Source organism: Diadema setosum, chromosome 5 (genome assembly GCF_964275005.1).
Source record: "Diadema setosum chromosome 5, eeDiaSeto1, whole genome shotgun sequence".
Classification (NCBI taxonomy): Eukaryota; Metazoa; Echinodermata; class Echinoidea; order Diadematoida; family Diadematidae; genus Diadema; species Diadema setosum.
This window is the reverse complement of record NC_092689.1, coordinates 14442797-14506128: the sequence shown is the minus strand read 5'-3', so window position 1 is coordinate 14506128 and position 63332 is coordinate 14442797. Positions and strand designations below refer to the sequence as shown.

Sequence of the window (63332 nt, the reverse complement as noted above, 5' to 3'; positions counted from 1 at the left end):
TTTCTTTCTTTCTGCAACTTTCTTTGCAATAACTCAAGAAAAACGGCCTCTATCACTTCCATATTTTGCACATGTTTAGTTCATGTGACGTGAATTATTTCATAAAATAACAACTACTTGATCGGACACCATCTTGGGTATGTAAATTAGGGTCAAAGGTCATAAGTGTTTCACCCTGTATCTTAGTGAATACATGTCCTATCTTTCCCATATTTTGCACACGCAAAGACCATGTTACAAGGATCATTTCACAAAATAACTACTTTTTACTCAGATGCCATCTTGTCTGTACAAATTGAGGTCAAAGGTCATATGTACTTCTTTTTGTATCTTCGTTATGACGTGTTATCTCTATGGGAGGGATTTTTTTTTAATGTGAAAATTGACATGATTGTCTTTATCGAGCACTAGCTCACTTACCCTTCCGTGAATTTCTCCCAGATTTTAATATGTTGTTGCTGAGACTTTGCGCTATCGTTTTGTTTACTTCGTCTTTTCATACGATGTCGGGATTACGATAAAAACTTGGTTGAAATTAAAGCTTATCTTCTATGTATTGAGATATTTCTTTCTTTCTGCAACTTTCTTTGCAATAACTCAAGAAAAACACGCCCTATCACCCCCATATTTTGCACATGTTTAGTTCATGTCTCGTACATTATTTCATAAAATAACAACTACTAGATCGGACAACATCTTGGGTATGTAAATTAGGGTCAAAGGTCATAAATGTTTCATCGTGTATCTTAGTGAATACCTGTCCTACCTTTCCCATATTTTTCACACGTATAGACGATGTCGCGAGAATCATTTCACAAAATAACCACTATTTCATCAGATGCAATCTTGGGAGTGCAAAGGTGGGTCAAAGGTCATATGTACTTGTTGCTGTTTCTTCGTTATAGTGTATACAGAATTTGGTACCTAACATGGCAGATATGACTCCCTTTGCTAAATGAGAATGCAAACATCACACGGCCAATGTCTCTAAACACAGATGAAACTTGTATGGTCATGCCTATTGCGATCAGGACTCGAATCATTGATAAAAAAAAAATCGGATCACCTTAATTTGTCAGTGATGACAAATTACAATCTCTAGTTGGTTCTTCTTCTTCTTCTTCTTCTTCTTCTTTATTTCTGGACAAAATTTGTGTAGAGGTTAGCTCAGAAAGTCCTCTTCCTATCAATTTCAAAATTATACCATATATGTATCATGTCCCAAAGACGACAGATCTAATGTATAATAGTGATCAGTCGACCGTGACGTCACTGTGACGTCATTATATGAAAACACATTCTCAATCATATCTCACTAATGGAATAGAGTTTTTCAATGAAATTTACGTCACATATATTTCAAGTTATGCGCATTCTACTCATATTCTCAAAATTCATATTTTCTCTTAAAACGTGCGCGTACGCGCGCGTTGAAATATTTGTATGCTCAAATCGAGCTCAAATTTTTTTTGCACACGTTTCAGACCATTTGCAGCATTTTTTGAAAAATTGAAAAAATTGGACGGACGCGTACGCGCGCGCACATATACGCACGTACAGCTCATATGCAACAGAAATTTCCCGATTTTTTACATTTATCGGATGTCTGAAAAGTCAAGGAACATGTCTAGCAAGTTTCAAGTCAATCCGACTCAATATGACGTCATACGGGACTGTCAAAGTTGAAATTCCGCGCGCGCGTCAATGGCGATATACAGTCTAACAATGCCCAAAAACCGCCAATTTTAAATCCGATTTTACTCGTCAGGATGGACGGTGACCCCCCATTTTCTTTACATATTCTGAAAGCTGATGAGTTGTACATGTCAGTTTATGGGTTGGCGATACTGAAAAAGTGATTAAAAGATATCAAATTTCTTAATAAAGTAAAAAAAGTAAATTTTCAAAATGACGTCATCAATTTTCAAGTTTACTTGGACGTATCTCACTTATCCTCTGCCAATTTTCACTCAGATTTCAGTATGTTGTAGCTTATTAAATGTTCTTTCATTAATGTAATAACAACATTTTGATTGGATGGCAGCATCACCTCGTAAAAATGGATTAAAAGTAATCTTGTCAAATTTGACCAGTTTACGTGTTATCTCTATGGGAGAGCAGTTTTTCTGGCAGTGAAAATTGACATGACTATCTTTTTCGAGCATTAGCTCACTTATGCTTCGGTGAATTTTTCCCAGATTTTAGTATGTTGTAGCTGAGACTTTGGGCTATCGTAAGTGTGCCCTCCATTTTTTCATACGAGGCCGGCATCACGTCGAAAAACTTGGTTGAAAATGGCACGTGGCTTCGATGCAGCGTCATTTTGCTTAATACACAGGGCCTATGGAGCATGAAATAGGTCATTGCATAGCGCATCCGACTCGTAATCCTAAGGTCCCTGGTTCGAGCCTCACCCTTGCCAATATTTTTTTATTTTTTTTTCCAAACTCTTTTTTCTTCTTTTTCTTTATTTAGTCTTAATCTCCCTTCCTAACTTTATCTTTTTCTGATTTTTTAATGCTTCTCCTTCAAATTTCTATAAAATAACATAATTTTTTCTTTATTTTTCTTTCTTTCTACTACATTCTGTGCAATAGATGAAGAACAACACTGGTTATCAATCCCATATTTTGCACATGTTTAGTTCATGTCACGTACATTATTTCATAAAATAACAACTTCTTGATCGGACACCATCTTGGGTATGTAAATTAGGGTCAAAGGTCATAAATGTTTCATCCTGTATCTTGGTGAATACATGTCCTATCTTTACCATATTTTGCACACGTAAAGACCATGTTACAAGGATCATTTCACAAAATAACCACTTTTTGCTCAGATGCCATCTTGGCTGTGCAAAGTGGGGTCAAAGGTCATATGTACTTCTTCCTGTATCTTCGTTATGACGTGTTATCTGTATGGGAGGGAATTTTTCTAGATGTGAAAATTGACATGATTGTCTTTATCGACGACTAGCTCACTTACCCTTCGGTGAATTTCTTCCAGATTTTAGTATGTTGTAGCCAATTTAATACTCTTTAAGTTTTGTTCATCAAAATTTTAATCGGATGATGTCTTCACCTCGTGAAAATGGATATAATGTAACCTTGTCAAATTTAACCAGTTTACGTGTTATCTCTATGGGAGGGAATTTTTCTGGAAATGAAAATTGACATGACGGTCTTTATCGAGCACTAGCTCACTTACTCCTCGGTGAATTTCTCCCAGATTTTAATATGTTGTAGCTGAGACTTTGGGCTATCGTCCGTATTCGCTCCATCTTTTCATACGACGCCGAGATCACGTCAAAAAACTTGGTTGAAATCAAACTTATCTTCGATGTATTGAGATATTTCTTTCTTTCTGCAACTTTCTTTGCAATAACTCTAGAAAAACAGCCCCTATCACCCCCATATTTTGCACATGTTTAGTTTATGTCACGTACATTATTTCATAAAATAACAACTACTTGATCAGACACCATCTTGGGTATGTAAATTAGGGTCAAAGGTCATAAATGTTTCAACCTGTATCTTGGTGAATACATGTCCTATCTTTCCAATATTTTGCACACGCAAAGACCATGTTACAAGAATCATTTCACAAAATAACCACTTTTTGCTCAGATGCCATCTTGGCTGTGCAAAGTTGGGTCAATGGTCAAATGTACTTCATTCTGTATCTTCGTTATAGTTTATACCAGGGAGGTACCTCCCTGGTTTATACCGAATTTGGTACCAAAGATGGTAGACCTGACTCTCTTTTGTAAATGAGAATCCAAATATCACACGGCCAATGTCTCTAAACACAGATGAAACCTATATGGTCATGCCTATTGCGATCAGGACTCGAATCATTGATTAAAAAAAAAAAATCGGATCACCTAATTTGTCAGTCTTGACAAATTCCGAGTCTAGTTATTATTATTATTATTATTGTTATTATTATTATTATTATTATTATTATTATTATCACCCAAAATAAAACTGTAATACACATTCGATGGAGCGTAAAGTGCATGGGTAAGACTATTAGAGAAATACTAAATTCGTTCTCATTTTATATAGTTGCCCCTGTCCCACACCTTCCCCGGCCAGAAAAGTGAATAAAATGCTATCACCCCATCCCGTACCCAAAATATTGCTTTTTTCGAAAAATATACATTCGAAGAGTACAAGAAAAAAAGTTCAGCACCAAGAGTCAACCGATGGCATGAGTATACATGGTATATGGGTGCCACTTAAAATGACGAGTATGTGGGAGAAATTTCATAATTTGACCATGCAGTTCTGCCTCTCCACCGCTCCGACTGTGTTGTAGTATTCTTTCAGGTAAAGGCGCTGCAGCTTGGCAACAGGAGTAGTGTGCCTTCCCACGAGTCTCTGTGTTCCCATGCGAGTGGAAAACGGAAAACGTCGAAGGACGTAATTGTCCGCAACATCCGTAGCTGTCCGTAAATATCCGTAAGCGGAGGAAACTGTTGTGATACGTTAACTTGCGGTTAATTTCGGATACTTACGGTGGACGTAAGCGAACGCAAACGGGCGGAAGGTAAATTTTTTTGCGGATGGTCTGCGTCCAAGCCACGGGTAGTTACGTTCAGTTACGGATAGTTACGTGTGGTTACGATTATTTGCGTAAGTTTGCGTCCGTGGCGTCCCTCTGCGAAATTTTGAACATTTCAAAATTTCGCAGGTTCGGCGACGTCATTTTGCGTTTCTTTACGGATGAGTTACGGACAGTTACGTCTACATACGTCCTTGCGGATGCCTGCGTCCGCGCTGCGTCCCCCTGCGTCCACTCATTCGTATCTATCCGCGGCGGACGTAATCCATCGTAAAGCACTGTGTGACTGGGGCATAACGGCGGGAGCAACATCGCGGCACCGCGTCCAAACCTTGCTGTTGCTATGGCTACAGAGCTCATTCATGTTCAAGGACGACGACAAGTGTTTGCGATGGAGCAGGCTGTCTGGCATAGATGAGACATGTGGTAGTGCGTGCTGAGGTGTGGAGAGCTTGAAAGCAGGTAAGTTCTGTCATCACTACTGCTTTTAAAGTTGGAATCGCATGAGTTTTAAACTAAAAGAGAACTCGTATGATCGATCATGTCTTCGCATTTAAAACATATTGTTGGCTGATTTTCTACTCGAATCTTGATTCACGTCATGATCACCTTCAGATTTTTCTTCATCCAACAGCGACTTCATTGTAACATGAATGTGTTTGTCACCGCGGTGTAAGTACACGTGTACAAGGTCGAAGCGCATCGATTACAAGAACCTGAACAATACATGAATAAATCAAACCTAGTCTGCGGGACAATAGCATTTATTGATGACTTCTTTCTCTGTTTTCTCTTCTATTCTCTCTCTGTCTTTTTCTATTTTACCTGCATGCCTTCCTTGGTTTGAAGCGATTATACTGCAAAACCATTTATGCTTGTGTCATTCATTGTCCAATGAAAATAAAGTCTCCTTAAACACTGTTAGAAGAAGAATAAACAGGGGGAAACATTGATTTTTTTTTTTTCATTTCAAAACATTGGTTCTAGTTAATTCAAACATGGCGTTGTATAGGCCCTACGCTGGAGCAGGGTGTTGTATTTTCTTCCTATTATCGCAGTAAACTTATTTGTGTCAATTCCATTTCCAACGTTTAGCAAAAAATAACAATTATCATTGTAGTGATTACGCTATTTGTGAAATTTTTATTTGATCAACGTTTCTGTCATTACAATCGTTATTAGTAGGCCTAATGAAACTATAATCAATGTAATATATTGTTATTATTATCACCTTTATTGTAATCATCATCTACATCATTGCTTTTATTATCTTTGAGATCAATCACCAGTGTTGCTAACCTTATCATCTTTGTCATCTTTATCACCAAGAATGGAATCTTTGTTACTGATCGAGCATCAGTTGTCTATTTTTGGTCAGATATTATTATATACGAACAAAAAAAAAAGTATGCTAGGAAACAAGTTGACATGCACATCCATCTAGACACAAGACTTGGTACTTCAATATCAACGACAGAATGAAAGTTGGTTGTGAAGCGTTGTGTCAACGACATCAAAAAAAGCAAATTCATTTTAACTTCACCAAGTTATATATTGCGCCCTAGACGCAGAAGTAATAGTAGGTTGGGACGCCATATCCTTTTGTAACTTTTGTTGTGCTATAGTCCCATACGACAATTTAACGCATTTGACAATCGGATGCATTTGTTGAAATTTGGCGACGCCGTCTCAGCATCGGCTTTACACTGTTGCCGAGAAATTATCTAGCCACTGACATGTTGTGTCATTAAAAAGCACGTAAAGATAACAGCGCTGTGTGCTTATGCGGAGAAACAACTATTGCATTTGTAAGCGTACCTCATAGGTTATGGATGCTTTTGTGGAATGATTAATGTAGACAGGATTTCTATCCGTGACCACATAGATAACGAAGTGTCTGATGACTTATGAATGCATAGCAACAGAAGAGCTTTGACAGAAGTAGAAGAAGAAGAGGAGAAAAAATTATTAGTAGTAATACTGTAGAAGGAGAAGGAGAAACTCAGGAAGGACAAAAGGGTATAAGGTAAACGCCGACTGCAGTCATTGTATGGTTTCTGTTGTTGTGCAATACATTGACAGCAGTCATTATTATGAAAGGTATCCTTCAGACAAAATGATTTACAATTACTTCTCCCACAAACTGGCTATAAGTCCGCTTTAGCAGTATGTTTGTAAATCATGTGGCACTCATGTTAATATATAGTTTATAGTTTAACTATTCATTACTAGTTATCTATGTAGATATATATTTTTTTTTCTTTGTGTGGGGGGAGCTAAGGGGGCATTAGTCTTGACTTGCATGGAAGAATCAAATTCTTTGTCTTGAAAATTTTGTAAACTTGAAGCTTACTAGAAAAATTTAATTTTTACGAAAAAAAAAAAACCTGCTGGCGGAGTCAAATAGATTCAGCAAACAATACAATGTCTACTTGACTGTAAGTCTGGATAAAGTAATTCTTCGCAATCAAATCCACATCGTTTAACACTAATTGCTTTGGTGGGTAAGGAGATATGGGCTCCTATTTTGTAGGCGATTGATGCATTACATGTAACTTGTTATTGATTTTTCCCATGTCTGTAACCTTCGATGCATTCACTCTATTTGTAAACAGAATACTTATGCGTGTTAAACTATTATTTGATAAAGATATCATGATTCACTGCGTGTTAGTTTTTTTTTTGTCCTGTCATGATTATTTCTTACGTAACAACTGCAGTTATCATCAGTATATCAATATGATTGTTTTGACACAATGACCAGTATCATCACTGATCAGAGCAATGAAATGATTGTCAGAACGTCCATACTGGGATGACCATTAGTGTTTTTTTTTTAAATATGTATATAATATTATGTACCTTGATATTTTAGCTTTCATATAGTTTCGTCATTATTACTTTGTGTCCTATCTCCATTGATTACATAGCAAATTTACACTGGTATTTTTCCTAGAACCTGCGTTTACAAGCTTTGCTTTTGCGGTTCCATCATATTTCACAAGTTATAGAAAATTGTCTTATATGTACATTATGTATGCTGACATACTTTCTGTTCATGACCCGATTTATATCATATTTTGTATCTTACTTGGTTTGAATTCTTTTTTTGATGTATCTCGATTTCAAGTGAAATATGAAAATAAACGTGCTTGAACTGTTCACTGAGTCTCGAGTAAGACCAGTGCAGTTTCAGTAATTCAATTCAAATCAATATATTTTGATGCAACATAAATTTTTCATTCACTTTTGCTGACGTCAGATTTCAGAGATTGGTTAACAAACGCTCGGTCCTGTGAATATGACGCCTCATTGAAACATACAGTTAATATCGTTTTGGCGGATTAATATAAATACCCAACCATAAAATAAATTATGTGTGTGCATTGCATTGAGAAGTTGGGTTTAAAAGACCCTTTCCTCTTCCTATTATACATGAAAAAGGCGAATCTTTCTTGATGTGGTAATCTTAAGCCCTCTTTTCAGTGTGCGCAATCTGGAACATTCTAACGAATGGGAAATTAATTTGTACTTTGTTCATCATTGACTAACTTTTTTTTTTCATTGGATAACGGCGAATAATTCTAATTTAGTCCAATCAACTGTGTCTCAAATCAATACAGATTTAACGGAGCTGCACTTGGGTGACATAGTCATGCATGACGACCCGGAGGAAAACCAGCCCCGAGATGTCCCCCTCTCCCGGTGAGCAGTCTCCGTTTCGAAAAGTAACCGACCATGGACAACACACAACCTCTAAACTGCCTGAGATACCCTGCTCCAAGTACATCGTTATCGGGAATCCAAAGATGAGGGTGAAACGGACAAGCGCTCAGCGATCAGTGTGGAGAGTCCCCCAGATCAAACCCTCGTCTGTCGCGACGAGAAATCACAATGAAAGTCGATTCCGCGAAGGAGCCACTGTAGGACGCGAGAAGCCAGGGGATACAGTTCGCAGAAGTGAGCGCATCAAGCGTCGCCAGCCGCTAAATTTCTTCGATCAAAAGAGCCTGTACTCTGTCGAGGAGGAGAGCAGCTTCAGGAGTATTCAAGAGAAAATACCGACCAAAATCTTTGCTGCCGCCGACGACCTTTTGCAGAGGGAAAGGCACTTTATCGATAACTTTTATCGTCAACGCAGTAGCGCCCTCCTGAGTCCGATTCCTCGACGTCCGACTAAGACGCTCTCCGTTTCCCTGCCAACAATTCCACAGGAGGGCACAGGAGATCAATTTGGACAGATCGAACCGAAAAAGGCTCAAGCGCGCTGGACGCAGCAATCTTGGACCCGAGTGGAGAGGTTCCATTCAAAGGCATGTCTATACTGCGATGTGGTCGGTCAGAAATACTGCAGCAACTGTAGGAGAAAGCATAAGCAAGCCAAAGCTTACGAATCCATCCTAGCCAACGTCGACCGACATGACCATGGCGGAATGTCCGAGATCTCTTCAGGGGCAGCTGCGGACCCTCAAGCTCGGGAGGATGCCGAAAGAACAAGACAGAAGGGGAAGGGTGTAATGTCTGCTGAAATGCTCAAAGACCAAAAGACAGAGTCATTCTCCTCTCCATCATCCTCATTGAAGAGAGCCCGAAAGAAACGATTAGAACCAACCCGTATTTATCTAGCCTGATTAATCAGACTAGACAGGTGTATATCTGTGCATGTGAGTGTGTGTGTGTGTGTATGTGTGCGCGTGTGTGTGTTTCAGCTTGTATGCTCTTTGGGTAGCCAGGTAATTTTAAATCGGTGGTACTGACTTTCAACAGAGTTATCTTCTGTTATTGCCTTTTGAATGGCCAACAGAGTTATTTGGTTACGTCCGCTTCTTTGCCATTTCTATACCTTATGTGTACAAAGAGTCTTGAGCATCAGCATGACAAAATGTGGATTTGGCCCTTGTTCGCTCCTGTATATATGATGATGTCAGGTGCATTATGGGTGAGGCTTTATAGGGAGTATTTAGTGAAGTGTGTGTTTTTTGGCGTCGGTGAGTGTGCCTGGGTGTGTGGGCGTGGGTGTTATGGGGGATTGGGGAACTGATAGCTGCATGGTTTCCTTTTTTTCTTGGTAAATCCCGAATGAGGTTTGTTTCATGTTTTCATCTATTGTTATTAGATATCTTTACTCTTTGTGTTATGAATTGATATTGCAGAAAATGCAATTATAATGATAGACGTTTTGACTGATTTCTTGAATCAGTAAATTGTATGAAATACAATAAAGATTTCGGAAAACCAGAATGAAAATAACATACTATGAAGAAATGGATTGTCGTAATGCACTCGTCATAAAGTATTGGGAGAACTTACAAAAATGACATGTTTGAAGACTTTATGGTATTACATCTCCTAACTTATGTAAGATTTTTTTTTTTGCATGTTAATTTAAAAGATAAGACTTGTACTCATCACAATCTGTGATATAAGTTCCAATGCCTTAAGGTCAACTTAATCTTCTTGTAGGTGACCTGTACATACGTTATCTACACACCTCAAATTTATGCTCTGTCATTAGATTACACTGCTATACTGTACACTGATGTATGTGAATCTTCTTGCCATATATAAGTCAAAATATCACGGGCAAAATAAACAATTATTACTTTAACTTACTGTCATATCGCAAGCGGCTACTAAACAAAATTCTCGTCTTCAATACAGATTCATGTAGATCCGACATGGCGATTACATAACTTTTACGTGTCTACACATTTTGGTGCTTCTTCCCAATACTTTGACGTGTGCCTTCTGAGTAGCAGGTGCGTCACAGCGCATGAACAATATACTGCAGACTACAAAATGTTGCTTATGAGTGTGAATAAAGTTTATTTATTTCAAATCAGAGAAAGCAGACATGGTTATTTACAATGAACACTTCACTGAATAGGGCACGAAAGTTGGCACGGACGCAATATACAATCATGTTGTGTACTTTTCTGACAGACCAAGGTATTAAAACAGGAAAACTGTATATACTCTACGTTTTTGTGCTACAATGTAAAAGCAACACGCATTGCAAAACAATGATTACTAACACGCAGCACTAACAAAATCCGCTCTGGACGTACCAGCTGTATTATACAGAAGTGCCACTTTGAGCTACAACGTACAAGAAACATTTGGCAATATACCCTTAACCGGTGAAATCATTCATTTCCTTATGAAAGAAGGTTAATTGTAATGATTCGTCGATCGTTATTCTACCGGAAAGCAAACAAAAATTGTTCGTCTGACGCAGACATCAACACGTGAGGACATATTAGTTACGTATATTATCTCACGAGTACTCACAAGATTCATGTGAATGTAACAGAAACATGGTTGTGCTGTTTTGTTTTGTTTTGTTTTTTTTTCCAAACGTTCTTCAGTTCCCCCATATTTAAACTCCAGTTTGACATCAAGTTTGCTTTTAAAGGACTGCAATCAAATGAAACATCATTCCTATTTCATCTGTGATATACATTTCAGTGCGATTCGTATTATTCGAATAACGAGTCTAAGATAATGCAAGTTCAAATTCGAGTGTTTTGATTGAGGCCGAACAGAATCAAAATTTGTTAACGTAGTATGACTTATGCGTGATGTCAGCATAATAACACGTCATACTGCCTCTCCGAACTGTTCCTTTTCCTATGCAAACTAAGCACTCATTTAGCGATGTAGTTCCAGTCTTCACGACAAGAGTTGTCTGCCTGTTCAAAGCATAATTGTCTGTTTTAGGGTTGTTGTTGGGTTTTTTTTTCGGACACCCTTTGTGACGTCATGATCAAACGAAGCACGTGCATTCATCACGCCAATAAATATACAAATTGTCATATAAAAAAAGTCTTGTCAATATTCAAAAGCAGTTTTGTTTTGTTATTGCAGCGGTTTTTTATATACCTATAGACATTCATGTCTATCCCTTTCAAGCAAATAACATAATGTATAAATAAACGAGACAGTTAGAAATTGCGTGATAATTGCTAACAAGGTTTCACAACATCAATTTTAACAGTTTAACACATATCAATCATTTGAAATATCATCGGCACACTTAATATTGCTAGACAAAAATATAATTGTGATAGCATTCATGAATATGATTGTGTATATCGCTATACTCGGCAAATATTGTTGTCGGTTGTTGTTGGGTTTTTTTCACCAACGCAATAAAAAAAAATAAAAATAGGTGAGAAACGCCAACGGGTCTGATATTTTGTTTCTGTCAATTATGTCATCGTTTCCAAACCAGAAATGATGTAATCATGGTAATAAAATACTATCTACAATATAATTTGCATCATAATTGGTGAACAATCAGCAAATGCAGAGGATAGAATAATCAGATATCTGCTGTATAAGATGGAACGAAGTAATAGCAAGATACATGAGCCCTTCTCTTACAACTCTCCAGTGATAAGAACGTCAAAGATATATAATATCCAATATTGTTAATCCTTCATCGTAGTTATCATACATCCGGGTGTTAAAGGGGGAGGGGGCAATATGACCAAATTAATGTATCTCACTTTTTACACTTTTTTTTTCACACCAAAATTCCTAAGATTCTTTCTCTCATAACTCTTTCTGTGTTTATATCACTCTCTATACACATCATTTTGTTACAGTAAATACGATGCAAATTTGCAGTTATGCAAATTTTCAGTTTTAGTAAATTTCATTTTCAATCTGAATTAATTTCTCTTCCAACCACATCCTCTTATATATTGTTTGTATTTGTATACCGTCAATATCAGCTGAAAACACACGGCCGGCAACTAGCTTCACAGATTATCGGTGAGAAAAAGAAGACGTGAATACTGAAACCAAATTCCATGTATCTAGGGACTCAACATTGCAAATACCTGTACAATATGCATAATAATGTGTGGACAATTCAACGAACACACCAACACAAGCAGTCGAAGTCATGTGCTTATTTCTTTATAATGTGGAAAAAACCCACATATCAATGAAGAAAGTCAGAAACGCTATGTTGGCAAGCAATTTTAACGTCGACAAAAGGGAAGTAATTAGAACACATTAAGTAGAATCATAAATGACGGAGTATATCGAGACAATAGAGACAATTTGTGTTTCAGTTTTTTTTTTTTATTTGTTATGTTTTGTATTGTTTGTTTTTTAATATTTATTTGAAAAAAATGAAGTCAATAGCGATTGGGAATGTTTCTGACTTTCACCACCTTAGAGTAACTTGGTATTTACACTGCGTTGGTTTACCAATGCCAAGTCTCGCTCTATCGAGTAAAATATAGATTGAACAGATTTCCTAAAATCTTCCATGAAATTTCCCTTCAAATCCCATTTAGGGAGTACTGATGTGTATTGAAAGTACGAATCCGAGCTGATGCTGCATTTGCTTCTAAATCAAAACATGTCATCGTCAACCTCGGTTAAAGTCAACCTTGCACAATTCGAAAAATCGGCAAACTCAGATGGATATGAACATTGTGTTAACTCTATCGTGTAAGTCGAAATCCACGCAAGACGAAGGATTTGTCGGTACCTTTGGTTAGACTCTTAAAGATGAAGTCGACTGTATATGCAACAAGTAATTTTCTGTTCTATCTGATGATATCAAAAGACATTGATAATACATATTTGTATGAGTTTTTTCTTTTGTTTTATCCAACTGTCAAAACAAAATGGACTCCGTTTGAATATTCAGGAATCCATCAGTGTTGACTATAACTTGGCAAATTTTTCCACCGGGATGGAACAGTTGTCAGGAGAGCGGCCGTTGTTTGGCGGGTTTGCGGCTGACAATTTGTTGGTATCGCCATTCTGTTGTCTCTTCCTCGAGTCGTCGCTTTGGAAGGTGCGGAGATTGAATGTGATTCGGCGGGAAAAGGACAGCGAGTACAGCCATTTCTCCTTCTTCTTGAGGAAGGCGTGTTGGACCTGAAGTGGAGGGGATCAAAAGTTATTTCAACACTCAGAGCCATCGTCTATAATAAAATGACAAAATTAACTTTCTTCCTCGAAAAGAAAACACAGTCTTTTAAGACCATCAGATTCTGGTGTAATCTACTTCCCGTTTTGGACCGTTTTGAGTTTTATTTTCACGCCCCTCCCGCAAATAGATCCCTATTATCCTCTTTTGTCAATGATTATTATTATGATTATTATTATTATTTTGCAAAACACTGAAAGACTCATTCCTGGGTTGAAATGGTAGTAGATTTATCTCATGAAAAACTGCCAAAATATTTACATCAAAGTACAGAAATGTTATCCGCTTAGGATGTAGTGTATTGTTATGTTTTGTAACGCCCCCAACAGCGATATTTCCAGAGATTAGGGTTAGAGGGTGAGAAATGCGAGAAATTCGTGAGTTTCACGCGTAATGCTTGAGAGTTGGCAGCCCTGAAAGACTATATACTTATCCTGATAATCTTTGTATCTTTATATCACATTGTGATGCTCTAATAACTTACTAATTGTATTTGACGAATCCATAGAATATTCTCATTGTTATCGTAACGTTTTAAAGGACAAGTTCACCTTCATTAACATAAGGATTGAGAGAATGTATCAATATTAGTAGAACACATCATTGAAAGTTTGAGGAAAATCGGACAATCCGTTCAAAAGTTATGAATTTTTGAAGTTTTTGTGCAGTCACCGTTGGATGAGAAGACTACTGCAGTGTATGATGTCACATGCGTACAACAATATAAGGAAAACATAAAGAGAATTTCACAAAATTTCATCTTTTGAAAAAAGTACACATTCCCTTGACTCGTTACTGACACATGTTATGGGTAATGTTATTCCCATTGCCTTTAGAAAGAGGCAAGTCAAGTGTTCTTTTATTATGCGAAAAAAGTGAAAATATGTTAAATTTTCTTTACATTTTCCTTATACTGTTGTACTCATATGACATCACGAGCCTTAGAAGTCTCCTCATCCAGCGGTTCCAACACAAAAGTTTTAAAATTCATAACTTTTGCATCGATTGTCCAATTTTCCTCAAACCTTCAATGAGGTGTTCTACTAATATTGCTGCATTCTCTCAATCCTTATGTTAATGAAGGTGAACTTGTCCTTTAATGATTTTCAAAGTAACGCTGCCATGCTGAAAGTTCTCACTAACGAACCTCGGAATTCAAGAGACAATGAAAGATAAAGATGAAAACGCCTTGGAGCGAGTTGAAAACAGTGAAGAGGTACATGAAAATCACTGTGCCTCCGTTCATCCAGAGCACTCCAAACAGCCAGGTGAGGCCCATTACCGGCAGGAGGATGACGCAGGCTTTGACGCCGTGTCTGATGGAAGAATCAAACAAGGTGAATATTCAATCATCTTGTGCAAGGACCATTGTGTGATGATGAAAAAAATCTCAAATCTCGACTTGTCATGTTTGTGATCCTCTCGTTGTCCAATTGCTCAGCAAGTTGGCGTGTGATTGATAAAATGTAGCTATGAGAAGTCGTTGTGGCTCAGTGGATAAAGTCATTGACTGTCAATCGTGATGAGGTTCCAGGTTCATTCTAAAAACGCAAATGTTGAATCAACATTTAAAAGGGCCGAGGAGTGACAGCATTTTTGAAGTGTTGCATCCAACTTTTGAGATAGCATTTTAAATGTTGAATCTAGCAGGAAAACCAACACTTTGAAAATGCTGTCACTCCTCGGCCCTTTTAAATGCTAATTCAACATTTGTGTTTTTAGAGTGTTCAATTCCCTTGGCAGCAGCTTTTGTGCTCCTAGACAAAAGCATATCGCACCCCCCCCCCCAAAAAAAAAAAAAAAAAAACTCCGATGACTGGAGAAGTATATTTACCTTACTTGGAGAGACTTCACTGAAATTAAGCTGAAACGAACTCGTTTGAATTGTTAGATCTACTTACTCCCAATTATTTGGTAGTTTGAGTGATCTCGTTCCGTCGTTCATTCAATAAAATAGTAATGGTGATTATAATCAGTTTCACTGCATTTTGATACAACGAACTCCAATTAGTAATCCCCAACCAGAGTTCTCTGACAAGCGAACTCCAGCATTTTGACACGATGTGAGTAAATGGGGTTAAAAATGTTTCGATTTAATTACACACACACACACACACACACACACACACACACACAAAATATGGGTATGACTTACTTCGCTCGCGTAATGCGATTGTTGATGACGTGAGGGCCTCCAGCGAGTTTGACGATTTCCCACACGACCCTGGCAACGAGGAAGAGGTTGAGCATGATGATGCTGAGAACGGGGACGATGAAGAACCAAATGGAGTGGTCGACGGGTCGGAGGAAGCATCTGGAAATTACATTTTGGGAAAACAGCAGAAAGGAACTTCAGACATACGAAGTAACTACTCTCCAATGTACTTGTAATTATAGGAAACTACGTTTGTCTTGTGTGATGCTGGCGAAAGCGTCAGATGCATTTCAAGTTTCTTATGTGTATTCTACCGTATTCATGTATATGTATGTAAATATACATTATATATATATATATATGTGTGTGTGTGTGTGTGTGTGTGTGTGACGGAAGAAAATATATATATATATATACACACATACTTACAAAGGGTCGGATTTTTGTGTGACGTCATCCCCAAGCTGACCACGGTAGTATCCGAGAATGACCACAAGAGGAATAAGTGGACATCCTAAATGATGCACAAAAAAAGAAATAAAACAGACGAAAGAACGTATTACACAGGGGACAAAGTATGCTTGTAATACTTTGATCAAATTGACAAAGCAAGTTTAGTTTTTATTAAACACATATACAATACTGTTCAATTGTAACTACTTTAAAACTTCCATTTTCTGTTATAAATCATTTTGTTTATCTTCGTTCCCTGCTTCCTATGCTATTTGTAGAGTTAAAAGGACCAAAACCGACTTTTGGTAGCACTTGATAGTAGAATGGCAGTGCCCATAATATTCAACAATAATAATGATAGTGGCAGTCCTTCTTCTGCATAATTTCTTAGATAATTGTGTGCAAATCGGGTAATACAATATATTTTGGTAATGGAATCAATTTTCCTCTGAATTATGCAAGAGGTAATTTACATATTGATGTTTTCTAAGACATTACGAAAGAATTCTGATTCATGTATGAATCATGTTGAAGAAAATATAAATCAAATCAAATCAAATCAACTTGAACTTATGGATTTAAAATCAAGCAAAGAATTATAAGAATTATGTTCCTTGGAAACAGTCATGAACATGAAATAGCAACGTTTTTTCAATGCTTAACATCTGTTAATAGAACAGTAATGTTAGTCACAACTAACTCTGGGTCTGAGAAATACATTGTGCCTTTGGGTACATAATCTTGAACTTCAGTCATTTCCCTCTCTGTGTAATTGCTACTAATATGTTACAAATATTATACATGTATAATATACTGTATATATCTACATGATGTATTCATACATGATATATATATGTTTCATATTATGTATGTATATGTATACATAATCATAAGCATAGTATAAACTACTATATATGTATATATATATATATATATATACTGTATATGTGTGTGTGTGTGTACGAGTACTATGTATGTATATAAGAGAGGGAGAGAGAGAGGGAGAGAGAGAGAGCAACATCTACAGAGATGAAGAGGACACGGGTATGTTTGTTAATAGCGTCTGTTAGTTTGAATTTTGTGTTTCACTTTGTGAAGTATATAAGACACTATAGAATAGAATACAAATACATCTGTAAATTTGACAGGGCTGTTTAAAGGAGCTTGTATTTATCAACAACAACCACGACGACGACGACGACAACAACAACAACAACAACAAGACAAGACAAAGTGCCGTGAAGTCTTTGGTTCTGTGTTTAACAATCAATAACAAACAGTTGTAAACAACTCACCCCATCCAATGGTCAGGTAAATTCGCATTTTGCTCCCCGGCTTGCTGAAGACAATCACGGCCTTCAAATACAAATTGACGCCCTCTATCAGCATCCAGCAGAAAGCTGCCATGTAGAAGTAGTACAGGAGAGTGGCCACGACCGTGCACGCAACCTTGCAATTTTTCAACCAGACAGAAATGAGAGTGGCGAGCGGTTAATTCACGAGGTCACGCTACGCGCAAACGAGAACGTCAAATTTCAATGACATGAAACAAACGCACGGAGAATAGACCATTGTGCAGTGATGGTTGGAAGGGAAAAATAAATCGATCTTGGCAACCACGGCTGATTTGAAAACGTAAACAAACATGGTTGCCAAGTCAAAAGAATATAAGCCAAGATATATTGTTAATCCCTTTAAATTCACTCAAAAATTTGATTGGTATTTGTGACTGGAGAAAGATCACAAACAAAAGTCATGCTGCGAATTACTGATCATGGTTGACACTCTTTTATAAATGCATAAAGAAATATCAGTGACGTCATACATCGCTCCAAAGGAGCATGTTACCTTTTCAGTAGTGATTAATCAAAATAAATATCTCATTAATGGAGAAAATAATTATAGAATGACTGAAGGGCAGGATGGAGTTATGTAATTCACACCGAGTCGTTCAACTTTTCTCACCTGTGACTTGAAGGATGCGTCAAGACAGAGAAAGACAACTTGCGCTGCTCCCACCGCCACACACAAATTCGTGTGTATCAAGACTCGATCGGATTTGAGCCTACAAGAGGAATGTCCAGAAGAGTGAACATTTTAACGTTCATGGCATAAACGCACGTTACGGTCACAGGTTCACAATTCTGCTTTTTCACCTTTCTTTTAGGAAAGTATATGCCAAGAGTGACTATTTTTACATAAGGACTGATAATATTTAAAATCTTTGAATATCTGGGAGCATGGAAACTACACGGATCTCGTGTGAAGATATGATTTCATTGATATATATTATATATCACTGTATATTGTATTACATATTACAACAATGTTCGTTAGATTAATTATTCATACATACGGAACAAAATATACAATCGTACCTGAGGAAGAGATAAATGCAGATCGTGAGAAGAGCGCCCGCTATCGAAAGTCCACAGCCAGTGGTTGAAATGACATCGGAGATGGCATCATGTTTAGCCGAAAGCTGCGGATTTATGACATCGAAGCGATATACACGTACATGGATTACATGATATATGTCAACAGTAATTTTCCCCAACACAGCCAACAACGAATTACATGCAGTAACTTGAAACTTAAACTTAAGAGACGATTTTTATCTTGTATATGGATTGAGACCATTATCTATGATACTCTCATTGTACCCGATCCAATTACCCCCATTGTAGACCCTGGAGCCTTCGAGCAAGCCAGAAAGGTTCGTTTGAAACGTCGGTATTAATAGTTTAAGGGCAACAGCAAGGTGTGTAGTGAACGTAGTTTTGTTTATTCCACCCAAAGGTCTGACTGTGAAACGAATGTTAGGAGTATTTAAAAGATGAAGCTTGCCCAGCAAACTAATCATTTTCTACTCATTTTCATTTGTAACAGCTAGGATGGGCAATGGGGACAAAGAGTAATGCTATTTATCAGAGTGGTAGATTGACATTTTCTCTTCATTATACTACAATGCGGTATATAGTACTCCAAACACTAAACATGCTATCTTATATGTTGTGAACAAAATTCAAAAAAAAGAAAGGCAGGCATCAATAAGCAAATGCTTTGTCGCATGTGTTCATGTCTGCGCGACATTGCGAAGTTGTTGAAAACAAGTTACTTCAAGTCACAAAATTGAGGAAATACAGTATGTAGTGTAAGGAGGCCAGATGTGGCGTATCTCAGGAAGACGGCGTCGTGGGTGTATACTTGTGCCTTTCTTGTGGTAAGGAGCTTATATTTTCTCCTTTTTTATATTTGAAAGAGAATATACAGCCTGTGTTTCCGGAGGGTATTCTCAAAATGTTTGTCCATCCTAAATTTCTCTCGCTGTCCAAACTTTCTGTCTTCCCGTCTCTAATTCTCCTTCTTTTGTTAAATGCGTTTCTAAATAATTCCCCTCTTGCACTTTTCTCCTCTTTCTATTTAAAGTGATTACCAAGTATTAAAGGTCCGACATGTTCTAAGTGTTTTGATCTGTTTTCCCCCGAGAGGGGACTGCAAAATGAGACGTGACCGTTGCTGTAGTGCAACCGGAGAAGACGGAGCGCAATTTTCGTCTGTTATTCTGGGATTGTCGCAACAAATAATGGATGAAAAAGAATTAAAGAAAGTAGCGGGGCATTGTTCAACCCAAAAATATACATTGATACAATTCGTAGCTGCTCTATAGGGACTCTGAGGAGAATACCACAGAGGTTATTTGACACGAACTGACCTCAATGTTGGCAACTTGCATCAGAACGGCGAAATTTGTCAAATGGCGGCAGGAACACTGAACGTGTGTGTCGTTAGAAAAGTCAACTTCACAGCCCTCTTGGGACCATGCACTGTGAGATTTCAAAAAAAAAAAAGAACGATGGAAATATATTAAACAAAAGACAGATGAACAAAATTCTAATGCCTAAATGCTGCGATGGCACGAGTTGGTACGCTCATTCAGTACAGCTTCCTTTCAAATTGTTCAAATGATGCATTCTTTTTATCACCGAGTTTACATCAACGTTGTCACTATGCTTGTACATATAGTTTTCAATAGAGCCAACCAATATTTAATGGTTCATATATTTAAACAACCGTCTTCTGTAAATGGGGGGGGGGGGGATGGGGTGGATGTATGTCCCATCTCTTTCTACAATAGCTATGTTAAATGCCCAACTAAAATCAAGTCATTTTAAATGTTCAAGACAATCAGACGAGTTACTGTATATAAAGGTGTATAAGCATTTACAGGTAATTCGGGTTTTGTTTTGTTTTATTATTTACTCTTTTTTTTTTTTGCTCTATGTGTAAGGTTGAGTTTAAGAATTAGGTTTCACACAAGGCTTACATGTTAATACAACTGCGGCAGCTCCAAACATTAGTTTCGGTATACATGCATGGTGATCTAATTTAAACGTCATAACAATAAATCACTTAGTGATATGAGCGATAATTAGAATGTGACACAAATTTGTAACTTCGTTGATGGTCCGACAACGAGAAGAGATTTACTTTTCTAGGAGACCGAACTAGATAACCATTTATTGTATGTTAGTCAAATTTAGTGCAAAGTATGTATTCTATATTCAAGTACGAAAATATTTCTGAGAACTTATAATAATTGTGAATAAAAATGTCATGAACAACACTTTCCGGACATAACCCCACAGTCCCGTGAAACAGTCCCGAAATGTTATGTCACATTAAATTGTTGAAACTTTCATCGTAAACATAACTTGATGCAGGATACATAAATCTCGTCCTTCTCGCTGCTTTTTTTTTTCGAGTTTCTTTCAATGTTGGTATTTAATTGGACATATTTATGTCAAATTATCTTTCACGTGGGAACAGTTACTGAAACAGAAAATCCATGAAATTGAGAGGAGGGGAGCACTTTTTGGCTCATAAAGTGATAGATACAACATGAAAGTCGAGAACCGGTCGGGTGTTCGTCGCAAACATATTTCATGAAATTGGAAATACGACGCGTTCAAAGGTTATCAGTTTGATGCCGCCAGGACACGGTATGGAAGGGAACGTGGCGACAAAAGCACTGGCAGGTTTGATCTTAACACTCAACCCGAGGTCTTCCAAACTAAAATCAGAAGTAACGCTACAATTTACCCCGCTGCAGGACGCCAGGTACCAGTCATAATTTGCGAGGTACGAGGTTATAACTCCATGTCAGACTGTTGTCTTCTTGTACAGAGACTTTTATGATAAAAAAAAAGTTGTCAGTCATGAGGACAATTTCTTCTAGAATGTTCTTGCTCCCATCTTTCGGTGCTCCAGAAAAAAACTAAAAGTTAAGAAAGAATTCAGGTATTGCGCACTGTAACTCAGTAGTCGGGTATTTATTTCTCTTTCTGTGCAAGGTATATTAAACACTACTCCAACAGATTAACCATTTCTCCGCAGTTATGATTGCACCCCAAACTGATACCACAGTATTTCTCATTTTCATGGTTCAAATAATCGCTGTGATATGAAATACATTACCCTATGTCATAGTTCCAAAACGAACACAGAGCGTCCCTGTTGAGTCCATAAATCTGTCAAAATTAGAATCAGCATAGAAAATTATCACAATGTATCTACCAGCATTCCATCCCCTTGCATTGTTTCACAAGCCAAAATAAGTCAAATTGTATTCATCTTTCTGTAGGAATATGGCGTCTCGATGTGACCAGGGAGGTGAGACGTCTCACCTCCCTGATGTGACTTTGAAAATATACGTGCACACAAGCAATAATTCTCAACTTACAGTCTGTTTTCAAGGAAGAAAAATGATTACATGGGGTTATGAAGTATTTGGAGTATTTCTTGAATGTTTAAGGACTTGTGTCGGATATTCCAGTAACAACGTGATAAATATGACAAACTTAATGCGGGATACCAAGGGGTGTGTCCCCATAATGCAAATTGCCCAGTTAATAAGTCGGAACAGGGAGGTACCTCCCTGGTCGGAATAAGGCTATATGAGAGAAATTATCAACTCGCCTCATGTAAGCTTATAGTTTCTTCTTTCATGTCTTTTTACAAGTTCTATTGGGTACAATCAATGTTTTTAAACAAATATATACAAAAGTTTGATGAGGTGGGTATGCTCTGCAGTCTCCTTCTTTCCTTCCTTTAGTTATCCTGTCAGTAAAAGAAGTTAGACCAAAGAAGAAATTGTGTTCCTTGACCTTTATCCTCCTGTGTGTGAGGGCAAAACAAGAGAATTGTTGTCGCTGTTTGCTGGGGCTTAGTTAACAAGAGATTGTATTATGCCTCGATGTACTTCATTTGTTTCGATCACATTCATGGCCAGAGTTTCACAACATCATCATAATCTAAGCCCTTAGCTCCCTTTCAAAGCAGTGACATGTCAAAGTCTATTTTCTTTCGCACTCTTCTTTTTTTTTTCTTCATGCCAGGATCAAGCTACCAGAAGACCAATAACATTCCATCTATAATTTGGTCTTGACAAAAAATGTTGTCGCACTTTCGCTACGTGCGAGTCTGCCTGACTTTAAACATTGTCCGCAAATATTGAAGTACCAAATTGAATTTAGGATAGTAAGATAAAGAGAAAAAACATGACTGTATACTCATACAAGCTTGACTTCGCGTCGCGTTCCTCGCTTGCGGCTTTTTCCATTAAAAAGCGACCAAGTGAGACCAATGTACCCCATCACTGAAACATGGTATCGCTTGCAAGAAACTGTCACAATTCATTAACTTGGCAAACTTGCAAACCTGGTCGTCATCACTGCAATACGACGTGTACGCGTACAAGTCTATATCGACAAAACATCATCATTACCATTATATCAATGCGCGTAATAGATATTGCATTTTTATTTGAGTATGAATTCAACAATATATCTGAATCTACGACGACTTGCGCTAGCGTGAAGAAATGTTTTTGCAATATGTGTTGTTTTGATCATTATCAAGACTATCATAAAAATAATAATAATAATGATAATAATAGTAATAAAACGCTTATGATTTTTCAGTCTTGTCAGAAAAATACCCACTTATGGTGTTAAAGGTACGTTGCTGGTATTAAGATGTCTTCATTAAGATATCAATAATGGTAAAGACAGAAAATATATATGTTTCCATCAGACCAGCTATAGTCTATTCCTTTGTCCAGACGAGTTGCACATGAACAAATAAGAGAATAGGCTACACACCAATAACCATTCAAAGCGTATAAGGTCTTCTATAACGAAGAAGAAGAAGAAGCAACTTTTCTGTCTATGATGTCATCTTGTATAAGTATGCGATATTTCTCTTGGGAGCAGGACTGGTGTTTAAAACTATAGGTTGATGATTCGATCTCACCTCCATTCGGTGAAGCGGAAAATCCATTTGAACAGGTTCATTGAAGGTGATGTTAGTGGAGATTGGAGGGTAGAGATTCAGGCTGAGAACCTCGCTTCCTACTACACCGTTGGACGTGGAGTTTCCGGAGGAGCTGTTAAAAAGTAGAGTTAAACAAGGAAATATTTTATTCTTCCCCACAATCTCTTTGAAATGCTGTCATTGAAGATGCTCTAAGCAATCATCAGAAGATGTTAGAGAAGATGTGGCCTGTAGTAAAGATCTCTATGATATCAAGCGTTATTTATTTTATAGTGAGTTGTGACTCATCTAATGAGAATGAACTTAAAGCTCCAAATTTACATATTAGTATTTACAATAGATGTGTGTGTATATATATATGGAAACATATATATTTTGTAGGCTGCAGATATCATCGCTTATTTTTTGTTGCATACATGACGCCCGTTTTGGATCCTTTCACACCATTGGTTGTGAACTTACGCAAAGTACAGTGTACTTTCTTCTCAGTACGTATAGCAGGAGAGGACTGAAACCATCGCTTTCGTGCCTCCATGCATGTAATTTGCATGTCAGTCAGATTCAAACCTAATCCACTATTAGCCATAAACCACTCTCATTTTCTTTCATATGCCATCATAAAGTGTAACTATGTCGCATATCGCATCAAATTACTGCGCAGTTGCATTTACTAGTGATTTGTCTCGGCAGCGTTTAAAGGAGGAGATAAAATTCCTATATCGTTAAAATGATCACTCTTTGATTCATGGAATGTGCTTACCTTTCCACATCTGCTGCCACGGTACACATATCGATCATGCCGCCGAGTGATCGGAACAAGATCGATACCAAAGCCTTGCTTTTCATCTCTCTGATGACAGACAATGGAAAGGAGGCGCGAGTTTCAACAACGGAAGAATCCGGGTCATCAGACGTGGAAACGTGTGTTGCTGTATCGCTTGCTGTTAGTGTCAGGGCTTTGATTTTGATCACTTTGTAGCAGAACAGAGACAGACAGACAGACAGAAAATTACCGGCACGCCCAACTCTGGATAATGTTCCTTTTAAATACACATGCTTACCCAGTATAATGTTCCTTTTAAGTACACATGCTTACCCAGTATAATGTTCCTTTTAAATACACATGCTTACGAAACTTCACTGCCTAGAACTTAGCTTGTGATCTTGCCTAGTTTTAGGCGTTTTTTAAAGGTGTTCGCACGAGCCAAGCTGAGTGTGACGTCACACTGTACCGAAATCGACACAAGATGACCAAACGTAAAGGGAAGTTTCAATTTTACACGCAGTTTGGAAGCAAATGCGATGCCTACAGAAGGTCATACGATGACTCCCGAACCACACTCGAAGTCACACGAAGATGTGAATCTTTATTATGAAATGAACCTTCGCCAGATCTTCGGGCTATTTGGGGTTTGCCAAAGATTTCGCCGCCGGTCACAAAGTCGCCACCGGAGCCTGAAAAACTCCATCGGCATTCATACGATGGCTTAGGATGCCCTCACAAATGACAGGAAGTTTAAACGACGAGAGTCGAATTAAAAATGTTCTTCATCATATAATATATGTCCGTCTTTGCTCAAGATCGGGGCAGTGTGTCACCTAAAGCCAAGCGCGTTGCCGCGAGGGCCTTTTGAGATCTACTAATAGGCGTTTTCACATTAGCTCGATGTTTCGAAATAGCGCGCTATTTTCTGACTTGGGAAATTTTCCCGATAGCGAAATAGCGCGCTATTTGATAAGGTGAACACAAATTAGCGCGCTAATTGTATCGCTCTGATCGAGAAAATTTCTCGACTCCAACTCGGGAAATTTCTGAAATAGCGGGATAGTAGCGCGCTATTTGATAATGTGAAAACGACTCGAGAACTTAGCGCGATGAATCCCATCATGCCTACCGTGTGTGACCCGATCGATCGAGGCAAGCTGCACACAAATCATGAGGAATTTTTGAGAGGGCACACACATTACTGATGCTGTTTGCACATACTCAGCTGTCGAATTAGCTATTTCAAAATGTTTAACTATTCGGGCTACCCCCTCTTCGGGCTGATGTGAATAAGAAATGACATAGCGCTCTAATTCGCAATCGCGGAAAATATTTCGAGCTTGGATTTTTATCGGGCTGATGTGAAAACGCCTAGTCATGAGCCGGGAGACAACCGACCCGTTCACAGTTCCTGCTGAACAATTCCAGTCTCTGAATAATTTAAATTATTACTGTTGTCACTATTGTACTATGTTACTATTGTCACTTCAGCCCACTGATTGGCTAGATTCAGTCATCGGCCACTGGGGTGAAGTGTCTATATTAGCATAATTATATGCTTCGTTCAACAGAGCTGGCAGCTAAACTCAGCAAATCAAAGATTAATTGATGTGTCCCTGTAGGTTTCACTCTATCTAACCTGACGACCCTTATCCGCTGCTAATATTAAAAGCGTCTTCTAAACAAAGGCTATCTTAATTATTGCGCGGCAAACTTTTTAACCGTCATTATTCTCGTGAAATCTGAACAGATTTCACACATTGATGCAGTGTGATGTGTAAATTGCCATTTTAGGCATTCATTAAGCTTTTACGTAATCAAATCAAAGACTGACTGAATTCACGAGCTGAGCACCCTGGGTCTCTTACACTTCAAAGGCCAGCTTCATGAACAGTGTCCTCTATATACTCTTCTACATATTGAACCTGTGTAATATTCCATGCTCCATTGTGCCTTTTGTCAATATTGGAGAAGAAATAAATAGTTAATAAAATGAATATTATATAAATTATGATAAATAGATTTGAATAAATTGATAATGAACACATAGCTTTAGTGGTAGAGATAAATGTGTAATAATGATATAATAATGACCATAATGAAATCAACAGAAATGGTGGTGGTGTGTTTTCAGTCTTTAGAAGAAAAAAAAAATCACACTTGCGAAGGGCAAATCGCTGTTTTTGTTGTTGTTGTTGTTGTTGGTGGTGGTGGTGTTGTTGGTGTTGTTGATGATGATGATGATGTTTTTAATTGTTGCTCATACCTGCGACCCCGAAGTCTCGGACCAGCGAAGATTCATTGCGGTTGATCATATCTCGGGCAAGATCGAGGGCCAGATTTTCCAACGCCAGGGCAGCGTCCGCGGCAAAGTTAGAAGTGATGTACTAGAATTCAACGAAGCAAGAAGAAAAGGTTATTTGCACGTTACTTTCAAATTTATAAATTTCACTTGTATCTTAGAAATGAAGCACAAATTCTCTCTCTCAGATTGCTCCGCACTTCTCTCCCTTAGTCCCATGTCACCTACTGCGCGTGTGGTCTTTCGAGAAAAAGATACGACATCCGAAACCGCCTCCTGCCATGTTTATGCCCATGACTTTTAATAATTTCAATACACTTGCATGGGTTAACCAGGGAGTGAGAGAGAGAGAGAGAGAGGGGGGAGGGGGGAGGGAAAACAAGAGATGCCGTACTACAAAGCGGGGGGTAAATTATTACGTTTGTTCTACGAAGGTATGTCAGACTAAATCACCGACATTTTGGCACTGTTCTGATGATGATTAATCACGTTATTGCCGAAAAGTGATCGCATGACAAATGATCATTGCACTTTCAGGACTACCCGAAGACCGAAATATATTAAAAAAAAAAAAAAAAAACCCGCTCTACGAGAGATGCAAACAAAACTGTGATAGAAGGTTAAATGACTGGATACTCCAGGAGTTTAAACTTGACACTGATGTGCCAGGGTACAGGATGATAAATGACGACCATAACATCATGATTGAGGGAGAGAGAAGGAAAGACAAAGAGAGAGAGAGAGAGACGAAGAGTGAATGAGAAAAATAGATAGACAGATAGAGGGAGGGAAAAATAGATAGATAAAGTAACGGTAACGTGAATTTGTTACATTAGTTTGGCAACTGACACAGATTAATATTTTGGAGATCGAAGGACGGTATAATGACACTACACCGTCATGATTGTACGTGTATAAGCAAACTTCTGGCAAACCAAGAAGTTACCATTACACTCCTCGTTCAAACCTCAAAATTTGTTCCTACCGGGGGCTCACCAAATCTAGCATCTATTGATTCAGTTTTATTCAAAAAATGAACAGGTATAGTCACATTCAGGCCTCAGCTGCCTGCTTTTCACGCGAGCCCTGTTACAAATATACTGCATACACGAATAGAACGGAAAGTCTAAAGATTTACAGAAATTTTGAGAAAGTTATTACTTTGAAGTATCTTTGGAATGTTTTCTACACTTGATGATAAGAACCATGAGAACTATGACCAAGGCCTCTCTATTCTACGCAATAGAATGTTAATTAAAATACTGCTCACACAAACAATTCTTATTTGTAGCAGGTGGCGTCTCAATGGTTAGGCACCAGGATGCATGCTTGCCCCCAAGTACAAAATCCCTTTATTGTTCTCATCTTTTAAAATCAAGGTCTTTTTTTAAAGAATTGTAACATTACGGTGAATTTCTTGCATTGATAACTCGCTTATTACCGTCAAATTCTTGCATAGTTTCCCTGATTCTTTAACAGCTTGAATTGCGTTCCACAACTCCAAAGCCTGGAAGGGAGGCCGTATTCGAGTTTGAGAAAGCAAAAGAAAAATAGAACAAAAATTAGCAGTGCAAGAGTTTCTTCTGATGTCTGCATCACCTTCTTAATTTGCTAGTATTTGCTGTGAGCGCTGCGTTCCTTACAGGACAGAAAACATGATCAAAATTAAACAAAACAAAAGAAAAGAAAAGAAAACATACAAGAAATAACTCTGCATATTCATCTCACGTACAAGTTCCGTTTTGTAAAAAATTGATAGGGACAACATGAATTTACGCTATATACGCTGGAAGTAGAAAATAAAATACAGCTACAGCGTCCATGATTCTTTGTATATTTCATTTATTTTTATTTCGTTTATTTTTTTCAATCTCTAACAGAACTTGTAAATACATTTTTCCTTCCACATAAAATATAAAAACATATATCTGTGAATATTACAAAATATGACAAGTGGAATTTATAGATATACAAATGACAAGGTGAAAAAGAAAAAAGCACCAAAAAAAAAAATCTGAAATCACGAAAATGCAGGAGATGGGGAGGAATGCTGAAGAAGCAAAGCTTGTAGGGTGCATTCCCCCAAACATATAGTAACATCTTATATCATTAATCTTCTACTTAACACATGAGACTAAATTAACAACAAGAATTACACAAACTACAGATAAAAACCTAACTACCCCTAGACAAACACCCAGAGAAATCCACTAAGTCGCTGTCATGCAGAAACGCAGAAACTAGAACAGGAAAAGTAAGACAGAAAGATGAAGAAGAACTGATAACATGGTGGAAAATAGGAAGAAAAAACAATGTCGAATGAGAAGACGAAAAGTGATGAGTGAACGGAGCCGCTATGTCATACGCATAAAGTGAAAGTCAATATATTTTTAATGATGACATTCGAATGAATTCTTATAATTGTCTAAAAATTGTCCAATTGTCTATATTGTTACACATACATATTTCCGTTGGTTTATTATTATCTACCACTCCATAAACATTGAAGTAATAATGTATACAGTTTAAAACAACAATAACAAAAAGAATAAATTTGTGATATCCTTTTACGAACAAGTTCAATTTTCAAAATACAGATACATTAATTTAGGTTATACATGTTGGTGGTTGGTCAAAATTACAGTTACCGGCGTCCATGATTCTTTGGATATCATTTCCCTGGGATTTATTTGTATCTATCATATTTACACGCTTCTTCAATGAAGAAAAAAATGCTCCTACGAATCTTTTGAATAGATGTTTTTTCTTTACCGTCACGTTTTTGCTGATTTCGTCCGAATTCCCGCTCCCTCCTAGAGCAGTCTTCAATTCATCGACCCCCTGAGAGAAACGAAACCACGATAGTGTTTCATATCCAAGGTCAAGAGTCATGTTCAGCGAATGAAGAGATGAGGGTTGTTTGGATGTGCGTTCACAACCTCCATTTGAGCATGCGCAGAAGACACGTCATTTGAAGGGGGAACGACATGAGATTCAGTTCGCATGCTGGACAGCACTCTTAAATTTATTAATGCAACGCGTGAACACGCAGACAAACACACACACGTACACATGCACACATACACACACGCACGCACACACACATGATAATAAATATGTAATGGAATACAGAGGTTGAATATAAATTATCAGCGTACACAACGTGGGGGACTATGATGACTATTTCTTGAGAAACATTGCTGTTCCTATCAAGTGTGACAGATACTAGACTCCTGATAAAATACACACTAATGCGGTCAAAAGGTTACCACTAATAAGGTTGTCATTTTGAAAAAAGAGAGCTTTCTTAAAGGTAATGGATCATGGTTTCGCAAGGTCACATTCATAAATATCGTTTCACGATGTAAACATTGTTTCGCCTACAAGATACATAAAAAACAAAATGTTCAATCTTAAAAAAATGATGTAACTTTATGAGCAATAGTATAAAGCAAAAACATGGAAAGATATCAAATGAAGATATTATGCAGTCAAAATTGGGGAGTCTTTGGTTTGTCTATTTTTTATTAATTTATTCAGTTTTTTTAATAGCAGGGTAGCCCTTTCAGCTCACTCGGAACTGCTCTGCCAAGGGGCCCTGCATCACGTACAAAATACAGTTTGAGTAAAAATAAAAAACAACAACACAAGTTACAAACACGGTAACAAAGAGGAAACATAAAAAACATAAGATTGTATAAGTCCATATAGAGAAAAGGGGAGAAAAGGGTTATACAATATACAACCCTTTATTTAATGTCGATATTGCTGTTAAAAACAAGAAAAGGATGATGAGTTATTTCTGAACAATTAGTTTCATTTGAAAGGTTTGATTGATACCGAGTGATAAGGATGATGACAAAAAGTGAATCTGCCTTATCGAAGAGTTAGTGATCTAAATGATCACGAACTTACACGAAAGTCATACTAATATAATGTGTCATTAAAACTTTATTTATTACATGTGTATTGAAACTATCAACGATATGACGTGCGATTCGAAGTCATCTTAATACCGTAATATCAGAAAGAGTGTAACGAAATCGGTAACTATCCGGGTAGTGTATTTTGTAAGCTGTGTATGAGAAATATGATATTCAAACGCTTGGTATGTCACGTGACCAAGTGAACCGCAAAGGATTCGTATATACGATATACTATTATTTATGAATATACCAGCAAATCTAGGTCCAGCAGGGAGCAAAAAAAAAAAAAAAAATGGTCCAGGTGAGCCTTGATAGCCCAGTTTCCAGACATTTTGCGATCTGTTTGCACATTGTTTGTGTGTTCGTTTCTCTGTTTGTGTGTTCTATATTCCTTTGCTCGTCAACGTCACTTCGCTGATTTCACTTTGCGCTGGTACTACCCCGAAGAGAAAAACATAATTATATATATCAATATATCAACAAACTAATACATAAATAAATAAATAAATAAATACGATAAAAATAAATACGTATTTCGCTCTACACTGTGCGATATATATATATATATTATATATATCATATACTAGGTGTTTCAAAAAAATCTTTTGATCATTAATAGTTCAAAAACTATTCATCCGATAAAATTATCATTGATATGAGTAATAGCTGAATAGTGTCCAATTTTGTTGGAGGTGATTTGAATGTGAAAGCATAAATCAGTTTCATTAAATCTAAGATTGATTTGAAGTAAGGTTTCAGATCTTGGTAAAATTTTAACCCTCTGTACAAAAATTGAACTTTGCACAGGAACCAATGATGTGTATGGAGTGTGTGCTGACAATGGCCCTGAACAATGGACATGCCTGAACCACCTGTTGACTAGGCGTCAGTCTCGCGCTCCCAGGCACATGAATGTTTAATCAACAAGGAAAAGTAGAAATTACGCGGTGCGTAATATATGTCCCCGCCGGAAGTAGCATTTTGTAGCAAAATGTACAATACAGGACAAAAATCAAGGTCAAAGGTCAAAGAAGTCAAAGGTCAAAATTCTGTGTACAAGTTTTGAAGCCCTCACCTAGTGCCATCACATAAAGCAAACAGAATCGAAGTCGGGTTAGAAATGGCGAAGGAGTAGCATTTTGTAGCTAATGTACAATATAGGTCAAAAATCAAGGTCAAAGGTCAAAGAAGTCAACGGTCAAAATTTTGTGTAGAAGTTTTGAAGCCCTCACCTAGTGTCATCACATAAAGCAAACGGAATCGAAATCAGGTTAGAAATGGCGAAGGAGTAGCATTTTGTAGCAAAATGTACAATACAGGTCAAAAAATCAAGGTCAAAGGTCAAAGAAGTCAAAGGTCAAAATTCTGTGTAGAAGTTTTGAAGCCCTCCACTAGTGCCATCACATAAAGCAAACGGAATCGAAATCGGGTTAGAAATGGCGAAGGAGTAGCATTTTGTAGCAAAATGTACAATATAGGTCAAAGGTCAAGGTCAAAGGTCACAACTGAAATTCTGTGTAGAAGTTTGAAAGCTCCCATGTAGTGCTCTCATATAAAGCAAACAGAATCAAAATCGGCTCATAAATGACAGAGAAGCAGCAAATTGAACATTTTTATCACACACGGACGCACACACGGACACACGGACGGACGCACGGACACACGGACACACACATGGACACACACACGTACGGAGCCCGTTTCATAGTCCCCTGCTCGAACTCGTTCGGCGGGGACAATAATTCATGTGGATTGCCCTGGGCACTGTTCGTCTGAACTCATGCACGGTAAAGGATAAAATGCATGTACATGGAAAAAGTAAGCACATGTTTCCATGTGCTTGCAAACACCACATTTCATTCCAGGTGACAATCATTTTCAAATTTTGCTTCACATATCACTAAATTTGGGATATAGATAAACATATGATCTGAAGTTCTTCATTTCAATACAACTGTCTACTAATAGTCTGACAAATTTGTCGCTTTTTCGATAAAAAGAGATAATTTTTGGTAAAGAGTTCAGCAGCATTTTTCATTGGGGCGATTTGTTTCACAGTATAGATTTATTTAAGGCTCCATATACACAAGTGTATACTCTAATTGATTTTCTTTGCTTCCTGTCACCATGTTTACGACAGAACAGAAGGTATTCATTGTAATTTCGTTTTTCAGAAGTAGGGAGAGCACTGTCGTGACTCAACGACAGTATATGTAGGCGTTTGACTTTACACAGATACTGCCAGAGGCTGAATAAAGACTAGTTGTGATAGTGGAATTTCTCATGAATAAATAATGAAGCATTCAAACCCTGGCCATTGTTCAGGACCATTGTCAGGGTGTTAACCACACACTCCCATACACACCCATTGACCCCTGTGCAAAGTGAAAGTTTTGTACAGAGGGTTGAAAATAGAGCAAAATATGGAACCTAAATGTGAAATTAATCATGGATTTCATGAAACTGATTTATGCTTTCATATTTAAACCACCTTCAACAAAATTGCACACTATTCAGCTATCACTCATGCCAATGACAGTGTTATCTGATATATAGGTTTTGAATTATTAAGAATCAAAAGTGGGACACTTTGTACATATCCCTACTATGTCAATATGTTCAACTCACATCACTAGAAACGTTGCGTAGCAGGATTGTAGAGCTTTGTGTGTCGCCTTCTGTCGGTTCAGGGTTGATCATCATATCTATTAGAAGCATTGGTCAGAAAAAAAGTTCATTCAAATAATTTACGTAGGCATACGTACACCAAGGAAAGAGACAAAAAGAACGCGAGAAAATCAACATTTTGTTCTTGGTGTTCATGAAAGTGATTTTTTTTTTCCACCGACTAAAAACCAATGACCACTTCACTGCGCCTTCCATAACAAACACTGTTTCTTTCAAACTGCATAAATGCTCATCACATAATGAACAATGTCATGAATACCTAACCTATACAACTAATACCCTGGTATTTTCCAGGAAGTCTTAGAGTGCGGTTGCATATCTTGAATATAATTCTCATTAAAGGGTTCCTGCAATCTAAATGGAGGTTGACTTCTTTTGATGCTTTTTTGGTCTGTACATATAGTCTAATCACTAAAACACTTCATGAAAATATGCATCATATATCTTTGCACATATTTTAAAGACCTTTTCTGGACCCTCTTAAGCCCCACCTCCAGAAAAATCATCAGGATCGTCTTTATTCGTATTCTATCTGTGACATCATTCTCCTGTAACACTTGGGCTGAACAATAGACACAGTAACGCCATACCATTCACTGCTATCACTAACTTTTACTAGCAACAGCAACACAACGTTCTTTTCATGCAAATGTGTCTTCACTTTCCGTGTTTTTGCACCAGCCATGTCTATGGCTGTGGGTTACTTATTATGGGAACTATAGACAACATTGTAGGTTGATGTCCTCCCACACATTTCATAATATCCATTTATCTCTTTCCTGCTATTTTTAGAACCAGAAAGCTCATAATTAATGGCGTAGTTAGATGAGAGGGAAGAACATATCAATGTACTGAACGTACAAACATGTGCATCCTTATCCTGTGTATAAGCATGGACCTAGTAGGTCCATGGTATAAGTGCGTTCAAGAACAAACACGGATCTTTTGACCCATGCGCTGTCCGTCATGCTATGGAGTTCAGCACCTGGGCAATTGTAGGAGCAGTTCCTCTATAACTATCAGCTAGTAAACATCGCGACCCTATTTTCCCCTTTCAACTGAAGTATTCTCATGCTCTCAAATAGATTTGATTGTATCAGAAGGCTACACAAAAGGTTAGGCTCATCGGTCAAAGGGTTGGTACTGCCTGGCAAGGAATTCGTTCTTGCTATTATGACAGATACTGCATGCACCATGTCGCAACTCCAGAGGGTGCATGCTATATAGCTCGTCTATACCTACTGCTTAGTGCTACAGCCTATCTTTCAACATATTTCGACTTTCTTTACCATGATAGAACTTATACTTGAAGACATCTCATCAACAATAACCAAAACAACAAAAGCAATTGCATATTGGGCCACAACAGGGCTCTAAAATCGATAAGAGTAATTGTGATTTCGCAGATTTTCTGCCACAACCAATAGATTCATCCTTATTCCTAAACCCAACTGATTTTATTGAAATATTAAGAATCGTTCGCGCTTTTAAAAATAGTTATTCTGTCAGTCATGATGAAATCAGCACTAATTTACTTAAGCAGATTATAGGTAGTATTTTGTCTCCCTTAGTCCATATTTTTAATCTATCTCTTCCTTCTGGAATTTTTCCAAGTTCCTTCAAAATTGCTAAAGTAATACTGATTTATAAAAAAGATGATCCCACGTGTGTAACTAATTACCGTCCCATTTCCATTCTCTCTAGTTTCTCCAAAATACTCGAGAGAATTGTATATAATAGGTTGTATGGATTTTTGTGTCAGAATGATTTCTTCAATCCTGATCAATTCGGTTTCCGAACCAATCATTCTACTGATCACGTGCTAATGCAGTTATTTGATAGAGTATCCAGTGCCTTGGCAGATCGCATACATGTAATTGGTATATTTATGGATCTGAGCAAGGCATTCGATACTCTTGACCACAAAATATTATTATATAAGCTACGACATTACGGGGTTCGGGGTATTGCACTTACATGGTTTGAAAACTATTTGTCATGTAGAAAACAATTTGTTTCCTTTGATTCAGTATCCTCCAATACATTACCTGTAACATGTGGAGTTCCCCAGGGTTCAATCTTAGGGCCGTTATTGTTTTTAATCTACATTAATGATATTTCAAACGCATCATCTATATTGCAGTATATATTATTTGCTGATGATACAAATGTGTTTTACTCACATACTGACCTAAACCAGGTAGTTGCTACTTTGAACAATGAATTACCGAAATTATCTACATGGTTTAAAAGTAATATACTGGCACTTAATTTAAGCAAAACTAATTTCATTCATTTTAAATGTAATAAAGCTGATCTCCCAGAATATGAATTGTTTATTGATGGTATATCTCTTGAAAGGAAAATATCTAATAAATTTCTCGGTGTGTATATAAATGAAAACCTAAAATGGGATGATCATGTAAAACACATCATTTTGCCTATATCCTGAAACGTTGGCCTGCTAACTAAGCTTCAGTATTTTTTATCAACTCGTATATTGTTTACCCTGTATAATGCCTTAATCTTACCATATATATCGTATTGCAACATTATCTGGGCAACCCACAAATGTAACACAGACCGTATACTTCTACAGAAAAAAAGCAATTCGAGTGTGCAGTCGATCACGCTCTCGAGATCACACCGACCCATTGTTTTCCCAGCTTAAATCCCTTAAGATAAATGACATAAATTTTCTCCAAAAAGCTGTATTTATGTTTTGTCTCAAGTCAAACCTCTTGCCTCCAATATTCAACAGAACATTTCGGTCAAATTCAGAGATTCACTCTTATCCAACTAGACAATCCACAAATTTACATTTATTTAACCCCAAAACCGCACTCGCGCGTCATTCTATCAGACACTCCGGCCCTGACACTTGGAATTCCCTTCCCATCGAAATTAAAAACATGACCACTATGTATTCATTTAAGAAGGCTGTAAAACTTCACCTCCTTAGCAGTATTCCCCAGGATAACATTCTGATTCCTTTATTGTATGTACGTGGTACATGATGCATGTATGTGTGCATACATATATCGATGTATTTATCTATCCATATTATGAATATGAATATATATGTATGTATAGGATAGGTACATCATGTATATTATATGAGCTTGTGTATGTATGTGTACGAGGTGCCTTACCATTACTGCGTACATAAAATAAGCACGATATATTTCATTCCATATCAGATAACAATATGTATAGGATACTTTGTATTCACACATTATTATTTTCATAGTGCATATTCGGTCATTACTCCGGCAAAGGCAACTGAACGTGTAAACTTTAATATCATTATCATATTGTATTTATCGTCATTACTATTATTGTGAAGTAGTTGGAGTGGTACACATACACTCTATAACTTTCCCTCTTCCCCCTACCCTTCCCTATTTCTCTCTTTCTCTATTCCCTATTCTATCCAGAGTAGGTAAGCATATAGTCTCCATACCGTCAAGCCTCGGCTTATTTTGGAGACCGTTCTGTTTAAGTTCCATAAGCTGTTTGTATTTGTCTTGTATAAATGTACTAAAAAACTATGTGTCGACATACTGTTTGTCATAAATGACATGTACATAATCATACCTGATGTAACGGAATTAAGCAGAAATAAATCAAATCAAAATCAAGCTTCACCTGCTAGAAATACAGAAAGAAAGAAAAATACAAGATACATTTCTACACGCAAACTGCGCTGTGGACGGGTACGGCAGGGTACAGACATGAAGCAAGGTCCTTTTTTAAGTTCATACGTTGCATCACAATATAATGATAAGGATATAGTCTTCTCTATTTAGGGTATTCTTATGATTGTTGGGTGTTGTCACTTCTTTACCAGAGGGTCCCGCCATTATAATCACGCCTGGTGCCTATTTATACACCTTCGTCGAGAGGGACAAGATGGTCAAAACAGAAAATCATGTCTAAGGACATAAGCACTTGATGGGATTCGAACTCGGGACATCCGACTGAACGACAAGAGTCTTATCCACTTTGCAAAGTTCCTCCTTTGTATCTAAAAAAAAAATAAAACAAAGTTTAAGTTGACGGCTGTCTTTTTTCAACAGTTAAAGCTATTTAAAGTTCCTTCAGGTTGACTAATCACAGAGGCAGCAGATTACAGGTAAATGTGCAGTATCACATGGTACGGCCACCATCTTAGCATGAATATGACGGAATAAAAGCGGCAAGAATGGACTCTGGATGCAAATGATAAAATGAATGAGATTAAATCGAGAGAGATGACAATGGACGAAGGGATCTATCTAGAACAAAAAAAAAATGTTAAGAATGAATACCTTGTTCGGGTATACAGGTTGGGTAATCCACAGGAACTCCGAGACCAGCGTACAAGGTATACGAGTTCTGTCCATTCCTAATCTTCCAAGAGTAGAGCACTGCGTGAAAATCAGCGCCCCCATGTGAAAAGCAGTGTATTCCTGAGTCCACTTGGACGGCCAGCCCACAATAGCGTGTACCATTAAATCTCGCGATCACGTTACTATCCAGGATGTGGCGGCCATCAACCAGCAAACCGTCCGTCTCGTTGCACTCGACGATGATGTTGACAACGTTCTCATTCAGGGAGGACTCGAAGACCTCGACCAATACGTGCTGCTGATTGTGCTTCAGTGGCGGGACCAGGAACATGCTCGGGTCACTCCTGTCATCATTCGCCTGGCCTGTCATGTATTGCATCACCAGTATGGACCGATTGGAAGAAATTTCGATGACCTCACTGAAATTCCGAACGTGATCAATCCCTTCCAGAAGGATGGACCTTGTCCAGTTTGCTCCTTGCATGGTCACCTCGGCAACGCTACCCTGTGGCACCAACAGTCGCAGCTCGTAGCTGGAGCGAGCCAGCTTCGCGAAAGGTGCTACTGCAAAGTTATTTCCCCATGACGTCACAGGTGGCATCTGTTCGATGATGTACCCTTTGTGTCCACCTTCTGAAAGGCGAACCCTATTGCTACCAGCTACCACCGATACGGGATAGGTGGAGCGTATTGTGGTCCCCGTGAAATCGGCCTTAACACCCTCACAGAATATTGTTTTATGTTTGTTCAACAAGACGACCATGTTTGTCCTCGATTCCGCCGGCCTTCTACAGTGAAATACATCTTTCAACGAGTCAATGGTTATGTTGTTCGCATCTGCGTGTGACGTGATTGTAAATTGGGACGACTTTCTTGTTATAGACCTCTGGCTCATAATAACGTAATGAGTCCCACACTGGCTTTCCGGGATGACTTGGAAAGCGGCTGAGGGTCGTAACAGCATCACTAGGGCGGCGACTCCCACCGGTGAGGAGGAATTCACAACAATCGTTGCATCTTTGTTCCCGAAAAGATCGGAGGTGTTCAGGTTCAAGTTCAACCTCTTCGAATCTCCCGGCTGCAAGGTGAAAATTGTCTTGTAACTGATGGCGGCAACACCAACTTCGACGGTTGTGTTCTCCGTCACAGCCGGCACGATCTCGATCACGGGCATGGCTTGCGTCCCTATGCTTTCATGTGCCAGAAAGCTGAAGGCAAAGCTTGTTCCACTGTAGTTGAAAGACGTCTGTATCGACTCAGAATCTGCTGAAAAACAACGAAAAAAAAAGAGGACTAAAAAACATCAAATTATACAAAAATCAGTCAGTCGTTTGCACTGAAATACTTGTCTCAACCATCAAAAGCGATTCCAAGCCTGTACTAAATGCATGCATGCCGCAAAAGGCGATCCATCGCTTTCGTGTAATTGTGTAACCGCTCCAAGGATAACATTTTATCCTTTGGTACATCCAGAGAGAATCATCACTCCATAATAAAGATATTGATGATAGCAATGATAATTGTGGTCTTCTTTATCCACCATAGCCCATTCATTATTGCCACTGCTCTATAACATAAAGTCCTGCCATTATTATCATTACCCTTGCTTTGCCTGGTACCCACTAATACACCTGAATCAAGAGGGACAGAAGGACATAGGCATTAACTTGATTCGAACCAGGGACCCCTAAACTTTCACGTAATACGACAGAAAAAAAAAATGGTACAGAAGGGGGAAATCCCGAAAACAGTTCATTCTATTCCCAGGATTTTAACAAGAAACACATAACATTTATCGTATCCGCATTATTCCTGCTTCTCCATTCTCTCTAAAAAGGGTAAAAAAAGGAAGGGTATATTGCCTGAGGTACCCACCAAAATGCATCTTATATTCCTTTTAAAACAAATTCGATGATATCGATATCAGCAGGCGTTACAAAGAGAAATTTAAAAATAAAGGGGAATGGAGAGACAATGTACGCTACATTAGCTAGAATGACATTAATGTGGGAGGTAAGAAGTTACGTTTGCCATCACTTAAGGAAAGCTAAGGGTAAACGCGAATCATGACATAGAGTGACGCACTTTCTAGTCTATTATATCCGCACATCACAGGAGAACTAGAACTCTACTGTATATCATTCTGTTTGATTTGAGAATGATATCATCGCACGTAGGTGATAATAATGTTGTATTTTCTCATCAGTATTGTTATTGCGAGACAACGATCCTGTCTGTTTGTGTATAGATGTGTGTGGGGGGGGGGGGGGAGGAGGAGGAGGAGGAGGAGGAGACAATTGAAGCGCTAATAGCCTGTTCCTTCACCTATTTCTTTATTCCAAGGACTTTCACTTAGCTCATTGTCTAATGTAGAAATGAACATCCTGCATGAAAACGTGATGACATTAACACCATTGGCCAATTCACACGTCTAGGTGAACGGTAACAATACTGAAGCAAACGACATTGTATCATTAATATCAGGAGTTTGTAATGGTACCCTTCCCTACACAGTAGCAACAGTAGCACTATCTCGAACTTTGTTAACCACCGGGTGTCACACTGAACAAAATGTGATTAGGGTGCATACATTATTAAACCGATCAACCGCGATCTTTCCTTCAAATAACAATTTCTTTTCCAACACGTTCAACGGCTATGCTTCTATACATATCCACATACAAGGGAGTATATACTAGCCTACCTGGTTTTTCTCTCGATAAAACGAACAAAAAACACACATACAAATAACCCGAATCATGATTACTATGCATTTTGTTTGGTTTACTTATCGTATTTGATTGTTATATTTTTTAAAGAATTTTTTTATTCCAAGGAATTTTCGACGAAGGCGTATTGATGTGTGTGAGTAGGGAGAGATGGGGGGGGGGGGGTTGATCAGTTCTCTCGGGGTCTATGGATTCGTATAGAATTCGTACGCTTTCAATGTCATCAATGGAACAATGGTCCGTTTATCCAAACATATTTGTGCAAGATGAGATGGTATATAAGCTGATATTGAATTTCATTGAGATATCGAAACTGGCTATAGCAGAATGGTTTTACAAACCATCATCTTGTACGAATACATCATGCAATGATCAAATTTGTTCTGTCACGTTTGATACAATCGCTTCAGCAATGGTTTATGATAGTCTCGCCTTCTGAATTAATCACAATTATGCTTTTCTTACAAAAAAGCTTTGTATCAAATATACCCACCTTTCACAGTATAATTTGTTCGTTGATAATGCGATTATTCCGTCATTATTTGATATATCACAGTATGATTGTCAACATTTATTTAGTATATAATACTTATTTAGAAATAGTAAGGGGGAAAAGTAGCTGCAAACAAAAACAAATAAATAATTCGTTATTTGTATCAATCTATTGATTTTTGTTTTCACTTACTGCCTTCTGACTGCGATATTCCAAAGTATTGCTTTAAATATTTCGAACCATTCGTCCATCTTTCCTTTTTTCTCCTAGTATTGAGTTCATTCAAATACACTCTTACAACAATATGTTGAAAATGAAAAAAACAAACAAACAAACAAACAAACAAACTGGGAAGGTTACGACTGTAGTGGATGTTGGGAATTATCCAGTGGGCAATAAGGGACAGTATGATTGTCTATACTTACACGAAAGCCAGAGACGTGAGTTTATATATCATTTACACGGATATAACGTTCAAGGTTAACATCCCGAATTGTGTGTTCTTGGCTTGCGTGTATATGGGGGAAAAAGTGCAGGAACCAGGAAGCAACACGCTTTGTCAACAGTCATTCGGTTTACCACGCACTACGCACGCATGAGATATTATGGAGCCAGTCATAATTTGAGAAATTTGTTTCGAATTACCGACCAGGAGAAAAAAACAGAATGGGTAATGTTTGTTTTGTTTGGTTGGTTGCCCCTGAAAATTATCTTTGAATACTGTCGTCATTCTATGACTCACTGCCGTGACAGAGCCGGTAGCAACATGTGTCCAAAAAGATATTCGTTATAGATCGCAAAAGAAAGTATTGATCAAGACTTGTGAGGCATTAATTTGCTGGGATGCGTACAGCTGATCAAAAATTTCCTCCAATGCGTTCCTTTAAGGGACATAATTATTAAGAAATCAGTCAAACGCAAATGCCGAAAAACATAACAACATTACAATCATCAAAGAAAACGCTGCATAAACTGACAAAAGTGGTTCAGATGTTACCATTAAAGCCGTCAAACAAACTTTGAATATTATATTATGAACGATAACGTTACTATAAGGATGTGTCGATATCTACAAGATTACGAGATGTGGCAACTCGTTTGGCGGTGCGTGGGGGGGGGGGGGGGGAGTAGCGATAATTTGCGTCGTGCAGTGTGAACATTAGTGAATGGCCTGTAGTAGTCGGTAGACATTTGACAATGAAGTCTGAGGTTGTAATATAATGTAACAAACGTTATCATTGAATCTCGTTTGTCCCTTAGCTACTGGACACGTGTTTGAAATCTCAACAAAAACAGATCATATTTCATATTCCGATAATGTTCATGGTCGTCAAGCAAGACGTACTTTGACTGGTAGTCACGCATCAAACGATACGTGTTAAAAGAAATTGAAACACACGCTATATGCCAACCAGTAATCCCCTGTTTCTTGGGAGACAAACAACAGCGATGCGTATCTATGATCTAATTTATAGTTGACACTAGCTGTTCATTACACTTTTTTCATAAATGGTAACATAATCCCAAACTAGAACAATACGGAAAGAAGAATTCAAGACATCATCCAGAAAACAAATACAGACGCAGCTATATGATCATCTTCATTGGACAGTCCCTAATCCTCCTGATTTTCTTTTCTTCATCTCCATCTCACCCGTTCTCAGTCGCAAGCATATCCACACTTTCTACGATAAAACACGAAAAAAAAAAAAACACAAACCCTAAAGGCCTACACTAGAACTATAAGGCGGGAAGAATTCAAGACAACATCCAGCAAACAAGTACAGACACAACTGTATGATCATCTTCATGGGGCAACCCCTACATCCTTCTGATGTCAGTGGCTTCTTCTCTTCATCTTGACTGTCCTCAGTTGTACGTATAGTTTTATAAGCATATACCCATACTCTCTAAAACACAAACACACACACACACACACACACATGTCATAACATTATAATCATCATTAACAACCCATTGCTTGTCCTCTCTCCTCTCGCAAACTTTTGTTTGGGCGTGTCTTTATTTTTGGTGTGTGTTTTGGTTTTTGTTTTTTGTTTTTTCATGCTAGCTCATGTTTCTTCCCTTATTGCACGAGTAGGTGTTTCTCAAATGACAAAGTACATGGTATTCAAACATTTCCTTTCATCATGTTACTCTCTTGTTTCACTTTCACATTGGCATTCTGTCTTTTTTTCGGTTTTTTTTTTCGTTTTTTTTTTTTTTTGGCGGTGGGACAACACCTAGATATCATTAACTCGCGTTCCAAAATCGTAAATAATTTTTATGGAAGTTTAGGTTCTTTAGTGAAGAATATACGATATAGAGTTACCGCCCGTCTGCCTATATTGCAGCATTTATCAATGACTTCACCATGAACAACGTCTCAAAGAAGGGAAATATATGGATGATTACGGCGTGTTTGGGCTACGGTTACTAACCCGTAACAAATATAGAGGCCTATAATCTTATGGAATAAGAAGATAATTTCTTTTTCTCCACTGCATTTCGCATCAGATACCGTCGTGTCATGTTGCATTTAAGATAGAACCTTTTGTTTGTGACACTGATGTATTGAAACGGTGCGGTCGTCGTTATACTATAATAATCCCTCAGTGCCACAGACAGGCGAGGCATGATTTGTGAGCCTGTATCTACTTGTTCTTTTCAGGGTATTATGATTTCAAAGCTCCCCTTTTTTTGTTTAATTTGAATAGAGACTTGGTAAAGTCTCTCAGATCCAGCTGGATCACATGGAAGACCAGCTAGTGCAGCTGAATATGAGCTATCCAGTCATTTTTTTTTTGTCATATAGAAAATTAAACAACGAACTTCAGTATAAGAAGCTGGTATTACACTGCTGCTTCGAGTGCTTCTACAATTTCCATTTACCGACCACTTCACAGGGGTTTGACCCTGCTCTAAAAAGGGGAAACAACACAGAACGAAATAAAACAAAACAAAACAAAACAAAATAGGGAAAACAAAGGTAGAATATGTACAAGAACGGATCTACCGTTGTAGACGCATGTCCTCGTCTAGATTCTTAATCAGGTATTGGAAAGGACAAGAGATCATTATTCACATTAATGAATAGTTGCGTTGAGTTGTTTTTATGGCATCCGATTGGCAATTATCATTCATCGACGTAAATAAACCATTATTATTCAGTGCTTTACTAATGACCAGGATAAAAAAAAAATGATGATGATAAATGGGCGTACATACTCGGGTGTGTATGTCCATGTATGTATATGCACCACGGATGATTTTCTCTTTGTCATTCCCACTTCCAAAAGCATTGAATTATAGGTCCTTATTTAGGTCAATGAAGGGCGATTTGTTAGTCAGTTGCGACAAATAATGTGCAACATTAAGGTGATTATCGTGTCTATCTTATACTCAATTGAATAAACAAAAATATGGGGAGACTCCTGCTCACTGGACTGTCTCGCTTTTCATCATTGAAATTTCAAATTGCGAGCACATTTTAAATTCACGGAAATTCAAAACAAATAAGAGAGCGGATGTCACTTCCCATACACTTATTACAGAGTGGAATTCTTGGTCAAACTTACCATCATTTTGCAGCGTGGTAGGCGTCGCTAATTCGGGCCACTGCGAAATGAGAAGTAAAACAAACATTTTACTCGTGAGTATCACTTTAATTGTCATCCAGTTTTCTTGCACTTCAAACGTAATAACTATTGCCCTCGTGCTTCGATGTCTGTACCAAAGAATGGATTGAAGTGGCTCATGGTCATGAAGAATACTTTTGGTTTCACTTTATTCCTATTCACTGTTGTTTGAAATAAATCCTTTCAAAATATACCACGATAGTGTAAGGTGTTAATAACGTTGAAAAGCAACTTTTTTTCTTGTGTGTGCGGTTTGTTTTTTTTTACATCCGCGTTGCTTGTGCTCTGTGTGATAAAGCGTATTATATGGAGATGAAATATAGTTGGTAAACTTACGATGATCAAGAGTAGACTCAACGTCAGCAAGAAGTGGTATACCTCCATGTTTCTCGTGTCCGTGCTTTCCAAGTTATCCGATGAAACCCCTTTAATATGATATGTTCTGTCTCCTCAAAGGTGGTACATGTAATACCAGAATTCCACACAAGCGAAGTATTTCTACGTTGACTTGAAAACTTTGGTAACAAGGTGGTGACTGTGACACCGCTTCAATAGCAATCACTATAGAGAGAGATTCTTCTTCGGATGCACTTGCATTGCACATTCAGTTCGCTGGTATATGAGCGTATCTTATTTATCGCGGTCAATCTCGAGTGGAGTTTTCAAAAGAAGACGGCACAGATATAATCCAGTCGCTTATCCGCCAATTTCCACGTCAGTAATTGTTGAGCTGATGTTCTGCTCACGATGACTATTTTTCCACTTTACAATGTCCATGAATATCTGGTTCCATCACTTTGACAGCACTGCTTCCTTCTACATTCCATGAATATAGGACTATATTTGCCAATGTGCACTAATACTCATCAGCTGTATGAGGAAAAAAAAACACACAACACCACAAAATCATACCATTGGTGACATCGCGATATAAATGGTTAGAAATAAAATGCGCCGGATATGGTATATTCTCACCTACTTCCACATGACATGATCCATGAAAGCTCACTAGTAAAATATGCCCCAGTCACACAGTGCCTTACGATGGGTTACGTCCACTGCGGATAGATACGGATGAGTGAACGCAGGGGAACGCAGCGTGGACGCAGGCATCCGCAGGGTCGTATGTAGACGTAACTGTCCGTAACTAATCCGTAAAGAAACGCAAAATGATGAGGCCAAGCCTGCGAAATTTTGAAATGTTCAAAATTTCGCAGGGGGACTCCACGGATGCAGACTTACGCAAGTAACCGTAACTAAACGTAACTATCCGTAATTGAACGTAACTATCCGGAGCTAAGACGCAGACTATCCGCAAATAATTTTACCTCCCGTCCATTTGCGTTTATTTCCGTCCACCGTAAGTATCCGAAATTAACCGCAAGTTCACGTATCACAACACTTACGACCGCTTACGGGCAATTACGGACAGCTACGGATGTTGCGGACAATTGCGTCCTTTGACGTTTCCCATTTTCCTCTCCCATGGGAATAGAGACTCGTGGTAAACTACACCACCCGTGTTGGTAAAGCTCCAGCGCATTGTGTCTGAAGGAATACTGCAACACAGTCGGAGCGGTGGAGTGGCAGAACCGCTGCATGGACGAGTTATGAAATTTCTCCCACAAATGGTCATTTTAGGTGGCACCCTATACAGATTACATCGTTGACCCTTGGTGCTGAACTCATTTTTCTTGCACTCTCTGAAACTATGTTATTCGAAAAAACTTCAATGTTTTGGGTAGGGGATAGGGTTACAGCATTTCATTTACTTTTCTATGTCCGGGGAGGATGTGAGGCAGCGATAAACTATGTAAAATGAGAACGACTGTATTTCTATAAAGTCTTAAACACTTTACACTCTATGGAATGTGTATTACATTTTTTTTTTTTTTTCATTTTGGAAGGGGAGGGGTGTTCTAAATTCCAGATGTTTATTTTTTTCATATCTGGAAACTATCAAGCATTACTTTATTATATCAGTCTCCTTAATATAACCCAATAAGTCATGAATATCGATGTACAATTACAGCTAAATCAAACGTATCAAAGTTTGTCTATTCCATGACTGTATAATCATTTTTCCTTACTCTATTGTTTAACTTAGCGATCTATATTACATTTTATTTGTGTTATAATTATCTTATGTATTCTGTACATTGATGATTTATATTCATATCTGAGTTGCACAAATTCAATTCAAACTTAAAGTTCAAAGTTTCCTTTTGCTTCAATTACTGTAAAACAAATTAAAGGAATGCGAAAAGTCTTCACAACTTGCACGTGACATAATTTCAGCTTTTCCCTAGTGTACAATATAAGACAGTCCGATATGTGAAAACCTTGTTGTCATAAATACACCAAGTGAGCAGGGATCGTCAGAAAAACCACATTGTCCATAAGTAATCTGTAACTATCCGTAACTCTCCGCATTCTTTATCATTCCGTATTCTATATCAAAAATTCTAGTGACAGCAAGGATTCCGCGAGAGTCCGCAGGAAAAATGACTTTTTTTGGACGTAACTCCGGACGCAGAGCATTATGTTACTGGGGCCTTAATACTCAAGCGTAAATGCTCATAACCATCCAGGCTTCAAATTGATAGTTCTCTGTAATTTTGATGACCGACGTTAAGCTGTCCGATTTTTTGTTTTTTTTTTTTTGTTTTTAGCTTTAATAGATTATCCTTTACACCAATGCAGGCGGTTCAGAATCTTAGCAATACTAATCAAAGCTGTAATGATGAATTCATTCCAATTATTCTTACTCGCTCATATTATTTTGGTAATGAAAATACCAATGAATAATCATACCAATATTTTTCTCACGTATGTCGAAAGAGAACCTCGTAACTTGATGAGAGAGTCTTCCAAGGTTCATGTCTGCAAAACAGTCATCGTGAAGGAGAATACTCAAATGCTTCAAAGACAAGAAGGAAATATATCCAAGACACTGGGAGGTGCAGTATCTCAGTTCTGCCAAAAGGAATATGAGGGACCAAGCCACTTTCTCCGAATTTCCCGCGAGATGTGCGTAAATCGAAGCGAAGTTGAGCAGACGATATTTCACCGAATACTATCGTGGTCTGAGTGTTCGTGTCCTACAGGGATCTCAGCTGGTTTTTACGTCCGTTTTCCAGTCATTCAGTCTACCTTTGAATAGGAAAAAAACAGTCCGTAATGTCAATCCATTGATACATCTTCTACCAGCAACTTGTACGTTTGGTCCGACATTCTGGACGCGCAGATCCTGGAATCAATGAAGACGGACAAGCTGAAACAGTGCGTTACTACACCATGCGATGATCTTTTCTTCCCGACCAGGACCGGATGGGGCTACAGGCGCTAACCAGGTTCGCACTTTGACTTGACGGCATACGTCACACCGACTCTGCGCTTCCCGGAGGTGGTTCAAGAGAAACAGGAAACCTCGTATAGGACGGTCACAGTAAAGACGAAAAGTACAACTCGTCAACCTGAAAGGGAGTTGTAAAAACGCGCCTGACCTGTTAGACTTAGTGACAAGCTTTTTTTTATATTGTCTGATGCGTGATTTTAATTTAGAATGAAGTGACAAAAAGTACTCTCATGGTTAGAGTCTTTCTCCGAAGCAGTAAATCGCTATCTTTTCAGTCAGTATCTTAGAGTATCATTAAGTTTTGAATGTTCGATATGTCAATATCTATGATAATGATAGGGAGCAGTCAGCTTAAATCTCATTCAAAGCCCAAATCACAGCGGGGGTCTTGCGAAAGAATGCCTGCATTGTAAATCAGCAGGATTGCCTAGCAGGTAAAAGAAACATTATCGCGACACTTTATTTCATAATCGTAACATGATATTGACATTATGACGGAAGGTTAGAAGTCCAGAACAAAAGAATTACCCCAGATTTTTGTTTGGGGATGCTGGATGAAACACTGAAAAACATGGATGCGAAGCTAAGCTGGTTTGGTTATCCATGACTGGGGTTCCATGCAATTGAGTGTACTCTTCGAAGGCAAAACGGTTCAAAAAGTTCAAAAAATCTAGAAATGCACCCTTCAAGGAATGCTTCAATAATTTTTTTTTTTCATAAAGACTTGAGTTACTTCCCAGGTTGTAGCAATGATATTTTGTTCTTATCCGCTTAATGTACGTCGACTTGGACATCTGCCCATCCCATCAGTCTATCAGAGCTACTACGATTACAGAATACTCAACTTGTTCTCATTATCACACTCATTTTCATTGCTTTGACTTTATGGTTAATCTCGCTAATTTCATGACATTGTTCCCCCTAAATCTATTTTGACGTGAGAGTTCGTGTGAGTAGAGTAAATTAATAAGACAATTATCATTTTAACAATCAGACTGTTTTCACTTCATCGTCTTCATCTTATAAAATTGATTATGTATCAATGACTGCAGCCCTTTTACGTATAAAGAAATCAATTTATAAAGCACAAACCTATGTACATAATGTACATAATCTCTTCTTCTACAATAAACATTTTTATCCTGTCACACTAGGGCGTTATACCCCAACCCCATATCTGATTCTTCTCGTCATTATCATCACCCCATCCCCCCCCCAAAAAAAAAGCATTAAGAATAAGAGGAAGAACGCTCATGAGGGAAAGTGAAAACAAATGTTTGAAGATTATTCAACTATACGCCTGTACGGGAGGCTAGATATCAAAACCACTCAAGCAGTATCATTCCCGAGGTAACGATTTATTTCCAAGTATGTCAGTCTTATATTCATCATGAGGAGCTGCACGCCAAAGGCGTCGGGAATACCAAGGTGACGTCGTACGTGATTCTTTCTGATGCGCCCTATTCGATGTCAGCTGTGTTCGCACTCCGAGGTCGAATAGAAGAAAATTGGGAAAGCATAACATTAGGAGAATCCAGGCACCCAGGAGAAAGCGTTTCGCCCATTTATGTCAGTTCACCAGATTAGCCATCATCGTATTTAACTTCAAACTGTCGAAGATAAATGGTGAGATTATGATTATACTGCAACAACAACTACTACTACTACTATACTATTACTGCTACTACCACCACCACCACTACTACTACTACTCAATAATTATGATAATAATAAAAGTAACATTTATAATGCGCCATATCTATCATACCCGATACTCTTGGCGCACAAGAGCCTGCATAATGCAGCACATGCTGTGTACACGTACTAAAACAACAGCAACAACTGATAGTACAACCCTTCAAATCCAATATTACTTAAAATGCACACACCCACACACAGCCCCACACACACACACACACACACACACACACACACACACATATATATATTATATATATATATATATATATATATATATATATATATATATATATCATCCAACACGAGCTGTCATTTCGAATTGCCTTCTATCGGTTTCTATTCTTTGAGACCCAAATCGTATCATATTTCCCTGCTGTGTGGGAAGCTGCCAATAAACACTTTTGAACATACAGCGTGGATGTTCCATGACGCTTGACGCAAAGACAGAGTTTTGTTTATACACGAAGGTCAGTTGCAGTTGAGGAAAGCTATGTCATAAGAAAAGTAGGGGTGTTTAAGAGCTTTTAAGTGATTCATCAGCACAAGTAAAGGGGATCTATCAGGTTTCTGGACCGAGCGCAATTGCCAAAAGGTTTTAAGTACTCATTTTGATGTGAACCGCACTATTAAAACTGGCACATTGTCATCTGCTGGTAAAAATCAGTTGCGATAACAGTATAAACGAAAGTTGAATCGATGAGATGTTATCAATTTAGCCAAATGAATGAATCCCAGATAGCAAAGGAAAAGAAGAACTGTTCATGTGCGATTCACCGCCAGATTCACCTATTCCTACTGGCATGCACTCTGGGGCTGAGATCAAATCACGAAATTAAGAAGAACTAAACCTCATTAGACTTACCTATAACAGCTTGGTGCTTTCATCAAACATGAAATCCAAAGGAGTTCACAAGATATTAACAGAATAAAAAGAAATACGGGGGAAAAATTCAAAACGAAAATATGACGCCAGGAAATCATGGAAACAGGTGGAAGTCGTATGATCAATGGGAACAAGCCTCGCTGAAATAGAGCCAAACTCACATGACTACAGAAGAGCGGCATTCAGATCTCGCGTTACAAGACTCCATTTAGGCTGTGAGGGAGAAGAAATCAATGTTGTTTCCTTCGAATCCTATGGGCGAGTTTCGGGTTGCGGGCTGTTGTTTTTAAGCTTTCAATCTCACGCTGTGAGAACTCGCTTGATTGCCAAAAAACGACACTCGTCTCATGATTAGTATTATTGATACCATGAGACTTGGGGGGGGGGGGGAGACGAAAACGAAATGTAATAATAACATTAAAAGTAGCAAAACATATGACTGCAATGCGTATACAATTCCATTGAAAGAGCCTATGTTTATGGTGAAAATGGTTTCATTACAACATGAGTCTAGAAAGACTAGGATATTTCTAGTCAATTCAATTCAGTTCAATTCAATTCAATTCAGTTCACTTCAATTCAATTCAATTCAATTCAATTCAATTCAATTCAATTCAATTCATTTCAATTCAATTCAATTCAAATCAAATCAAATCAATTCAATTCAATTCAATTCAATTCAATTCAATTCAATTCAATTCAATTCAAATTTCATTTCATTTTTGGACAAAACATACTTTTCACTTTCTTTTGTAACAGGTATAGACAAGGCAGTGTGGAATGAACAGAGTATACAACAATAGTGCAACCTTATTGTAATCATGCAATGTAATGAATACTGAAGTGATCAAAATGAAGTAAACAATTTGCAATATGCAAAAATGGAGGGACACACTGAAATGACAATGCTTGTAGAATGTGGGCTCAACTGGGGGAAAAATCAATAGAAAAAATTGGTTGAGACAAAGAAAAAAAAAAAAGGTTACAAAAATACCAGGTTTGGAAGCCCACTAAAAGAGGCTTCCAAACCTCTTTTTTCTTCTTCTTTGTCTCAACCCATCTTGTTGTTTTTGTAACATATTTTGTCCTAGTGGTCATTTCCTTGGCATATAGTGTACTCTGGTAAAAATGACTGGAATCAGTAGGCTTGTTAAGGGCGAAAAAAGGGGTGATCGCTGCATCTTATAGTACAAATGTTCTATTTGGCACACATGTTCCTCGGTACAATTGGAATTTTTTCAGCTAAAGGGACAATTTGTATCTATGCAAATAAGCCTTAATTTGCATAATGTATGCAAAAATACATATAAAAATTATTAAAGATATATGTGCATCCAGCAGAAATACCTAATTTGGTAGAAGTATTCTTTAGAGTATGTGAAAAAATTTCTGCAAAAATTGATTTCATACCTATGTAAATAAACATAAACTTTGCATAATTATGTGAGTTATGCAAATTGATTTATGAATAATGAAACCCCCCTTAAATCTCATCCTAGATAGATATAACCTGTTAGAAACACTCTATGAAACAAAATGAGGAAATAATTTGAATAATTGAACCATCATTACCAGCCACTTTACATAATTACTAAAGAAAGTAAAGTAAAAACATTATTTTTAAAGTTTTTCTTAAAGTCTAAGAACTGCGTTTTATGATGAAAACTACCAAAGTAGTATGCATAGATTCTATCCTTTAGTCAAAAGGATATGGTTTAATATCAAAACACTATTTCTCTACTATGCAAATACCACCTAATTAGCATATTGTGCACATTGATACCCGAATGTACTAGAAGTCAATGGTGAAGGTCGACTTAAGCATAAGAAATTGTATCAGTTTACGTGATAACTCAAGACTGGATTAAGCAAATATCACCAAACCTGGTCCAAGGATGACGTATGATGGGGCTATTAATTAAGCATTTTTTAAAGTAAAATTGTCAAGAGGTCAAAGGTAAAAAAGTTCAAGGTCAATGCTAAAATTTCATTATTTCCCCCATATCTTTGCAATGTCTGAAGGTGTTTTCTTTAAACTTAGTGACTGCATACAATACACTACCAAAATAAGATTATCCAGAGAGTTTCAGGTCAAAAGGTCAAAGGTCAAAGGTCAGGTGAAAATGTTAAAATTTCACTTTTTTTTTTCTCTCTGCATCTCGCAAATGGTTCAAGGTGTCTTCATGGAACTTGGTATTGGCAGGGATTTACTAGGGAATTTAGGAGTCATTTGTCAAAGGTCAGGGGTCAAAGATCAAGGTCAATTGGGCCCTCAAAATTTCCCTATTTCCCTAATATTTTTGCATTGCTTGTAGGATTTTTCTCGAAACTTAAATATACATGTATTACCTAATGGATATTCTATGGGAAATTTGCTGCCTTTTTCTTCCATATCTTGAATGTGAATCAAGGTATCATGAAACTTAGTACATATTTGTGCATGTTCTACCTGACAGTGATACCCTTGTTGATTATCGAAAAAAATGTTAAGCCCTCCCCTCTCAATTTTTTTTTCCTCTTGATAAGTAGGATAGGACATGGAATTCAGTGACATGGTATAGTTATCACCGTCATTACATTTAATGTATGGGTCGCATGAAAGTTAATTTTGATGCACACACCACATGTACAGTTTAACCTCTGACATTCTTACCTTTTACATTTTTACCTGTGTATTTTTTTTTTTTAATTTTAACTTCTGACATCTTTACACGAAACCAGTTAACATACATGTAATTATTCTTTTTGGGGGAAAAGCTTCAAAATCATGTAGGTTATGATCATCTATACAGGTATTAGCTGATATGTGGTGGAATATAACATTCTTTGGACTGCCAGGGAGTTACATTATCACAAGGGAAAACAATCACAACCAAGGAGAATATGACATTTACGATCCTCGTAAACAGTAGCATGTGACGATCTGTAGACAAATCACATCCTAGTAATTGTAAAGGCCATCTGATATACTCTTTTATAACTATGAACATATTATATTTGCTTTAATTTATGGTTGAAATTGACTGATTTTAAGTCAGAGATTAAGATTATTTGACTTAAAGTATAACATCTCCTATATTGTTCACGTGACAATTTTTGCATATTATTGCCTCATCAAAATGTTATTGTGTATAAATTTCCTAGCATATAGTTTCCATGCCATAGCAGTTCATAGTATTCTGAGGGAACGTTTTTTTTTTTCTTTTTTTTTCAGAAACGGACTTTGTTTCTAACTCGAACTTGTAAGTTCTTAATGTGCGCAGATACCCTTGCATCCACATAATTTGCACAAGTTTATAATCAGTTTGATGTATTTAATTTGCGAAGCCTCTTATTCGCTTGGTTGCCTACAAAATACAATGAAAATCAGAATTCACACTTTCACTATGGTAGTGTTTTTTGTAATGATTTTCTAACCATTCAGTTATGTACTGCTTGCAAGAGAAAAACAATCCTTTTGTAAGCAATATTGTTCCGATTTGCATCTGTTATATTTGCATAATCATATTTAAAGAGTGTCACTATCGGTTGCTATTTTTCCCACCCTGCAAAGCATTTTAAATACAATGAGGGAAAATTGACAGCAAAAATTATTTCAAAGATCAATATGTTTCGAAATTTCACATCTTGTATACTTATTTGCATAATTTTTGCATAAAATGCATAAGTTACTTAAATAATATTGAAACAATTTAAGCAACTGAAAAGTGTTGTTGTGAGAATATTGTCTTATTCTATTAGCTTTTTGGCTATTAAGTTCAAAGAAATTTAAGACATTGTCACATAATGGTTTTTTGTTTGTTCTCATTATCTATGTGTAGGTATTGATATGCATATTATACAAATAACAGGTTGTTTGCATAGAGACAGTTTGTCTCTTTAGATGAATCATTTGCTTTTGACCCAAGGAACTTCCATGCCAGGTTCAAACTTTGTACTACAAGATCCAGTGCTTAATAGATTAGAAATTCTTTTAAAAATGCAGATATTTGCACAATAACTTGCGTAATTATGCAAATTTCATGTTTATTTACATAGGTATGAAATCAATTTTTGCAGGAATTGTTTCCACTTACTCTATAGAATACTTCTACCAAACTAGGTATTTCTGCTGGATGCACAAATATTTTAAAATAATTTTTATATGTATTTCTGCATAAGTTATGCAAAGTAAGGCTTATTTGCATATATACAGAGTGTCGATCTCTTTAGATGAAAAATTTTCAATTGCCCTAGGGAACATCTGTGCCAAGTAGGACATTTGTACTAAAAGATGCAGCGTTTACCCCCTTAGCAAGTCTACTATCCGGGGATCAGTCATCACCATAGTAACTTTATTAACTATTCCTAAAACAATGTCAACGTAATCATCTATACGTCACCACCACAGTAGGGGCACTATAGCATAGTGGATAAGACTCTTTACGTTCAATCCGAGGACCCGAGTCCGAATCCCGTCAAGTGTCTACGTCCTTGGACAAGATGTCTTTTAATAACCATCAAGACCCAGGTGTTTAAATGGGTATCTGGCAAAGCTATAGAGGGTAATAGTAAAGGCAAGGCCCTTGACAGTGGCAACACTGAAGAGGCTGCACTGGATAAGAAGAAGATAACAAAGAGATTCAAGGATGTCTTACATAAAGAGTACTGTGGAGTATATTATCTAGTCCCCATATGCAAGATGGGGACAAACCATATTTGCACGCATAAATTTAAAGGAAAACGAAATATTTCCCAAAACTGGGTTGAAAAGGAGGCAAATGTAATTTGCACGTATTACTATTGTATTTACTTTAATATTCCATGCACTATTTCACAAATCGTGGTTGAGTGTTCTAGGGATATCATGCGGTTAACGTCTATACTTCGAGCCCGTTTCAAAATGTTGTTTCTCATAAATACCCAAAGCTGGCATGTTCATGTAGTCTTACCGTCAGCCATTGTAGATACTGGGATTTGCAATAGACAGGAGAAGACAGGAGAAACAAGATGAAAGATAGAATACTTTTACAAGCCTAACCAATCGAGCATCTCCTCCGCAGCCCCCTCCCCCCCCCCCCCAAAAAAAAGGAGTAGAAATGAATGCCTACTGCAAAGTGTTGAGAATGATAATAATCGGTTGAGGTGACAACTAAAACTATGATGAAAACGAACACCCGATGGTTTCGCCTCGATGAATTCCTGTGGGCTTCATGCCTTGTCAACTTTATGGATTCTAATTAGAGAGAGGACAGAGGACGTGACTTTGTAATGAAAACAAACACAAACAAAGCGTGACTGTGTCATTAATTGCTGGCAAGTCTTTGGTTTCGTTGTTATATTCATTAACTCCTGGTTTCGTGATGATGACTCGGTGTTAAATTCGAGTCAACTGTAACATTAAAGAAATAGTATACATTGTATATGATATCTGGTTGCGGTGAGGATTCAGCCGTTAACTTTCTGCGAGATACTTAGAAACCACTCCATGAATTATTGTTAAAGAGCATGCAATTCTATGAAGAGGAGTTCAAAATTTATTTGATGAAAATCGGTTTTGAAATGACTGAGATATCCAAAAACAAAGTAAAACAAACAATTTAATCAAATAACCTTTGAATTCCTCTTAGAATTATATGCTCTTTCATATTTCATGAGAGGTTTCTAATTATTATAAAAAGAAAAAGTTGGAAACCTGAAGGCCCACTTCAAGCGAAACTGTACTAACCCTTGAAAGAGCATGGCGTGACATTTTGTTTCAACGTAGAGATTCATGTTGGATGGGCAATACAACATCCTTCTCGCAATGGGCGTGTTCACCCACAAACATAAGCACTTACGAGATATGAGGTCATTAAGATAAGAGTGTATAGCTGAGGCAAAAGAGTTGAAATGACAAACTTCCGCAAGCAGAATATCATTTGCCTTTGAAAATATTTATACAAACCAGATAAGGCAGTCAACAGACGACGCTAGTAGATTTCGAGACATTGGAGAATGTCTTCCATATTATTATGATCGAATACGTGATTCCTCCTGAGAACCTAGAACGTTCGAAAGGTTGCGACTTTGTTATTTGTGTGGGTTTGTTTTTTTGAACCAAAGAAAGTTTAAGTTACTCATAAAACAGAATCAAGCTCATATAAAAAAAAGACAAACTGAAAACAAGCTTTTAATCATTATACACCTTAACGAAGTCTATTTTCTGTTTACCAAAGATGAAAAAACAAACAAACAAACAACAACAACCGAAGTGGGAAAGCATGATTTCTTCCTGCAAACTGTACATTAAACTTAACTCCCAGGGCTTGTACATATATATATATATATATATATATATATATACATATATATATATATATATATATATATATATATATATATATATATATATATATATAAACATAATTATATTACATACACATACACACACGCATATATATATATGCATGTATACATAATTTATTTATTGAATTTCCTACAACAATGCAATAAGAGTGTAACATTAACATAATATCATACGTTGTTCTGCAAAATCAATATAACTCCTTATCGGCGCTAAGGAAAGAAAAATTCTGTGAATGGAAATACACTTGTATGACTTTTACAACTGAACAAACAAAGTTGTTGGAAATGGAGGGGACTTCTGAAAAAGTAGGGCCTGTATGTAATTTGCGGTCCTCTCTGTTGTAGTATTGGCCCAATGGGCACGAACTACATTTATTCAACGCGCATGTATACCAATTGTCATCACTGTGTGATTTGACTTGATTCGACACACTAGTTCCGGCGGTCAAAGAATAAAGACTTCAACTTTTGTGTTCCCACGTTATTATCACAAAATACGTGTACTGTGGTTTATTGTCCAGTGTCAAGTTATCATCAAACCACGTAGTACAACACTCTCAAGAGCAATAACAAGGCACATAAATGCATTTGATGATATTTTGTGCTCATGCACAATACACCATGTTTTTCATAATATGCTTCACATGAATGTCCAAAGTGTAATCTATAATATAAACTAGAAATGTCGCTATGGCGACTGTATGCCTCCGCCACAATGCATGATTCTCCTAATAGGTCTAGATAGTACATGTGGACAATGTGTGATTACATTTTCACAAAATTGGCAAAATATTAAAATGACAAGTTTGTCACAAACGTGTCGAATGTTCACCTTCCTTGACCTAGGTTTAATTGGATGAATAGGAGAGCGTATTTGGGATTTAAGGATTTTAACTTGACTTTGACCCATTCATACGTTTATGCACTGAGTAATTTTCAAGGTATGAAGAAAAAGTGCAATTTCTGTATTGAATATTAAATTGTTACCATTTTCATCTGGCCTTTGCCCTGTCAGGCAGAACATGCATAAATATGTGGTACGTTTCAAGATAACTTGAGCCACTTCCGAGATATGGAGGAAAAAAATTAGTTCAGCACTTTCACTTGATCTTTGACCAATTGACCTTTGAGGCAAAAACAAAAGAAAAAAAAAAACTTTCCAGAGAATCTCTATTAGGTTATACATGCATACACCAAGTGTATAAAAAATAATCCTGCTGGCATTGCATAAATATGAGGGAAATAGTAAAATTTTGAAGTGTTGCCCTTGACCGTTGACCCCTGACCTTTGACCCCATGAACCCTAAATTCTCTAGATAATCACTGCCAGTCAGTACATGTATATATACTATGTTCCATGAAGATACCTTGAACAATTTACAAGGTACAGAGAAAAAAGGTGAAGTTTTAGTATTTTTACTTGACCTTTTGACCTTTGACCTTTGATCTCATGACCCAAACTTTCACCAGACAATCTTAATTGGGTAATACATGTGTACATTAAGTTCTTCAGGCATTGCATAGATATGGTGGAAACAGTGAAATTTTATGTATTTGACCTTGACCTTTTGACCTTTGACCTTGAGCATGTGCACCCAAAAGTTGATAGGCACAACTTCACCCCCTAATACACATACATGCCAAGATTCATTAGGATACCTCAAAAGGTTTTGATAGTTACGCTGTCCACAAAATTCATTACGGACAGACGGAAGGACGGACGGAAGGACGGACGGACGGAAGACGGACGGACGGACGGACGGACGGACATCCGAAAACATAATGCCTCCGGCACCACTTCGTGGCGGAGGCATAAATAAGGAAATAATCCATATAATGAATGTTAAAAAACTCTTTCTATCTCTTTCTTTCTCCCTCTTTTCTATACACAAACAAGCATAAACATACATACGTGCACACACAATTATATGCATATATATATATATATAGAGAGAGAGAGAGAGAGAGAGACAGAAGAGGTCTAATGTATACACATATAGAAATATATAGAAGTATACTATCTAATCGTATATGATAGATATTGATACATCTATATGTCTAGGCTACATACTTATCTACATAAAAGTAAAGAAAATCAAAGCAGATTTCTTGATTTTTTTGTATTCTTCATCATAAGTTTATTTTCCATTGTATTCATATCGCTAACATTTCGGGGCTTTTTTTATTAGTTTTAGTGCGATGTTATTGTCATCAATTCAAATGGATATACCATTATATGACCATTCAATTGGTTTTCTGCTCTATTCGATGGCCATCCTGGTTTTCTCAATTCAGTACGTTGGCTTCGAACACTCTAATTAAAGAGACATCGTAAAAGACACGCAAAACAGTCTCAACTTTTATAGGAAATTCTTGTTTTGTCACCGCCAGGGAAAACGCCTGTCTCTCTACCTGCATTTATATTTAAGTGTATACGGGTATTGTAAATGTTACAACAGACGAATGGAGAGCGGTACTTTCCTATAGTTTTCTCACAAATATGCTATAAAACGTGTGGATAGTAAAATTGGTGGCAATAAAGAATTAAGATCACTGCATGGTTGCTGCAGCCTACAAACCTTAGTCTTTGAACCGAAATATTTCTAACTACACTGAATCCCTCTGAATCCCTCTACATAGCCCCCTTCTCATAATGATCTCGCATATGAATGTATGTGTACTGACTGAATTGATTTATTTGTGGAGCTCTTCAGGATTCCTCCTCGAATTGGATGGGAATCGTAATTAAGTAACGCTGGTTCGCTTAAGGCGCGAAATTGTCACCTTTGAAATACAAACATATAAACATTCATCCATTATGTCTGCTTGCATTCAATGTGCAGACGATGGATGGCGTGACTATTCCAAGTTTACTTCAAACCTATTTGCTAGAAATCGGTCCGTCCTGAATTGATGAAGAATAAACACACTTGTAGCGTTGCCATGTCAACGTAACTTATGGTTCAGCACGTATGAGTCAGGTGCCTACACCTCATCTTAAATGTTTCGGTGTTAGTCATTCATTTTTCGAATCGTTTTGACATGGAAATACAAGCAAATAGCTTGCATTGTCTTTTTGAAGGGAACCGAAAATATGCACACGTGGAAACTGTTGTGTAAGAGCCTTGGTAGGTAGAAATACTAACATTTCCAGTATTCAAGTTTGTTCCCAGTTTCAGTTTGTTTTATTTCTCCACTTGTATGCACGAAATCAGTGCAACAAAATCAAAAAATTTCACACGAAAACATAAACAAAGGTACTCATAACAAATATAATACAGTCACGTTAATAGTATACGTACATATATTTCAGGGTATATGTAAAAGTATAGAGGTGATGGTGCATCTGGACATTTTAAAGACTGCATTTTGATACATACGAAAGAAAATGTTTCAGGAAAAAAAAAATCACATGAAATCTGAACTGCCGTATGCAGTGTACTCGTATGCATTACTTCCCGTAAAATTTGCATTACTTTTGTGTACAAAGTATTTTGTGTAGTTTTGTAGCGTTCACATGAACAAGTAAAAGTTCTCTTCTGTTCTCCCTTTTAAAACGATGAATAATGTGGGCAATTCAAGAATATCTTAAAGAAGGATGAAGGTTACATTATCCAGTAAAATAGTGTGAACCAGCCTTTTTTTTTTCGATTATAGCCCACTCCCGTTATAACGAAGTCCTCGGGACAGGCAGGTTTCTTTTGTTATATTGATATTTCGTTACAGCCGGAAAAAAAAATGCAGATATATAGAAGATGATATGGTGACATGAGTTTTACTTCGTTGTAACGAAATTTCTTTGTAACCGCGTTCGTTATAATGGGAGTGCACTCTAGTAAGTAAGAGGTGCCATCCCTCCATTGTTTGACATCCAATAGCTCTTAGTCGGGATCACCATACCTGTCGCTGGTCTCGCTGGAAAACGTGACGTTACTAAAGTACACTGAGGCGATACACGCCATAAAGCTACATGCACAAAACACAGTGCGTGATTTCATCACCACAATAACTATCATCTTGTACCTTTTTATCTTTCTTTGCGTCTTGAATAGAGTAAGAGTAAATGTTTTGGCATGACATAAAAATTGCTATTCCTACAAATTTTAGATTCAATTTTTCTGGAACATTTCTAATGCCTCATCAAAGTTATGATCGGAAGTGTTTGTTTGTTTGTTTGTTTTTTAAGACGTAATAATGTCGCTGCGTGTAACATTATGTCACAGCCATCGCAGCGTATAACGTCACAACTTTTCTCACGCATATCACAGCATATTCCTCAAAATTACATAACCTCAGTTCAACGCAAAATCATGTAGGGCCTACAGCATTGATTTCTTGCAATTGTATCGCCGCAGAGATTTTCTTCTGAGCGCTCTGCAGGCTGCAGCTCTTGTTTGATCATCTTCAAATTTGGCATGAAGGTGCACTATGTTAAAAAAAAAAGACGCCTTTGTTTTTGGTGGTGGCACCCTAGCTTGTTCCGTCTTTACACACAAAAGGCTAAATTTTTCGGGGTGTGCTTGTGTGCGCGATACTGGCCATGTTTCTTGACCGATTTGTTTGGTTTGTTTGTTTGTTTCTAATTTGGTATGTAAATGTATCAGAGTCAAATTTAGACGTTATAACTATTGGCAATGCTGCCCCCATCGTTCCACCTTTGAAAGTGTCAGAGCTAACCCTGATCAGGTTGAAATTTGTAAAAATGCTTATTCATGCAATAACTAGATTATTGCGGAACGGATTTCATTCAGACTTGCTAAAGAGGTGTATGGGTGGTTATTTTACATGTAGGACACAACATATTGTGGCGACGGCGCTCTCAGTATTGCGACTTGGATGCCATTTGTCACATTTCTTGTATGGTGCTCAATCAGCCACATTTTCCCGAACCGGTCCCGAACAGGATGAGTTGGTAGACATATGTGCTCGAACGGGTCAAGCTGCCGAGTGCTCTAGTATACTGTTCAGAATCCATTCGTTAAATGAGTTTGTGAAATCTATGTACTTTCACCTGTCCGATTACTTCAGCTCTACGTATAACAAAAAAAAAAAGAATAATAATTGTTTATAAGTTACTACTGCGTTGATTGTGGAATCACACTTGTAACAGTCATGATTTCATTGCGACCTTTTATCGTACATTTTCCTGATTGACATGACCAGCGATCCAAGAGCAGAAATCGGCGAAAATTTCGCCGGAAGTGAACATTGGTGGCGGCGTAGATGAAAGGATTTAAGGTTGAGTTGCACCATAGCAGCATTGCCGACACGTCCCACGTAAGCTGCGAGACGCAACCAAACTTACAGAGTGCAAAACTGATGCTGGCAATGTGATAGGGCAAGTAACACACGAGAAAACAGCTCACGAGCAGAGCTAGCACCATGGCCGCTTTACGGTGTTTCGCGAACGAGCGCCTCTCCTGCTGGTCAGCATTATCGGTGGTGACATCACGGGATGGGCCTTCACCAGAAGACTCCTGAACGGTCCCGTCAAGGGTTCCACCAGTGCTCGCTCCTACTGCTGATTCCTGGACGATACGGGATCCGCTCCTCTCCTCCTGGTGGCGTCTTTGGCTAATCCTCGTTGAAATGGTTGTTGCATTTGGGGGGCTTTGCCCCACAACTCCCTTTGATCTCCGTTTAATGTTGACATAAACCGCCACGTTTAGGAATATAAGGATTGTAACGGGTACGACAAACTCCAATACAAGAACGATTAATGTCGCTGTGAGGTTAACAGAAAACTCGGGCTCGCATTCTTCGCTATAGTCAATGTCCGTCCTACCGGTCACAGCGGTCCACCCAAACATCAGACCGAAGTAAACGGAGAGACAAATGACCCAGCAGAGGGAAATGTGACATCCAAGGCGTCTCTTCGTCTGGTAGGTTTTGTACCTCATTCCCATGGTCATAAGGCAGTATCTATCCCAGCTGATAAGAAGCATCGACAGTATAGACATCATGCTCAGAATGTGGTCCATGCTCGACCAAAACTTGCAGAAGATCTCGCCAAACGCCCAGTAGCCCACCAACACCCAATGGATGTTGATCGACATGATGAGAGCACCGACGAGAAAGTCTGCAACGGCCAGGTTGACGATGAGGACATTCGCCATATTCTGTCTTATCCGTCTGTCACGGATGTAGGCCAGTACAACCATCAGGTTCCCGATGATGGTGACAGCGACTATGATGGACATTATGAGGGGAACAGTAGAGAGCCACGCCAGCGAATGGTTAATTTCGTCCTCGTAGTCGTACGAAGCACTGAAGTTGCCCATCTCGCTTTCGCCAGCCATGACAGAAGATACTTGCTCTTTCGTTTATCTATTCGTAGTTGCTATTTTCATTCGGAACCGGCCTAACATCTAGCAGTAAATTACTTCCAATATCTTCTGGTGTTGCTTTGCAGTGGTTTCAGTATTGAGTACAGTATTTGAATTGATAACATCTTCATGTGAAAATTACAGAAAAAATCATTACGTGTTGCCTTTTCCGACAGAATTGGTTATGCATTACAGGTGTGCTGTACTCTCGTCGAATGAAAGTCGTTGCAAGTCCTTTGTTAATAGATGTTATCGTATCCATTGACTCTTTTCGCAACTCCTGGAAACTGTGGCGTTGCTATGCAGATGTCATATAATCATACCGGGAAAATATACGAAATATAATGTATTATCTCTCCATAACGGTTGGAGTATAATACGTCGTGACACGAACTTGCG

At 37.7% G+C, this 63332-nt stretch overlaps 3 protein-coding genes across 3 annotated transcripts; 1 reads left to right on the top strand and 2 right to left on the bottom strand.

Moving 5' to 3' along the window:
• Positions 1-5001: 5001 nt before the first annotated feature.
• Positions 5002-9197, top strand: LOC140228539 (uncharacterized). The gene is made up of 2 exons (XM_072308771.1): positions 5002-5028; positions 8190-9197. The coding sequence occupies exon 2, from the start codon at positions 8226-8228 to the stop codon at positions 9195-9197; it is 972 nt and encodes a 323-aa protein (XP_072164872.1). The 5' UTR covers positions 5002-5028; positions 8190-8225.
• A 3312-nt stretch (positions 9198-12509) lies between these two features.
• Positions 12510-45177, bottom strand: LOC140229119 (uncharacterized). The gene is made up of 18 exons (XM_072309385.1): positions 44675-45177; positions 44279-44318; positions 37458-38741; positions 33088-33164; positions 29306-29374; positions 27975-28040; positions 26498-26618; positions 24226-24436; positions 23424-23577; positions 21609-21640; positions 19846-19957; positions 18509-18612; positions 18096-18195; positions 17426-17579; positions 16107-16191; positions 15678-15836; positions 14670-14838; positions 12510-13470 (listed from the first exon to the last, which is right to left on the bottom strand). The coding sequence occupies exons 1-18, from the start codon at positions 44720-44722 to the stop codon at positions 13255-13257; spliced, it is 3201 nt and encodes a 1066-aa protein (XP_072165486.1). The 5' UTR covers positions 44723-45177; the 3' UTR covers positions 12510-13254.
• Positions 45178-61682: 16505 nt separating this feature from the next.
• Positions 61683-62906, bottom strand: LOC140228538 (histamine H3 receptor-like). The gene has a single exon (XM_072308770.1). It carries the CDS (start codon positions 62904-62906, stop codon positions 61683-61685), a length of 1224 nt encoding a protein of 407 aa, XP_072164871.1.
• Positions 62907-63332: the final 426 nt, after the last annotated feature.

Bases quoted from the DNA above. Each gene is read 5' to 3' on its own strand.
- LOC140228539 (XM_072308771.1), top strand. From the start codon at position 8,226: ATGACGACCCGGAGGAAAACCAGCCCCGAGATGTCCCCCTCTCCCGGT.
- LOC140229119 (XM_072309385.1), bottom strand. From the start codon at position 44,722: ATGGAGGTATACCACTTCTTGCTGACGTTGAGTCTACTCTTGATCATC. The intron at 26,619-27,974 runs GTAATAAGCGAG...GTTGAATTCTAG, and splicing joins AACTATGCAAGAATTTGACG to TACATCACTTCTAACTTTGC. The intron at 15,837-16,106 runs GTAAGTATGTGT...TGTAATTTCCAG, and splicing joins ACACAAAAATCCGACCCTTT to ATGCTTCCTCCGACCCGTCG.
- LOC140228538 (XM_072308770.1), bottom strand. From the start codon at position 62,906: ATGGCTGGCGAAAGCGAGATGGGCAACTTCAGTGCTTCGTACGACTAC.